This window comes from Lampris incognitus, chromosome 16 (genome assembly GCF_029633865.1).
Source record: "Lampris incognitus isolate fLamInc1 chromosome 16, fLamInc1.hap2, whole genome shotgun sequence".
In the NCBI taxonomy this organism is placed as follows: Eukaryota; Metazoa; Chordata; class Actinopteri; order Lampriformes; family Lampridae; genus Lampris; species Lampris incognitus.
The window spans coordinates 42961027-43033115 of NC_079226.1; positions in this window are offsets into that span (position 1 = coordinate 42961027).

Sequence of the window (72089 nt, forward strand, 5' to 3'; positions counted from 1 at the left end):
TATAGACTCTTGATTATTGCAATCTGTTTTCTTCTGTTTTCTTTCTTCTCTCTCTCTCTCTCTCTCTCTCTCTCTCTCTCTCTCTCTCTCTCTCTCTCTCTCTCTCTCTCTCTCTCTCTCTCTCTCTCTCTCTCTCTCTGAATAGTGGCTTCCTGTCTTCTCCTGTGTATGTGAATGGTGTGATGTGAGTCTCCCCTGTGTGCACGTATAATCTGTCCTCCTGCCAGGTGTACATGGTGATGGTGGTCATGTGGCTCAGGTCCTAGGCTGTGCTGGTGGCATCTGGACACTGCTTGGCATCCTCCTCATCATATTCTTCGTGTATCTTATAATTCTGTTATCCTCTTTCAATGCTGTATTCTGTAAATTGTGTTTTATTCCATACACACAGCAGCCATTGCACGACTGTCCATCTTGGGAGAGAGATATCTCCTCTGCTGCTCTTCCTGGGGTTTCTTCCTATTTTTTTCCATTTTAAATGGTTTTTAGGGAGTCGTTCCCTAGCCGATGCGAGGGTCGAAGGACAGGATATAGTATTGCTGTAAAGCCCCCTGAGGCAAACGTGTAATTTGTGATACCAGGCTACACAAATAACATTGACTTGATTTGGGCGGCATGGCTCAGGAGGTACAGCAGGTCGTCTAGTAATCAATGAACGTGTATGTGAATGGGGGGCATACACTGTAAAGTATTTTGAGTGGTCGGTAGACCAAAAAAACACCACATGAAGGCAATCCATTTACTTGACTCAACTACCTAATAAAAACATTTTGCCTATCGGTCTGTGGATGCACAGCCTCCTAGGTGGACCCTCGCACGAATGCGACAAAGTCTAATATGAAATGACAGAGTTCCAGCCATCATAATTGCAAAGCCCTTGTTAAAATACTTCAAAGGACATAAAATGAATTAAAGCCAATGGCGACTCTGCTGATTGGCTTCAATTCATAAAACAATGGTTAAAAAAAAACCCCAGCTCAGCCATGGGGGATGTTTTATTGGAGCTAGTCAGAGGATTTTCAGCCGTGGCTGTAATTAATTCAACTCTTGAAATTGTATTTTCATAGCAACGTTTTAACACTGGAGACTATGGCACTTCGGCGCGGCAGTGAGGTGAATGAGAAGAATTATTTTTTCGTTCATCCAGTGTCACTTCGGTCCTCCTGTGCTCGGATAAGTAGTGAATAATTTGCTGGCTTGCAAAATACAGTCGACCTCTTACAATGCATCTTACAATGTTGTAATTGCATTTATTCCCCAATCCCCTATGAATATTACACATGGCCATTGTAACTAAGGTTAATGGTCACAGCAAGGGGTCATTATGCAACTGTGCTGTTTATAGAGGTGAGGACACCTGCAGTCAGTTGAGACTGAAGAAGTCACTTAGATGAGTGATGAAACATGTCTTCCTATAAACAGTGTCCAGATCAGCTGATTCAAATTTCTGGTATTTCCTTACCTGCGTTATTGAGCATGCTCTTGACGCATTTTAGCCAAGATTGCCTTAAACCTGTACGTGGTGCATAAAATGGCAGACTAGGGGAACCACCCGAGATTCAGTCTCAGGTGCACAGAGCGGGATTACACCCAAGAGCCTGCAAATGAAATCTTCGGTCGAAGGCCAGCCGAGCTAACAAGATCCTCTCGAAGACACCGAGCCAGCTGCTGAACGAACGGGGGAGGCAAACTTATGCAACCATCGATGCTTTCAAAGCCAAAGAGGAGCAGATCCATCAGAGACTTGCGTCGCGTCTAGATGAGACCGCTTTCCAACACGTGATTGGGTTCATGGACAAGCCTCGTCTAGCACAACACAAAGTTGAAAACCAGGCAGCAAAAGAAGTTTGACCTTCTTGCCAGAGATTCTCACAAGTCATTTTTTCTCTCCAAGTCGTCAAGTCTTTGGTCACAAGTCCAGGTGTCAAGTCTCTTATGGTTGTAATGAGCGTTCTGTCACTTGCTGCACGCCATCCGGTCTGCTTAGAACACGGCATTGCTATAGCTAATGATTTCAAAGCATGTGCTACATTATCATCACTCTTTTATCTATTAGCATTGATTAGCTGTTTGGTATGTGATATTGCTGTTATGGATCTCGAATGAAGACCAGAGACCAGTGTAGCGAAACCCAAAGGCAGACGGACACAGAGTCCCGAGGAACCCGAAGGCGATTTTAATGCAGGACAAAATAAACAAACTGCCCCCAAAATAATAACAGGGGAGTGGATCTGAGGTGGGGGGGCTACATGGTGCGGATAGCGGGTCTGTTTGTGAGATGTGTGCTATACTACGTGTGTGTAATGAAAGCTGGTGTCCAACTTGCAACATCTGTCCTACGTGTAATAATGGAGAGATGTTTGGCGGGGTGTTGAGACGATGTGCGCGCGCCTGGCTACCAAAGCCCAAATCCGTTGAGCGAGGGGTTGTCCGAGGAAGTCCGAGTCCGTGATCCAGGAAGTGAAACCCGAAGGGAGGGGTCCAGGGAGAGAGACGCGGAGGGAGGGGTCCAGGGAGAGAGACGCGGAGGGAGGGGTCCAGAGAGAGAGACGCGGAGAGAGGGCTCCAGGGAGAGAGACGCGGAGGGAGGGGTCCAGGGAGAGAGACGCGGAGGGATGGGTCCAGGGAGAGAGACGCGGAGAGGGGTCCAGGGAGAGAGACGCGGAGAGAGGGCTCCAGGGAGAGAGACGCGGAGGGAGGGGTCCAGGGAGAGAGACGCGGAGGGATGGGTCCAGGGAGAGAGACGCGGAGAGGGGTCCAGGGAGAGAGACGCGGAGAGAGGGGTCCAGGGAGAGAGACGCGGAGGCAGGGGTCCAGGGAGAGAGGCGCGGAGGCAGGGGTCCAGGGAGAGAGGCGCGGAGGCAGGGGTCCAGGGAGAGAGGCGCGGAGGCAGGGGTCCAGGGAGAGAGACGCGGAGGGAGGGGTCCAGGGAGAGAGACGCGGAGGGAGATCGCTGGAGGGGGTCCAGGGAGAGAGACGCGGAGGGAGATCGCTGGAGGGGGTCCGGGGAGACGTGATGGTCGCTGGGGACGATGGGCGAGGGAGACGCGGGGAGCATGGAAGTTGCGGAGGGAAACAAAGACAGCGAGAGGAAAAACAGGAACACGGGAGTTAAACACTGAGAAACAAAACAGCAGCGTGGGAACAGACACAGAAGAGGGTGCCCAGGAGTCACTGGAACAGGCTTGTCAGAGCTTCACCGCAGGGCTCAGGACGTCCAAGTCCAGAGAGGCGGTCCGGGAGGCTTCTGGTAGAGGCTGCCTGACTGCCGCAGGTGCGCCTGATGGATGGTGGCCAACACCTGGTGCAGCGCAGTGCTCGTCCCCTCAGAGCGCGAACCGAGCGCCCGGATGTTCCCGGCGCGTCCGAGCTGGAGGAGTGGCGGGAACGTGCCGGGGAGGCAGCTCGGGGCGGTGAAACCACAACAATTGCAATGCAATATGAAAAAACACACAATGAACGCTTCCCTTTCAAGTTAATAACTGTATTTTGCAACAGTTTTGTTATGTTTTGTTGTGCACACACAGGGTACACGGTGTTGTTCGTCTGTGTTGAGTGAGCATCACTAATTTACTTACTGGCTGGATAGCTCAACTTTCTCATGCTTAACATTTTTCAGGGATTAAATTATGAAGAACATTTCTGCATTGAAAGTGAACTGACCCCAAGGTGCAACAAAAACTGATGACAGATAATTTGCCAAGAACAAAAATTTAACAATATTAAATAATAATAAAATTACAAGGACAAAACTTGCAATAAGATCATACTGGTTGACCATCTTCTTCTCGTAATACACTGGGTATGCGCCACAAAACATGGTTACGTCTCAAAAAGATCAAGCGTGGCGGCACGGTGGCGCAGTGGTTAGCGCTGTCTCCTCACAGCAAGAAGGTCCTGGGTCGGAACCCCGGGTTTGTCCAACCTTGGGGGTCATCCCAGGTTGTCCTCTGTGTTGAGATTGGGTGTCTGCCCCGTGTCTGCGGTGGGTTTCTCCAGGTGCTCCGGTTTCCCCCACCATCAAAAAGACATGCATGTTAGGGTTAATACTCCTGTCTGTGCCCCTGACCGAGGTATGGCAAGACGAACTGGAATTGGTCCCCGGGCCTTGCACGGCGGCTGCCCGCTGCTGCTAGCTACACAGCTAGGATGGGTTAAACGCAGAGTGTAATTTCCCCACTGGGATCAATAAAGAGCATCTCAAATCTCAAATCTGACAGCGTCGTTGCAGTTAAGCCTGGCTCGGTGAGGGCACATTTTAAGACATCTGTGACTAAATACCCTCTCCACTGGTGGCAGGAACAGTGAGCACTCTCATAGCCACAAGATAGAGCCTTGGGAAGACCTTTGCGCACCTTTTCCAGAAATCCAGGCAGGCCACTTCATCATCAGAGGGCACCTGGATGTAGTGAATGAGCTCAGCCTTGACAGATGAGCCATGGTCTACATTCTTCTTGTTGCTTTTCTTCTGGTAGCCAGAGAAAAGGCGTGGCGTTTTAGGAGGTGGTGGCTCCTCCTGATCGTCTTCTCCACTACTGCTGTCGGGTATGGTGACTTTCCAAGCCTCAGCCAAGACAAGGCCTAAAAAAGTTCCACAAAAATCACGATTAGTTATAATATTATGTTGCTGATATAGACTACTCCTTCACCTCACGCTTGACTTCATCTGGTGCGAGGACATCTTGCGCTAGCCAAAAGAGTCAGAATGATGGGTCTAGTAGTGCACACATCATGTAGACCATATCTCCAAATGGAAGATCTACTGTGAGTTGAGCCGAGTCATCCATTCTGACATTCACAAAGATCCCCTGAAAATGGCGTTGGAGTGCTTTCAGGAAGCCGACCAGGTGATGAGTCGTATTCAGCGTGCTGATGAGGTGGCTGTTGAATGAGAGTATGCAAAGGGGGAGCCGCACTGAGTCACCACTTTCTCCCTGTGTTGTGAGCTCTGTCGCTTGAAGAAATGGGGCCAAGATTTCCACAATCTCTTGCAGCTGACACGATTCTCTGGCTGATAAGCACAGGCCCTTATGTCCTTGGGCCTCCAGGAGAGTATTTAGGCGTTGGGCATCTAGGTCAGTGATTGCCTCCACAAGACGGAGAGTTGTGCTCCATCATGTTGATACAGCAGAGGGGATGCTGCGATTGGCTCCATACTCTGCCTCAAATGCTCCCTTCAGCCCACAAGTGGAACGAAGTAAACGGCAGAATTTTGTCACCTTTTGCATCGCCCGGTTCAGAATTTTTGTCTCCTTCAGTCCATCTCACACAACACGCTGCAATGAATGTGCAAAGCACTGTAGCCGCGTTGCCGGCAGCTGCTCCGGATGGATTCCACATCGTCCTGGTAATCCTCACTTATTTCCTCCCATAAATTGCTGTCTCCCAGGTCATCGTCACCATCTTCCCTCTCAGTTGTAGCCGGGGGGAAACAAACTGTGAAGGCTTTCTTCATGTTTGAGGAATTATCACAGATAACGTTGTCACATATCTCCTCAACTTTCTCACTCACCCTTTCCCCAGGGCGTGACCCTGGGAAATATTCTTGTCCACCAATGACCAAATGTGGCGGCTTAAGGCCATTCGAGAAATGCAACGGCCTTAAACCGCCTCATTGGTGGGCAAGAACATTAGCTACTCTGTCTCATGGAAGATCCTTACTAACAGCAATGCATAGTCAACTAACAGCAAAGGATGTGACCTGCGCTTGGCAGAGAACTATTTCATCATTTGCAGACCGGATATGTCCACCTTGAACAGTAGAAATGAATCGGCCACCAGCTGTAGACACCGAAAAACATCTGCTTTGCAAGTACAAGTAAACCAGCGTCTTTTTTGCCCTCCCCCCCAATTCTGTGATATACACGTGACGGCCTTTATTATTAATATTACATTTTTATATTTTAACCGTCTGCTCTTCCAACTGTGCTCCAGCCCCACTCCACTATATGATACAAAGTACCCCACTGGAGGTTATTATGTTATAGTCTAAACCAGTGTTTCTCAACCGGGGGTCCGCGGACCCCTAGTGGTCCGTGGTGTGATTGCAAGGGGTCGGTGAAAATAAAATATCTTTAAAAAGAAGATCCTATGACGTTTATAGAAATAGGATTATTTTACTCAAATGTGACTGAGACCTTTATCTACCTAAACAATAAAGGCTAACAGGACTTTTTTCTCTAATTACATCTGTTTCACAAGTGTAATTTATTGTATTTTAATAAGAGATCTCGCTCCCGTTTGCACTGTTAAAAGTTACTGCATAAAAATTCTGTTGTTACATATATCTGAAAGTTACTGAATACATATTCTGTTTTGTTACATATATCTGAAAGTTACTGCATAAAAATTCTGTTTTGTTACATATATCTGAAAGTTACTGAATACATATTCTGTTTTGTTACATATATCTGAAAGTTACTGAATACATATTCTGTTTTGTTACATATATCTGAAAGTTGCTGCATAAGAATTCTGTGTTGTTACATATATCTGAAAGTTACTGCATAAGAATTCTGTTTTGTTAACTATATCTAAGTTACAACTGAAAGCTCTTATTTTTGCCCCAAAGAGTGAATAAATGCTATAATGCAATTTAAAATGCAGTTTCTACTGTTTCTATCAAATTGCAACCCCCCCTCCCCCAAGATCAGGTGGAGGGGTCCTCAGGGTAGATCAAAAATACGCAGGGGGTCCAGGACCCCAAAAAGGTGGAGAACCACTGGTCTAAACGTATGCTTTTTCAACAGTGCCGCGGCCCTTAAAGTCCTCGCTTCTTCAAAACCAGCTCGTTTTCTATCCTCTCATTGGTTGCTGTGCATCAGAACTACCTGCCCCATTGGTTGTAATTTTTCAAATGTTTTCTATCCTCCCATTGGTTGCTGTGCGTCGTAACTAGGGGTGTGACGCGGGGCAACGTAGTATTTATTGGCCCTCTGTTTTTCCTTTGTCGTTTGACCACGTTGGCAGCTGACGAGTGCCTGACCCACGAAACAGGCTTGTGCTGCAATGTATTAAAGATGTTTTCCCTACATCGATCTTCATATTCCGCTCGTTATATATAATATAACGTTATATATATCCAAAGATTACCACAATTGGCACAGCAGCTGCAGGTGTGCTCGCCATGGTGACGGTGTTGTTGCTGCAGCCGCCCTGGTCAGGGGCTCAGTCAGGAGGATTAACCCTCACACGCATGTCTTTTTGATAGCATCTCTAAGTTTCTGGCATCTGGTCTTAACCCGTTGGTGGGCAGTAATGAACATCACATTCAGAACACTGTGGATGTTGTGGATGAAGTGAGGGAATTAAATATGGAGAGGGATGAAACAATAGTGGGCTGGGTGGCACCGTGGTTAGCGCGGTCGCCTCACAGCAAGAAGGTCCTGGGTTCGAGCCCCGGGGTAGTCCAACCTTGGGGGTCGTCCCGGGTCGTCCACTGTGTGGGGTTTGCATGTTCTCCCCGTGTCTGCGTGGGTTTCCTCCCACAGTCCAAACACATGTAGGTCAGGAGAATTGGCCGTACTGAATTGGTGGAGGTAATAAAAGTGGTGACAGGAAGAACAGTGTATATAATTAGGATAAACCCCAATCATCATCAGGATCAGAATACTTTATTCATCCTCAAGGGGAAATGGGGTTCTATTACAGACATTCACGCTCTAAAAACTAACAAGATAAGAAAATAGAAACAGAAACACAACAAAGATAAAATAAGAACTAGAAATATGAACAAAATATATCAACAAGCATGGTGCACATAACACCCTGTCTATACTGCCAGCCAATGACCATTAACTCCGAGTATCTGACAGTCTGAGTCTGAGGGAGAAGTTGTAAAGTTTGATGGCCACAGGCAGGAAGGACCTCCTGTGGTGCTCTGTGGTGCTTTTTGGCAGAATGAGTCTATTACTGAAAGTACTCCTGTGCCCAACCAGTATGACTCTACCTCCTCAGTGGAGGAGGTAGTAGAGTCTGAAGACTCAGGGGAAGCCCCACCCGTATCCCTCGCAGACGTCCCTGAGGTAGTTAAGAAACTCCTCGCGCTGGCAAGGCGCCGGGTGTGGATGAGATTCGCCCTGAGATGCTGAAGGCTCTGAACATTGTTGGGCTGTCTTGGCTGACACACCTCTTCAGTGTTGTGTGGAGATCGGGGTCAGTACCTGTAGAGTGGCAGGCTGGGGTGGTGGTTCCCATATTTTAAAAAAAAAAGGACCGGAGGGTGTGCTCCAATTATCGGGCATCACATTGCTCAGCCTCCCTGGAAAAGTCTACTCTAGGGTGCTGGAAAGGAGGCTCCGACCGATTGTCGAACCTCGGACCCAGGAGGAACAATCTGGACTACGTCCTGGCCGTGGAACAACGGACCAACTCTTTATCCTTGCGGAAGTGTTGAGGGGGCATGGAAAAGGCTTATGACCGTGTACCCCGGGGCACTCTGTGGGGGGTACTGCGGGAGTATGGGGTACCGGGGGGGGGGCAGTTGCTACAAGCCATCCAGTCCTTGTATAACCAAAGTGAAGAGCTGTGTCCGCATTCTTAGCACAACGTCAAACACGTTTTCGGTGGGTGTCGGACTCCTCCAAGCTTGTCCCTTGTCTCCGATTCTGTTTGTGATATTCATGGACAGGCTCTCAAGGCGCAGCCAAGGTGAGGAGTGTGTCCGTTTTGGGAACCTCAGAATTGCATCTCTGCTCTTCGCAGATGATGTGGTTTTGTTGGCTTCATCAGAACGCGACCTCCAGCGCCCACTGAGGCGGTTTGCAGCTGAGAGTGAAATGGCCGGGATGAGAGTCAGCACCTCCAAGTCTGAGGCCATGGTTCTCTACCGGAAAATGGTGGATTGCTCCCTCCGGGTTGGGGATGAGTTGTTGCCTCAAGTGAAGGAGTTCAAGTATCTCGGGGTCTTGTTCACGAGTGAGGGCAGGATGGAGCGGGAGATTGACAGGCGGATTGGTGCAGCATCAGCAGTAATGCGGTTGTTGTGTGACCGTTGTGGTGAAGAAGGAGCTGAACCGGAAGTCAAAGCTCTCAGTTTACCAGTCAATCTTCGTTCCAACCCTCAGCTATGGTCATGGGCTTTGGGTAGTGACCGAAAGGGAGAAATCGTGGATACAAGCGGCTGAAATGAGTTTCCTCCGTCGGGTGTCTGGGCTCAGCCTTAGAGATAGGGTGAGGAGCTCGGACATCTGGAGGGAGCTCGCAGTAGAGCCGCTGCTCCTTCGCGTTAAAAGGAGCCAGTTGAGGTGGTTCGGGCATCTGATCAGGATGCCTCCCGGGCGCCTTCCTTTGGAGGTTTTCTGGGCACGTCCAACTGGGAGGAGACCCCGGGGTAGACCCAGAACTCACTGGAGGGACTACATGTCCAATCTGGCCTGGGAACACCTTGGGCTCCCCCAGGAGGAACTGGAGGGCGTTGCTGGGGAGAGGGACGTCTGGAGTGCCCTACTTAGCTTGCTGCCACCGCGACCTGACCCCGGAGAAGCGGCTGATGATGAGATGAGACGAGATGTTTTGTTTTTCTTTTAGCAGTTTTAAGATTAAGTTTTAACACAGACAGACTCGGGTTCCATGCTGTCGTCGTTTGTGTTGTAAGTTGAATTTTCATGTCTTTGGATCCTCTGGGCAAACATTGTCGACTGGTCGCCCTCCATAAAATCATAAAGACGTAGGCTTTCTTAACTTTCCTGAATGGCACCCAATTGCTTTGCTTTATTTTAGGACAAAGCAGTTTCATTTCTCATTTCAAGAAATGTACAATACACTACAATTTACCTCCTGCATAGGATTTAATTAGACAAGGAAGCCAGTTTTACCAACAGAAAAGGGCGGCATTTGACAAAGTTTTCATTAACCAAATAAAACACGTTTGTTTTTAAGTCGAGAGGCAAATGGAGGGGGGGGCTGATAAGTAAATAAATAAATAAATAACGCCTTGTCTAGCGTACGTTTTATCAGAAGAAGTAATTTTCATCGTTCTCGTTTCCTTTACAATCCTTGAAAGCCTCTGTGGAGTCTTGTAATGCCATCTGGCTCTAGTCAATACTTTGGATCAATGCTCTGGATCAATGCTCTGGATCAATACTGGCACCACATAATTGCAGCAGCCTCCTACAAGGAAGGTACAAATGCCTCCCTGGAGATCTCTGGCAGACAATAAAATGTTGTTCGCAAGGAGGCATTCCCACTTCAACCAGCTCTTCTCCAGCTTGTTTTAGGAGGTGGACCGTGAACACTTGCCAAGCTTCGAAAGTGGCCTTTCATTGCCATTGTGGTTTGAGAAAAACCAAATCATATGTGACGTTGTCTGGCAAGTTTCTGTGCTTCAACAGCACTTTGTATTTCCGTGATGTTGGTTTGTTTTGCATGGTAAGGGTTTCACTCGTGCTTTGTGCAAAACGATCCAAACCACAATACTTGTCTTGGATCGTCCATGGAAAGAATTGCCAGAACTTGTCATTACGTTTTCTAGTACCATACACGTGACACGTGACGCAATTCCCCAAAGGGGAATCTATTCCGGCCGTGCCATTCTGCCGAGTGAGAACGAGACCAAAGTCGGTATGGATCATGAAAAATGGATGAGTCCTGCCTTCCGAGACGAAAGGTAGCCAGGAAGCTGATACGGAGAGCGTCCTTCAAGTAGCACTCGGGTTTAAGGGCGACGCGAGAGCAGAAGACGGTAAAACCACCCGCTGTTCTGCACAACACTTGGGTGGAGCAGCTGGAAAACGGGGCGCCGGCTGGCGCTGCGACGAGCGTCCCATCGTTCCTGCACCGGAAAACCTCCAGTGACACGAGACATTACCATCTTTTACACCAGTGGTTCTCCACCTTTTTGGGGTCCTGGACCCCCTGCGTGTTTTGGATCTACCCTGAGGACCCCTCCACCTGATCTTGGGGGAGGGGGGGTTGCAATTGGTAGAAACAGTAGAAACTGCATTTTAAATTGCATTATAGCATTTATTCACTCTTTGGGGCAAAGTTGTAACTTAGATATAGTTAACAAAACAGAATTCTTATGCAGTAACTTTCAGATATATGTAACAAAACAGAATATGTATTCAGTAACTTTCAGATATATGTAACAAAACAGAATATGTATTCAGTAACTTTCAGATATATGTAACAACACAGAATATGTATTCAGTAACTTTCAGATATATGTAACAAAACAGAATATGTATTCAGTAACTTTCAGATATATGTAACAAAACAGAATATGTATTCAGTAACTTTCAGATATATGTAACAAAACAGAATATGTATTCAGTAACTTTCAGATATATGTAACAACACAGAATATGTATTCAGTAACTTTCAGATATATGTAACAAAACAGAATTCTTATGCAGTAACTTTCAGATATATGTAACAAAACAGAATATGTATTCAGTAACTTTCAGATATATGTAACAAAACAGAATATGTATTCAGTAACTTTCAGATATATGTAACAAAACAGAATATGTATTCAGTAACTTTCAGATATATGTAACAAAACAGAATATGTATTCAGTAACTTTCAGATATATGTAACAACACAGAATTCTTATGCAGTAACTTTTAACAATGCAAACGGGAGCGAGATCTCTTATTAAAATACAATACATTACACTTGTGAAACAGATGTAATTAGAGAAAAAAGTCCTGTTACCCTTTATAGCTTAGGTGGATAAAGGTCTCAGTCACATTTGAGTAAAATAATCCTATTTCTATAAACGTCATAGGATCTTTTTTTTAAAGATATTTTATTTTCACGGACCCCTTGCAATTACACCACGGACCACTAGGGGTCCGTGGACCCCCGGTTGAGAAACACTGATTTACAGCATCACTGTCTGGCCGTCCTTCAACACCACAAACAGGTGGGGGCGTCTCGGTAGCATAGCGGTCTATGCCGTTGCCTACCCACACGGCGATCCCGGTTCGAGTCCCCGTGTTACCTCCGGCTTGGCCGGGCGTCCCTACAGACACAACTGGCCGTGTCTGCGGGTGGCAAGCCGGATGTGGGTATGTGTTCTGGTCGCTGCACTAGCGCCTCCTCTGGTCGGTCGGGGGCAGGGCAGGGCGCCTGTTCGGGGTGGGAGGGGGAACTGGGGGGAATAGCGTGATCATCCCACGCGCTACGTCCCCCCCCCTGGTGAAACTCCTCACTGTCAGGTGAGAAGAAGCGGCTGGTGACTCCACATGTATGGGAGGAGGCATGTGGTAGTCTGCAGCCCTCCCCGGATCAGCAGAGGGGGTGGAGCAGCGGTTCGGAAGAGTGGGGTAATTTGCCAAGTACAATTGGGAGAACAGGGGGGAGGGGGGGCTACAAACAGGTGCATCCTGTACAATATCGTGCAAATGGTGATACACCGAATGCAGCAAAACTACAGATAAAACCAACGTTTTCCAGGTTAGTGTGCGCGTGATGAGATATGGGTTTAACTGTTTTAAAGCGGTTTTGGGTTTTTGGTGCTGAGGACGTTGCACAAAAACAAACTAACTACTAACCAGACACGTCTACGCCCGGAGACCGCCGGCCAAAGCCAGAAGCCCTTGTTAGCTCAGAGCACGGCGGATACACAGCAAGCCTCCGTGTGCCAGACAAGATAGGCTGCGCCCTTCTGAGAAAACATGGCCAGTGGTGCAGAAAGGAGCTATTTAATTGGCAAAGTTTGAATGCACAAGTATTAATTAGCTCAGGAGAACACAGCCTAACTTGCCGGGCCCCGGCCCCCCCCCCCCAGCCCTGTGGTAACGCCGCTGACACGTTGCAGTCTGCAGGGTGGTTAAATGGTGTTCCGGGAGAAGAGGATGCATCTAGCTTCTCAAGTGTGGGGGGGGGGGTTTAATTCTTATTTTGCTGTGAATATTCTGTGTATTACAAATACACAAGATTCTCTGCCATCAAAAACGCTCCTTTATGTGAACTGGTGTCTTATTTAAGTGGCTACAAGTGTTTTAGTGTTAATTAAGTACACACAATGAGGGAATTCCCGTGCAGATTTGTTAACGCGTTAATATGCGGACTCATGGGGATGTCACGTACAACTCTGTCTTGGTTGAGATCCCTTGTCTGGTCAGTCGAGTGAGCATATTCCGCAGAACATATTGTGGCGAATTCGGGGGGCAGTCCGGGAGACCGTCGCCACGGCCGGGACGCCAACCCGTGTCTCCCGCTCAGCAAGCGACAACGTTAACCAGTCGACTAAAGGGTCCGACCCGTTAGTCAAGGACCGACGTGTCTACTTATCCGTGCACGTTACAGTATGGAGTGATGCTCTCACTGTGCCACATGTGAACATCTTCAGAGGGAAGGTGGGAAGATGGCGGCGCGGATTCACATTTGCAGCGGCCTCACCAGCACCGTCCATGCAGGGTCTTTGTCCACGTCTGCGTCTGAGTTTTTGCCTTCGTTTGATGGCTGGGAGAGCTGGTGCTGGATCAGCTGTGAGAGCTTGGTCTGCTGCCCTGTGGGCCCAGGGACTGCGGCCTTGCCCGGAGCTGCACCCGACTGCGGCCTTGCCCGGAGCTGCACCCGACTGCGGCCTTGCCCGGAGCTGCACCCGACTGCGGCCTTGCCCGGAGCTGCACCCGACTGCGGCCTTGCCCGGAGCTGCACCCGAGGAGGAAACACCGAGGGCTGTCTGACAGGACGTGGAAGCAGGGCAGGCTAGGCTAACTGCTAGCCCATGCAGACTGGCAGTTCTGATAACACTGAGGGCGGTTTGTGATGTCGTCGTGAGGAGTGCGGGGAGGTGTGTCGAGGGTGTCCGGCTGGGTGAGCTGGCGCTGGATCGGCTGGGAGAGGTTGGTCCGCTTCGTCCGGTTGCCACAGGGACCACGGCTCCTGCCTGGAGCTGCACCCGAGGAGGAAACACCGAGGGCGGTCTGACAGGACACGTAATCGGGGCAGGCTAGGCTAACTGCTAGCCCATGTGGACCGGCGGTTCCGACAGTCATCCTGGCTGGTGTTTCATCCCTCGGACAGTGGGTTTTTTTTGAGGGGGGGGATATATGTGTTAGTTTGGAGATGTGCGTCAGTTTGGAGATGTGCATTCTTGTAGTTCTTGAATGTGTTTTTGCCTGTGTGTGGTGCTGCCGTGGGCTGGGGGGGGGCGGCATTTCCTTTCACTTCATGGGTGCAAGTACATGAGGTGAAATGACAAAGTGCTCCTGATTCCTGATTTGAAGTATTTCTGTTGTTCAGGCTACTATTAGTGATCAAAACAAGGAAACTAGGCCACAGTTTTGTGTAGAGGAAAAACCTTTCGGACAAGCGTACACAACCCTCCGAGTTCACTGATGGACTGACACATTAACAGCCATGGCACTGAAAGTAGGTACCAATCTTCTCTGAATGAAGGCTCTATTCCCAAGATATTGTGCTGGATAATTGCAGAAGCGTTTCACAGCTAGTAAGGTCGAGGTTCCTGGAGATATCATGCAGCCTAGCTTGGTGAAGTGGCTTGGTAATTGTTTGTTAAGGTGGTATTTATCAGTTCATATATGTTTTTACCTTGGCCTCTAGGTGGTTGCTAGCAGTTAACAGCTGGTTAGTGTAAATGATTACTACACAGTAAAATCCTGACTGTTAATTTAACTTCCTGAGTGTTAATGTAACCCCGAGGGTGTACAAATGGATCCTTTCGGGTCCATTTGTACACCCTCGGAGTTACATTAACACTCAGGTTTTTACTGTGTAGGGCAGTACTCTGGTCCTATGTGTGTGGGGGCCACAGGGCATCACATAACAACCAAAATGTAGTCCACAGAAACCTGTCACCGGCCTATCATGACCAGCTGACTATGCAACAATCTCCTTGCAAGATTTACCATTCTGCCACTGATTTGTATGGTAAAAAAATTAATAAAAATGGGTAAAACACTGCAAAACATCTACCGAATGTCGAAAAATGTAATACATCTGCTCAGTTCCCAAACAAAGTAGCTTAACATTTTAAAAGTCAAACTACACCTGACCAATTCATCCGAAATAATCCCATATCGTGAGTTCATGATTCCACAAATAATAATTATGTCATTCACCAATATTTCAGTATTTTCTTTATAAGTAACCATGTGATTTGGCAGTATTGACGTATTTATACTGTGGGGCGGCACGGTGGCGCAGTGGTTAGCGCGTTCGCCTCACAGCAAGAAGGTCCTGGGTTCGAGCCCCGGGGTTCTTCAACCTCGGGGTTCGTCCCGGGTCGTCCTCTGTGTGGAGTTTGCATGTTCTCCCCGTGTCTGCATGGGTTTCCTCCGGGGGCTCCGGCTTCCTCCCATGGTCCAAAGACATGTAGGTCAGGTGAACCACTATACTACATTGTCCCTAGGTGTGTGTGGGGGGGGCCTGTGATGGCCTGGCGGCCTGTCCAGGGTGTCTCCCCGCCTGCCGCCCAGTGGCTGCTGGGATAGGCTGCAGCATCCCCGCCACCCTGAGAGCAGGATAAGCGGTTTGGGTGATGGATGGATGGACATTGACATGTGAAAGTCTGTGTGCTCAGTCAAACAGGTGGGGAATAACGAGAGAAGTCCAACACAGACCATTTTTGGAAAAACATCCTGATGAGTTAAGTGACAAGATTGGATAGCTCCAAAGTTCTAGCAATGCTGTCGAGAATTCTTCTTTCGACTTGTTCCCTGTTTCTCAGGGGTCACCGCAGAGGATTTTAGTTTCCATCGGTACCCTGTGAAGGCACAGCACCAATGGCAGTCGTCGTTAACCTGCGCCTTGACTGATGGTCTTGTCAATCCGCATACTGATTTGGCAAAATTTTAGGTGGGATACCCTTCCTCACACAACCACTAACCGTATGGACAGGGGCACAGGTAAAGCGCCGGATGCCATCCCAGTATTCACGGACTTACAGCCATGCCTGTCGCCATGTGTTTGACACTGAGACTATGATAATAAATAATCCTAATCCCAATATTAGTCAACTAATCAGATTATAATTGTCATCATAGACGGTAGTACAGTTCTAGTTTGAACAGATTTGATATGTTGAACCATGTAAGACTAGCTGCATGCAGGATGCAGACTGCATTGTGAAACACCTCCGCTGCTGAAGATATCCCAAAGTTCAGGCGCTTGCAGCGTCTCAAGCCTAGGTGTGTTGTGAAGGCCGTGACGTACCTGCTGTCCGGGTGGAGTTCAAGCTGACGGTACCAGCTGTCAGGTCAAGCTTGGAGAAGACTGTCGCCCCGTTCAGCTCGTGGATCACGTCGTCCATGGTGGGGGTTATGCGACGTTCACGCTGGATGGCGGCATTGGCTTGTCTCATGTCGACACATACTCTCACCTTGTCTGGATCTCTTGGCTTGGGTGGTGTGACAACTGGTGAGACCCATGACGTAGGGCCTGTGACTCTTTCAATGACGTCATCGTCTTCTAGCTTTTTCAAATCCTCTTCGGCTTTCTGTCGGATGTGAAACGGCACTCGCCTGTGTGGCTGACAGGTCGGCTGAATGTCGGTGTTGATGTGCAGCTTAACTTGAGAGTCTTTTAACTCGCCAGTGCCTTGAAACAGCTCTGGGTAGCCGTCTACGGATCATCTGCTACAGTTCGGCTGCTTGGGGAGGTCACACTGTTCACGACTTTGACGAGGCCTAGCTCCTCAGCTGTTTTGTAGCCTAGCAGAGAGCGGCTGTCACCAGTCTTCACATAGCATTTGGCTTTAGTCTTTTGACCCCCTGCTTCTGTGTTGCATGTGAATGCACCGGCTAGGGGCAGTGGTTCAGTGCAGCCGTAAGGGAATATCCTGCTGTCAGCTGGGGTGAGTTGTGGGAGAGGTCTCAGTGTACCGAGCACCTTTTTCACCAATAATGTTCACTGCAGCCCCTGAGTCTGTCAGTGCTGAAATCCTAACATCATTCAGTCTAATGTATGTCCGTGGCTGCAAACACTTATGCCTCGTCACTGCTAGATGAATCTTGTGTGTTAACGCTACGTGTCGTTGTGCTGTTGATGTTATACACTTTCTTGTGCGTTTTGCATTGCTTTCTGTCTCTGGGTTTCATGTCGACGTCTTTTCCAGGCTGCTTTTGCTTTGACCTGCACTGCTTCGCGAAGGGGTTCAGCTTACGGCCTGCTTTACAGTCTTTCCCTTTTGCTGGGCATTGTCCATCGTGGGGGTACTTACCACCGCAACTCCGGCACTGGTTGTTGGGCTTGGCTCTCCCGGCGCGTCGCCTGGTAGCTGGTCGCCCCTTCTGATGCACTGCGTTCACTGACGCAGCTCCACTCTGCTCCATGCCTGCTGCTTGCTGCTGGGACGGTTGCAGCGATCTGCCGCGCTCCGGAACCTCATCCGGGCTGCTACCGGGCTCCCCGAGCGCTCGTCTGCGTGGCCTCGTTGAAGAAAAGCTCTGAATCAGTTGCGCTTTAATCTCCTTGTCGACGTCGTTAAGCTCACGATTCCTCGCTAGCATACGTAGTCTTGTACAGTATGTGTCTAAATGTTCACCTGGCTGTTGCATCGCCTTTCTGAACATGTGCACTTGGTATCGCGCCTTCTTTTTAGGCGGGAAGTTCTTCCCTAGCTTCCGCTTTACCTCAGCAGACTCCTCCTCCTCTGCTGCTGGCGCGTCATACATGTCATGCACGCGCTCTCCTGCTGGGGGCAGCAGCGGCGCTTCCTGCCCTGCGTCGCCTGTAATGTTCATGGTGGCAGTATAATCCCCACCCATCTGGTCCAGCGTGGTCCTGCTGAGCTCGGACCCGTTTCTGTGTCGAAAGCTGGCAGAGTGACGGTGTTTGTGAGGGACATTTTGAATTCAGTCTTTTGGAGCCACTCGTCCAGTCTCTCTTTCTTTACCTGCGTGCAGAGTGGCTCATCTGCCGTCCTTTTGTCCTCGTCGCCAGTGTGATGTCCTAAACAACTTTACTGGAGAAGCTCAAGTTCAGTGCACGCAGCTGTACCCTGAACTACTGTCTGACCAACTGACATCCGGGTTCTGCCTCACGTAATGTATGACTGCGCATGACGGCAATACGTCACTGTCGTAAGTATTAATCACTGTAATGTTGCGCATATCCGTAAACATCACAGAGACTAAATCCCGGCCATACTGCCGCAGCAGTGACGATGGTGAGCGGTGGAGAATCCACCGAGCGGGATCCGACTCTGTGGAGCAACAGGTGACTTCAGTTCCCTTCAGTCTAAGGGAACTGAAGCGGACAACGGCTACATTGAGGCGTGCCACCCTCTCCCTCGGGAAAACGAGAGTGATAAACAGGGCCATAATGATAAGGTTTTCAAATAGAAAGCATAAAAGCGCACTGGCAAGGCAAGGAAGAACACCGAAGGGATCAGATGTCTACTTGAATGAACATCTGACTAAAAGGAATGCGGCCAGAACCAGAAAGACACGCTCCCTGAGAAAGCAGATGACGATCCAATCTATGTGGTCTGCAAAACTGCAAGGTCTTCATAAAATGGAACAGAACAGCCGAAGAGGCTAAAGTGCTGGTCATCAGAGACATGGAGTAATTGGACAAATACCAGTGAGTCCAAATGAACAGCACAACAAGGCTTAAAGAGTGACTAAATAAATACACTACATGCAACCACAGAAGTCATTCATCTCCTTCTGGAGATAAAGAGGAACAGCAAACAACAAAGATTACAGAATATGACAAACTGGGGTTGAACACTTTTGACTATACTGAGCATAAATCACAAGATATGGAAAATGATATTGATCCACAAAATAATTTCTTCAATAATATCAATAACAACTGCTGTTATTGCACGGATGATCAGTTGTTTTTTGTTTTTTTGTTTTTTGGGGGGGGCGATCCCTGTGTTGGTAGTCTCAACAGCGCCCACTAGCGTGACAAGACACATGAGTACAATCACTACATGCTCCATACAACGAGTCTCAACAGCGCCGACTAGCGTGACAAGTCACATGAGTACAATCACTACATCCTCCATACGAGTCTCAACAGCGCTCACTAGCGTGACAAGACATGAATACAATCACTACACGCTCCATACAACGAGTCTCAACAGCGCCCACTAGCGTGACAAGACACATGAGTACAATCACTACACGCTCCATACAACGAGTCTCAACAGCGCCCACTAGCGTGACAAGACATGAGTACAATCACTACATGCTCCATACAATGAGTGTCAACAGCGCCCACTAGCATGACAAGTCACAAGAGTACAATCACTACATGCTCCATACGAGGCTCAACAGCGCCCACTAGCGTGACAAGACATGAGTACAATCACTACACGCTCCATACAACGAGTCTCAACAGCGCCCACTAGCGTGACGAGACATGAGTACAATCACTACACGCTCCATACAACGAGTCTCAACAGCGCCCACTAGCGTGACAAGACACATGAGTACAATCACTACATGCTCCATACAACGAGTCTCAACAGCACCCACTAGCGTGACAAGACATGAGTACAATCACTACATGCTCCATACAACGAGTCTCAACAGCGCCCACTAGCGTGACAAGACATGAGTACAATCACTACACGCTCCATACAACGAGTCTCAACAGCGCCCACTAGCGTGACAAGACACATGAGTACAATCACTACATGCTCCATACGAGTCTCAACAGCGCCCACTAGCATGACAAGTCACATGAGTACAATCACTACATGCTCCATACGAGTCTCAACAGCGCCCACTAGCATGACAAGTCACATGAGTACAATCACTACATGCTCCATACAACGAGTCTCAACAGCGCCCACTAGCGTGACAAGACATGAGTACAATCACTACATGCTCCATACAACGAGTCTCAACAGCGCCCACTAGCGTGACGAGACATGAGTACAATCACTACACGCTCCATACAACGAGTCTCAACAGCGCCCACTAGCGTGACAAGTCACATGAGTACAATCACTACACGCTCCATACAACGAGTCTCAACAGCGCCCACTAGCGTGACAAGTCACATGAGTACAATCACTACATGCTCCATACAACGAGTCTCAACAGCGCCCACTAGCGTGACAAGTCACATGAGTACAATCACTACATGCTCCATACAACGAGTCTCAACAGCGCCCACTAGCGTGACAAGACATGAGTAAAATCACTACATGCTCCATACAACGAGTCTCAACAGCGCCCACTAGCGTGACGAGACATGAGTACAATCACTACACGCTCCATACAACGAGTCTCAACAGCGCCCACTAGCATGACAAGTCACATGAGTACAATCACTACATGTTCCATACAACGAGTCTCAACAGCGCCCACTAGCATGACAAGTCACATGAGTACAATCACTACACGCTCCATACAACGAGTCTCAACAGCACCCACTAGCGTGACAAGACACATGAGTACAATCACTACATGCTCCATACGAGTCTCAACAGCGCCCACTAGCGTGACAAGACACATGAGTACAATCACTACATGCTCCATACAACGAGTCTCAACAGCGCCCACTAGCGTGACAAGACACATGAGTACAATCACTACACGCTCCATACAACGACTCTCAACAGCGCCCACTAGCGTGACAAGACACATGAGTACAATCACTACATGCTCCATACGAGTCTCAACAGCGCCCACTAGCATGACAAGTCACATGAGTACAATCACTACACGCTCCATACAACGAGTCTCAACAGCGCCCACTAGCGTGACAAGACATGAATACAATCACTACATGCTCCATACAACGAGTATCAACAGCGCCCACTAGCGTGACGAGACATGAGTACAATCACTACACGCTCCATACAACGAGTCTCAACAGCGCCCACTAGCATGACAAGTCACATGAGTACAATCACTACATGCTCCATACAACGAGTCTCAACAGCGCCCACTAGCGTGACAAGTCACATGAGTACAATCACTACACGCTCCATACAACGAGTCTCAACAGCGCCCACTAGCGTGACAAGTCACATGAGTACAATCACTACATGCTCCATACGAGTCTCAACAGCGCCCACTAGCATGACAAGTCACATGAGTACAATCACTACACGCTCCATACAACGAGTCTCAACAGCACCTACTAGCGTGACAAGACACATGAGTACAATCACTACATGCTCCATACGAGTCTCAACAGCGCCCACTAGCATGACAAGTCACATGAGTACAATCACTACATGCTCCATACAACGAGTCTCAACAGCGCCCACTAGCGTGACAAGACATGAGTAAAATCACTACATGCTCCATACAACGAGTCTCAACAGCGCCCACTAGCGTGACGAGACATGAGTACAATCACTACACGCTCCATACAACGAGTCTCAACAGCGCCCACTAGCATGACAAGTCACATGAGTACAATCACTACATGCTCCATACAACGAGTCTCAACAGCGCCCACTAGCGTGACAAGTCACATGAGTACAATCACTACACGCTCCATACAACGAGTCTCAACAGCGCCCACTAGCGTGACAAGTCACATGAGTACAATCACTACATGCTCCATACGAGTCTCAACAGCGCCCACTAGCATGACAAGTCACATGAGTACAATCACTACACGCTCCATACAACGAGTCTCAACAGCACCTACTAGCGTGACAAGACACATGAGTACAATCACTACATGCTCCATACAACGAGTCTCAACAGCGCCCACTAGCGTGACAAGTCACATGAGTACAATCACTACATGCTCCATACAACGAGTCTCAACAGCGCCCACTAGCGTGACAAGACATGAGTAAAATCACTACATGCTCCATACAACGAGTCTCAACAGCGCCCACTAGCGTGACGAGACATGAGTACAATCACTACACGCTCCATACAACGAGTCTCAACAGCGCCCACTAGCGTGACGAGACATGAGTACAATCACTACACGCTCCATACAACGAGTCTCAACAGCGCCCACTAGCATGACAAGTCACATGAGTACAATCACTACATGTTCCATACAACGAGTCTCAACAGCGCCCACTAGCGTGACAAGTCACATGAGTACAATCACTACATGCTCCATACAACGAGTCTCAACAGCGCCCACTAGCGTGACGAGACATGAGTACAATCACTACACGCTCCATACAACGAGTCTCAACAGCGCCCACTAGCGTGACGAGACATGAGTACAATCACTACACGCTCCATACAACGAGTCTCAACAGCGCCCACTAGCATGACAAGTCACATGAGTACAATCACTACATGTTCCATACAACGAGTCTCAACAGCGCCCACTAGCGTGACGAGACATGAGTACAATCACTACACGCTCCATACAACGAGTCTCAACAGCGCCCACTAGCGTGACGAGACATGAGTACAATCACTACATGCTCCATACAACGAGTCTCAACAGCGCCCACTAGTGTGACGAGACATGAGTACAATCACTACACGCTCCATACAACGAGTCTCAACAGCGCCCACTAGCGTGACGAGACATGAGTACAATCACTACACGCTCCATACAACGAGTCTCAACAGCGCCCACTAGCATGACAAGTCACATGAGTACAATCACTACATGTTCCATACAACGAGTCTCAACAGCGCCCACTAGCGTGACGAGACATGAGTACAATCACTACACGCTCCATACAACGAGTCTCAACAGCGCCCACTAGCATGACAAGTCACATGAGTACAATCACTACATCCTGCATACGAGTCTCAACTGCACCCACTAGCGTGACAAGACACATGGCCACCCTGCGACACACAAAAGCCTCGACACACTTCTACAGCAGATTTACGCATAAAAACTGAAATGGCAATTCTAAAACACAACACTGTTATTAGACCGACGTTACGCGTGTTCTGAAGTACCTTTAACGTCATCTCTGCAACTACAAACGGCGAAATTAAAGCGAGCGGAAACTACGTACCGCTACCAAGAAATCCCAAAACAAAGAGGAAGTCAAGCCGGCGGAAGCCAGACTAGTGCATTTCACAATAAAATGCTCGCTGCCTCCGCTTGGATACATCCCCCGCGATGTCCCAGAGACAGGTGCCCACTCATAACGTGAAACCCCAAATGAGACATTACTTACTTACTACATTTTACAAGGACATACTAACACATATTAACAACACTGAGTGAACACAGGAACCCCGAAAACAAAACACACTAACCTGTGTCTTTCAGAGTAAAAGCCTGTGTTTCAACCCATACAACACCCTCCAAAATATACTATGCCCTGTTCATAATACAGCGCAACAACATCACACTACTATATATATATATACACACATATATATGTGTGTGTGTGTTTGTGTGTGTGTGTGTGTGTGTGTGTGTGTGTGTGGGTGTGGGTGTGGGTGTGTACCCAGCCACTAAGGATGCACAAGCCAGTGCATCCTTAGTGCCGGTCCCAAGCCCGGACAAATGGGGGTGGGGAGGGTTGCGTCAGGAAAGGCATCCGGCATAAAATCTTTGCCCAATCAAATATGCGGATCATGCGTCAGATTTCCATACTGGATCGGTCGAGGCCCGGGTTACCAACGACCGCCACCGGTACTGTTAACCAGCAGGGTGTCGGTGGAAACTATGCTACTGTTGGGCGAAGGAGAAGGAGAGGGGGAAAGCATGTCCAGAGGCAGCTAGAGAGGAGGAAGGGTAGAAGTGTGGAGGTGAGAGTTGGAACTTTGAATGTTGGCACTATGACTGGTAAAGGGAGAGAGCTGGCTGACATGATGGAAAGAAGAAAGGTAGGCATACTGTGTGTGCAAGAGACCAGGTGGAAGGGGAGTAAGGCCAGGAGTATCGGAGGTGGCTTCAAACTCTTCTACCATGGTGTGAATGGGAGGAGTAATGGGGTAGGGGTACTTCTGAAGGAAGAGTATGTCAAGAGCGTGCTGGAGGTGAAGAGAGTGTCAGACAGAGTGATGAGTATGAAGCTGGAAATCGAAGGTTTATTGCTGAATGTTATCAGCTCATATCCCCCGCAAGTTGGGTGTGAGATGGATGAAAAAGAAGAATTCTGGAGTGAGTTGGACGACATGGTGGAGAGGGTACCCAAGGAGGAGAGAGTGGTGATTGGAGCGGACTTTAATGGACATGTTGGTGAAGGGAACAGAGGTGATGAGGAGGTGATGGGAAGGTATGGAGTCAAGAAGAGAAATATGAAAGGACAGATGATGGTAGATTTTGTGAAAAGGATGGAAGTGGCTGTGGTGAATACATATTTCAAGAAGAGGGAGGAACACAGGGTGACATACAAGAGTGGAGGAAAGTGCACACAGGTGGACTATATCTTATGTAGAAGGCACCATCTAAAAGGGATTGGAGACTGCAAGGTGTTGACAGGGGAGAACGTAGCTAGGCAGCATCGGATGGTGGTCTGTAGGATGACTTTGGAGACCAAGAAGAGGAAGCGAGTGAAGACACAGCCGAAGATCAAATGGTGGAAGTTGAAGAAGGAAGACTGTTGTGTGGAGTTCAGGCAGGAGTTAAGACAGGCACTGGGTGGTAGTGAAGAGTTGCCAGATGGCTGGACAACCACTGCAGAAATAGTGAGGGAGACAGCTAGGAAGGTACTTGGTGTGTCATCAGGACAGAGGAAGGAAGACAAGGAGACTTGGTGGTGGAATGAGGAAGTACAGCAAATTATACAGAGGAAAAAGTTGGCAAAGAAGAAGTGGGATAGTCAGAGAGATGAAGAAAGTAGACAGGAGTACAAGGAGACGCAGTGTAAAGCTAAGAGAGAGGTGGCAAAGGCAAAGGAAAAGGCGTATGGTGAGTTGTATGACAGATTAGACACTAAGGAAGGAGAAAATGACTTGTACCGATTGGCTAGACAGAGGGACCAAGCTGCAAAGGATGTGCAGCAAGTTAGGGCGATCAAGGATAGAGATGGAAATGTGCTGACAAGCGAGGAGAGTGTGCTAAGAAGGTGGAAGGAATACTTTGAGGGGCTGATGAATGAAGAAAATGAGAGAGAGAGAAGGTTGGATGATGTAGGGATAGTGAATCAGGAAGTTCAGCGGATTAGCAAGGAGGAAGTGAGGGCAGCTATGAAGAGGATGAAGAGTGGAAAGGCAGTTGGTCCTGATGACATACCTGTGGAGGCATGAAGATGTTTAGGAGAGATGGCAGTGGGGTTTTTAACTAGATTGTTTAACACAATCCTGGAAAGTGAGAGGATGCCTGAGGAGTGGAGAAGAAGCATACTGGTACCGATTTTCAAGAACAAGGGCGATGTGCAGAACTGTAACAACTACAGAGGTATAAAGTTGATCAGCCACAGCATGAAGATATGGGAAAGAGTAATAGAAGCTAGGTTAAGAGGAGGAGAGGTGATGATCAGCAGCAGCAGTATGGTTTCATGCCATGAAAGAGCACCACAGATGTGATGTTTGCTTTGAGAATGTTGATGGAGAAGTATAGAGAAGGCCAGAAGGAGGTACATTGTGTCTTTGTGGATCTAGAGAAAGCATACGACAGGGTGCCGAGAGAAGAGGTGTGGTATTGTATGAGGAAGTCAGGAGTTGCAGGGAAGTATGTAGGAGTGGTGCAGGATATGTATGAGGGAAGTGTGACAGTGGTGAGGTGTGTGGTTGGAATGACAGATGGGTTCAAGGTGGAGGTGGGAATACATCAAGGATCGGCTCTGAGCCCTTTCTTGTTTGCAATGGTGATGGACAGGTTGATGGACGAGATCAGGCAGGAGTCTCCATGGACGATGATGTTTGTGGATGACATCATGATCTGTAGTGAGAGTAGGGTGCAGGTTGAGGAGAGCCTGGAGAGGTGGAGGTATGCACTGGAGAGAAGAGGAATGAAAGTCAGTAGGAGCAAGACGGAATACCTATGCGTGAATGAGAGAGAGGACAGTGGAATGGTCAGGATGCAAGGAGTGGAGGTGACGAAGGTGAATGAGTTTAAATACTTGGGGTCCAGTATCCAAAGTATTGGGGAGTGCAGAAGAGAGGTGAAGAAGAGAGTGCAGGCAGGGTGGAGTGGGTGGAGAAGAGTTTCAGGAGTGATGTGTGACAGAAGGGTACCAGCAAGAGTTAAAGGGAAGGTTTACAAGATGGTAGTGAGACCAGCTATGTTATATGATTTGGAGACAGTGGCACTGATGAAAAGACAGGAGGAGGAGCTGGAGGTGGCAGAGATGAAGATGATAAGATTTTCACCGGGAGTGATGAAGAAGGACAGGATTAGGAAAGAGTATATTAGAGGGACAGCTCAGGTTGGACGGTTTGGAGACAAAGCAAGAGAGACAAGATTGAGATGGTTTGGACATGTGTGGAGGAGAGATGCTGGGTATACTGGGAGAAGGATGCTGAATATGGAGCTGCCAGGAAAGAGGAGAAGAGGAAGGCCAAAGAGGAGGTTTATGGATGTGGTGAGGGAGGACATGCAGGTGGCTGGTGTGACAGAGGAAGATGCAGAGGACAGGAAGAGATGGAAACGGATGATCCGCTGTGGCGCCCCCTAACGGGAGCAGCCAATAGTAGTAGTAGATGTGTGTGTATGTATGTATGTATGTGTATATATGTATGTGTGTGTGTGTGTGTGTGTATGTATATATATATATATATAATATATATATATATATATATATCTCAGCATGGATACAGGAAAAGATCTTAATGTATAGCAGTACAGGCCTGTTTCGTGCGTCTCGCGCTCATCACCTGCTGTATCCGTGTTGATATTCCGCTCCTCATTAGTCGAGCACTCAACACCATTGACGGTTTCAGAAAAAAAAACCTTATATATATATATATATATATATATATATATATATACTACCGTTCAAAAGTTTGGGATCACCCAAACAATTTTGTGTTTTCCATGAAAAGTCACACTTATTCACCACCATATGTTGTGAAATGAATAGAAAATAGAGTCAAGACATTGACAAGGTTAGAAATAATGATTTGTATTTGAAATAAGATTTTTTTTACATCAAACTTTGCTTTCGTCAAAGAATCCTCCATTTGCAGCAATTACAGCATTGCAGACCTTTGGCATTCTAGCTGTTAATTTGTTGAGGTAATCTGGAGAAATTGCACCCCACGCTTCCAGAAGCAGCTCCCACAAGTTGGATTGGTTGGATGGGCACTTCTTGCGTACCATACGGTCAAGCTGCTCCCACAACAGCTCAATGGGGTTCAGATCTGGTGACTGCGCTGGCCACTCCATTACCGATAGAATACCAGCTGCCTGCTTCTGCTCTAAATAGTTCTTGCACAATTTGGAGGTGTGTTTAGGGTCATTGTCCTGTTGTAGGATGAAATTGGCTCCAATCAAGCGCTGTCCACTGGGTATGGCATGGCGTTGCAAAATGGAGTGATAGCCTTCCTTATTCAGAATCCCTTTTACCCTGTACAAATCTCCCACCTTACCAGCACCAAAGCAACCCCAGACCATCACATTACCTCCACCATGCTTAACAGATGGCGTCAGGCATTCTTCCAGCATCTTTTCATTTGTTCTGCGTCTCACAAACGTTCTTCTTTGTGATCCAAACACCTCAAACTTGGATTCATCCGTCCACAACACTTTTTCCCAGTCTTCCTCTGTCCAATGTCTGTGTTCTTTTGCCCATCTTAATCTTTTTCTTTTATTGGTCAGTCTCAGATATGGCTTTTTCTTTGCCACTCTGCCCTGAAGCCCAGAATCCCACAGCCGCCTCTTCACTGTAGATGTTGACGCTGGTGTTTTGCGGGTACTATTTAATGAAGATGCCAGTTGGGGACCTGTGAGGCGTCTGTTTCTCAAACTAGAGACTCTAATGTACTTATCTTCTTGCTCAGTTGTGCAACGCGGCCTCCCACTTCTTTTTCTACTCTGGTTAGAGCCTGTTTGTGCTGTCCTCTGAAGGGAGTAGTACACACCGGTGTAGGAAATCTTCAATTTCTTAGCAATTTCTCGCATGGAATAGCCTTCATTTCTAAGAACAAGAATAGACTGTCGAGTTTCAGATGAAAGTTCTCTTTTTCTGGCCATTTTGAGCGTTTAATTGACCCCACAAATGTGATGCTCCAGAAACTCAATCTGCTCAAAGGAAGGTCAGTTTTGTAGCTTCTGTAACGAGCTAAACTGTTTTCAGATGTGTGAACATGATTGCACAAGGGTTTTCTAATCATCAATTAGCCTTCTGAGCCAATGAGCAAACACATTGTACCATTAGAACACTGGAGTGATAGTTGCTTGAAATGGGCCTCTATACACCTATGTAGATATTGCACCAAAAACCAGACATTTGCAGCTAGAATAGTCATTTACCACATTAGCAATGTATAGAGTGTATTTCTTTAAAGTTAAGACTAGTTTAAAGTTATCTTCATTGAACAGTACAGTGCTTTTCCTTCAAAAATATGGATATTTCAATGTGATCCCAAACTTTTGAACGGTAGTGTATATATATATATATATAGAGAGAGAGAGAGAGAGAGATAGAGAGAGAGAGAGAGAGAGAGAGAGAGAGAGAGAGAGAGAGAGAGAGAGAGAGAGAGAGAGAGAGAGAGAGAGAGAGAGAGAGAGAGAGAGAGAGAGAGAGAGAGAGAGAGAGAGACAGCACAGGGATCTAATAGTGAACTATTCGAGGACTGGATGTCTTAGTTTGGCTCTGAACCATGGCCTTGTCGTCATTGTATGTGCAGGAGGTCTCGGTAGGCCCACATGTCTTCACAACGGCTGATGTAAGATGTCACAGCGTCAGTCAGTCTGTCCGGGTTGCCAGTTGCAGCTTCAAATACACTCCAGTTAGCGCAGTCACAACAGTCTTGCAGTCTGTGCTTTGCTTCGCTGGTCCATTTCATCACTGTTTTAGCCACAGGCTTTGCAGATTTGAGTTTCTGCCTGTAGGTTGGAATAAGATGAACCAAGTGGTCATCAGGGTGCCTGCCCCTAAGCTGCCCGGGGGACAGAGGGATATGTATCTTTTTATATATATATATATATATATATATATATATATATATATATATATATATATATACGTTTACTCGTTTTTTGTTTTGTTTTACTGGAAGAAAACAACAATCACATACATACAAAGCATGTAAGACAGTTAAGACAAAGACAAGCTAGGGATAAAAAAAAATCACAAGTAGATTGAAGAGGTACATAATACACAAGGCAAGTTAAAGTAGGAGGTAATTAAAACATAATAATAATAATAATAATAATAATAATAATAATAATAATAATAATAATAAAAGTGTCTTGCTGCATGCCCAGTAGTCCAGCTAATAAAATCAAGAAAGGTTGAATCAGTTGATCTGGACACAACGTTCATTGACAGATATGTTTCATCACTCAACTAAGTGACCTCTCCAACTGACTGCAGGAATCAGAATCAGAATCAGGACACTTTATTCATCCCCGAGGGGAAATTGGGTTCTATTACAGACACTCACGCTCTAATAACTGAAAACTAACAAGATACAAGATAAGAAAATAGAAACAGAAACAAATCCCCACTCCTTTAAACAATACAGTACAATACAGGTGCATAATGACCGAAGTTTCATATGCAAACATGGGTGTGACCATCAACTAGAGTTTCAAAGGCCATGAGTACTATTCACAGAGGCTTGGGGAATAGTTGCAATCACAAGATTGTAAGATGGTGTACTCTTAGCCCCCCCCCCCCGGTTCAGGGATGGTCGTTCCCTCTTAACATAGGTGGCCTCTTTGAATCCCCGTTCAAACCAGTGTTCCTCCCTATCAAGGATGTGCACATCCTCATCCATGAAAGAGTGGCCACTGGCCTGTCGATGGTGTAGACTGTGGAGTCCTGGTCTGACATGTTAGCTCTCCTATGTTGTGCCATTCTTTTGGCCAGTGTCTGTTTAGTTTCCCCAATGTATAAGTCACAAAAATTCTCCTGGCACTTAACAGTGTACACTATTTTGCTCTGTTTGTGTCAGGGGACCTGATCCTTGGGGTGGACCAGTTTCTGGCACGGCGTGTTTTGGGGTTTGAAAGAAACTGAGATGTGGTGTTTCGAAAATACATCTCTCAGCTTTTCCGACACTCCCGCCACATACAGAACCACCCCTGGTTTACGCTTAGGCAGCTGTTGTCCTTTTCCTGTCTTCGATTGGCTGGTGCACTTTTTGGGCGTCTTCCCGGCTTTGACAAACGCCCAGTTAGGATAACCACACTTAACCAGGGCCTGTTTAATGTGGGATCTCTCCCCTTCCCCGGCCGCTGTGTCAAATGAATGAGGGAGAATGGGGGATGAAGGATCCTGAATTCAGGTCTATACTCAGTTCCGCTCACTACGCTCTGCCAGTGAAAGGTGCCTGGCACGTCCACCACAACGGGGCCCTAAGTCACTAGCTAGAGTCTTCTCTTCTGTAGTCCAGTGGTGGAACGAGTTACCAAACTCCGTTCAATCCGCTGAGTCCCTCTCCATCTTAAAGAAGAAGCTAAAGGCCCAGTTCTTTCTCGAACACCTCCACGCCTGATGGTATTAACATTAAAAAAAACTTTCGCTTCTATGCACCCTCTATGTATTGCCCTTGTGCGCTGCCTGTTGACACATATGTTCTATCGGACTTGAAGCTGTTTTTTGGGCACTTACTTGCGTTGTTACCTCCTGACTAGATCCTTGCTTGTGTTATATTAACTCTCAGATGAACGTCGCTTTGGATAACAGTGTCTGCTAAATGAAACTGTAAACTGTAACTGACACCGAAGGATTTAACAAAATTAATAAAACATCGCCTGCGTATAATTTTATGGGACTTTTGGCCCACATCCAGTCCAGATATCAAAGGCGCTCGCCAAGCTTCTGCTAGTGGTTCACTCGCCACTGCAAACACAAGTGGAGACAAAGGACAACCCTGTCAGTACTGAACCACAGGCTTGGACTCAAAACGCAGACTCAGTCTCAGTTCACAAAAATCAGTCCTTTTAATAAAAATGAGGTCGGTACACAGGTGATCAGATAGCAGGGCAACAGTGTCCAAATCGGCAGGCGAAAGGCGAGGTCAAAAAAGGCAAAAACAGGTCAGGAAACTACAGGGCTCAAGAAACTCGCACAAGGGACAAAATGCTGGAACGCTGTCACAAGGAACAAGACGAACTGGCCCAGAAGGAAGGGAACACTAAGACTATATAGTCTGGAGGAGGGGAGACAATGAGACACAGGTGCAACACATTAGGGCAGGGCAGGTAATCACACAGGAGGGAGACACACGAGGGCAGGAAGTAAGGACCTGAAACGAGACAAGTGGCGAGTATCAAAATAAAACAGGAAGTACAAGACAAAGAACACAGGGAGAAACAAAAAGATAATTTAACTATCCAGACGGGGCGTGACACACCCTGTCTGTTTCACCCACCTCTGGACCACAATATTTCTGGACTTAAGTCCGTTGGTTAAGACTGCGGTCATTGGTTGATCACTTTTCAAACGTTTTGCTTCCTGAAAAAAATGTTAGAAGTTATGATAGAAAATGTCAAGCTGATGATAAAAATAATTTCAGATTTGCTGTATCACATAGGAATTTGGAAAAAAATTCAAATAACTTTTATTGAATTTAACATGTTTAATCACATAACCGTGCTGACACATTGTGTTAGTTCAACTGAGTTTAAAATGTTTTGCTGCTGATTTTGGTTTGTACTCAGCACCTGGTACCTCTCGTGTCAGAGTCTAACGATGGTCAGCCAGCATTGACGGATTCCAGTTACCTCTGCTACCTCTTTTCCATGGTCAAAATATCCTGGTGAAACCTTTCACAATGGTCATCACTGACTGCACCAAGATCAGCAGGGAAGAAGTCCAAGTGTGATGCAGAAATGAATTTTAATTGACACGCCTGTCCAGGTTGTCTCCCCGCCTGCCGCCCAGTGACTGCTGGGATAGGCTCCAGCATCCCCGCGACCCTGAGAGCAGGATAAGCGGTTCGGATAATGGATGGATAGATGGATGTTGCACTTCATGGTTTTGTATGCTTTAAGCATGTTGTCAAGCAGCTCAGTGTATTCTTGTGCTCTGTAGTTGCCAAGAAAATTCTCAACAACATCCTTAAATGCCTTCCATGCTGTTTTCTCTGGCCCTACTAGCACATTTTCTAACTCCCGGTCATTGAAGACCCGTCTGATTTGTAGACCAACGCAAATGCTTTCCTTAATCTTAGCATCAGTTGTTCTTGGAAACATCTGTCTCAGATATGAAATCCATCACCTTCTGTGTTCATTGCATTCACAAAAATTTTCATCAATCCAAGTTTTATATGAAGAGGAGGCAGAAATATCTTTATTGGGTCGACATGTGGTTCATGTGACACACTTTTCTGTATACTCACTGTGCTGCTGCCTGAAGAACATGTGCGTCAACATGCATCCAAACAGCATGTGTACATGTGAGCAGCTTTTATAGCCTGCCTGCCAGCATCTAACCTGACTCAGCACGCCCAGGCTGCCTAAGACAACATTTGCGTAGCACCTACACTGAGTGCATGCCCAGGCATGCTTGGACTGACCAAAACAGCTTGCTTTGTGGGTAATAAAGCTTTTTTGATGTGATCTCAAGTTGACGATGATACTGAGACAAGCCAAGAAAGAATATTATAATTAAATGTTAAAAGAAAATCAAAACAACATTAAAGGTCCTTGGAAAATATTAAACAATGTAATGGGAAATAACTCTGTGTCTATAGATCTGCCCAATTATTTCATCAAGGACAATAATAAGGTTATAAAAACATGGATGAAGTGGCAAAGGAATTTAATTCCTTTTTTGTTAATGTTGGGCCTAATCTTGCAAATTCCAATTAAAACCATTGTGATGGGCAAGGAGAAGGTGGCCGGAATGGGGGAAGTACAGTGGTACAGTCTGTGTTTCTAGGAGAGCTGAGTGAAAATGAAATTACATCCATTGTAACAAAATCCAAAAACAAGACATCAGCTGACAGTGACGGCATTGACATGATTATAGTGAAAAAGACCACTGACCATATAATCAAACCTCGAAGTTGTATCTTTAATCTTTCTTTTGGCACAGGTATTTTTCCAGACAGAATGAAAACAGCAAAGGTTATTCCACTTGTTTAAAAAGGGAGATAAACACAGCTTTACTAACTATAGACCAGTGTCATTGCTTTCACAATTCTCCAAGGTGCTTGAAAAACTGTTTGCTTTTCTGGAAAAGAACAAGTTGTTGAGTGAGGGTCAGTATGGCTTTCAGACAAATCGATCAACGTCTTTAGCATTAATGAAAATAATGGGAGAGATTACAACAGCAATAGAATGTAAGAAATACACAATAGGTGTATTTATTGATTTAAAAAAAGCATTCGACACAATAGATCATAACATATTACTTGGTAAATTACATACATATGGTGTGAGAGGAGTAGTTGTAAATTGGTTAAGCAGTTATCTAGATAACAGAAAACAATTTGTACAGTTTGCTGGCAATACATCGGAGTGCATGAAGATTGAATGTGGAGTCCCACAAGGCTCGGTGTTGGGGCCGAAACTTTCCATTTTACATATTAATGACATATGTGAAGAGTCAAAGATACTGCAGTTTGTTTTGTCTGCAGATGACAATGTTTTTTTTTTAGTTCAGGAGATGACTTAAAAAGTTTAGCAGAAATCGTTGTAAATGAAATGGTCAAACTGAGAAGACGGTTTGATGAAAATAAGTTACCATTAAATTTGAGCAAAACTAAGTTTATGGTTTTTGCTAAACAGAAAAAGGGTGAAAAGGTTTTACTGTCTATAGATGGAGTTGATATCGAAAGAGTATCTGAGTTTAGATTCTTGTGTTTTTGCGTCTTTTACTGGCAGTGTAAGACGTGATTAACCCCCTGGCATAGGCTTCGGTGTCCCGGAGCAGGAATGGACTGCTCGCTGATGGAAAACTGGCGGAAAGAAAGAGTGAACTCTGAGGTGAAGAAGGTTTGTGATCCTTTAAAAAGGAAGCATCCAGTCTCCAGCGTTTGGGTTTTTGGAGGGATTTTAAAACATAACATCTAGATATACAACGGTATGACCAGATATTATAATGGTTCCAACTTGAACGGGAGATAACAGATTCTCCCTGTGATGGCCTGGCGGCCTGTCCAGGGTGTCTCCCTGCCTGCTGCCCAATGACTGCTGGGATAGGCTCCAACATCCCCACGACCCTGAGAGCAGGATAAGCGGTTTAGATGATGGATGGATGGATGGATGGATGGATGGATGGATGGATGGATGGACGGATGGACGGGTGAATGGTTGGATGGATGGGTGGATGGGTGGATGGATGGATGGACGGATGGACGGATGAACGGTTGGATGGATGGATGGATGGATGGATGGATGGATGGGTGGATGGACGGATGGACAGATGAATGGTTGGATGGATGGATGGCTGGGTGGATGGATGGACAGATGAATGGTTGGATGGATGGATGGACGGGTGGATGGATGGATGGATGGATGGATGGATGGATGGATGGATGGATGGATGGATGGATGGATGGACAGATGAACGGATGGATGGACGGATGGACGGATGAACGGGTGGATGGGTGGATGGACGGATGAACGGATGGATGGACGGATGGACGCATGGACGGACGGATGGATGGATGGATGGACGGACAGATGAATGGACGCATGGATGGACGGATGAATGGACGGATGGATGGATGGATGGACGCATGGATGGATGGATGGATGGATGGATGGATGGATGGATGGATGGATGGACAGACGGATGGACGGATGGATAACGGATTCTAGAAACTTTTGGGGTAAGAAAATAATCTATTCTTGTGTAGTATTTGTGGGAGTTGGAAAACAATGTGTACTCTTATTCCACAGGATGCAGCGTCCTCCATGCATCCACATATTCCGAGTCCTCACACAGACCAGTGATTTATTTTGGCTTTGTGAGCGGGAGAAAACACAGAAAGGAAACCTGTCCATCAGTGGATTCATAAGATGGTTAAACCCCCCCCCACCACGGTGCTTTCCACTGTAAGATCAGACAGTTTTAGAAACGCCTCTGTTAGACATGTAAGGAGACAGTAACCTGGTTAACTTTCCATAACCAGACAGTAACCTGGTTAAATTTCCATAACCAGAAAGTAACCTGGTTAACTTTCCATAACCGGACAGTAACCTGGTTAACTTTCCATAACCAGACAGTAACCTGGTTAAATTTCCATAACCAGACAGTAACCTGGTTAAATTTCCATAACCAGAAAGTAACCTGGTTAACTTTCCATAACCGGACAGTAACCTGGTTAACTTTCCATAACCAGACAGTAACCTGGTTAACTTTCCATAACCAGACAGCAACGTGGTTAACTTTCCATAACCGGACAGTAACTTGGTTAACTTTCCATAACCGGACATTAACTTGGTTAACTTTCCATAACCGGACAGTAACGTGGTTAACTTTCCATAACCAGAAAGTAACCTGGTTAACTTTCCATAACCGGACAGTAACCTGGTTAACTTTCCATAACCAGACAGTAACTTGGTTAACTTTCCATAACCAGACAGTAACTTGTTTAACTTTCCATAACCAGACAGTAACCTGGTTAACTTTCCATAACCAGACAGTAACCTGGTTAACTTTCCATAACCAGACAGTAACTTGGTTAACTTTCCATAACCAGACAGTAACTTGGTTAACTTTCCATAACCAGACAGTAACCTGGTTAAATTTCCATAACCAGACAGTAACGTGGTTAACTTTCCATAACCAGACAGTAACTTGGTTAACTTTCCATAACCAGACAGTAACCTGGTTAACTTTCCATAACCAGACAGTAACTTGGTTAACTTTCCATAACCAGACAGTAACCTGGTTAACTTTCCATAACCGGACAGTAACCTGGTTAAATTTCCATAACCAGACAGTAACGTGGTTAACTTTCCATAACCAGACAGTAACTTGGTTAACTTTCCATAACCAGACAGTAACCTGGTTAAATTTCCATAACCAGACAGTAACGTGGTTAACTTTCCATAACCAGACAGTAACTTGGTTAACTTTCCATAACCAGACAGTAACCTGGTTAACTTTCCATAACCAGACAGTAACCTGGTTAAATTTCCATAACCGGACAGTAACCTGGTTAACTTTCCATAACCGGACAGTAACCTGGTTAACTTTCCATAACCAGACAGTAACTTGGTTAACTTTCCATAACCAGACAGTAACTTGTTTAACTTTCCATAACCAGACAGTAACCTGGTTAACTTTCCATAACCAGACAGTAACCTGGTTAACTTTCCATAACCAGACAGTAACTTGGTTAACTTTCCATAACCGGACATTAACTTGGTTAACTTTCCATAACCAGACAGTAACTTGGTTAACTTTCCATAACCAGACAGTAACCTGGTTAACTTTCCATAACCAGACAGTAACTTGGTTAACTTTCCATAACCAGACAGTAACCTGGTTAACTTTCCATAACCGGACAGTAACCTGGTTAAATTTCCATAACCAGACAGTAACGTGGTTAACTTTCCATAACCAGACAGTAACTTGGTTAACTTTCCATAACCAGACAGTAACCTGGTTAAATTTCCATAACCAGACAGTAACGTGGTTAACTTTCCATAACCAGACAGTAACTTGGTTAACTTTCCATAACCAGACAGTAACCTGGTTAACTTTCCATAACCAGACAGTAACCTGGTTAAATTTCCATAACCGGACAGTAACCTGGTTAACTTTCCATAACCGGACAGTAACCTGGTTAACTTTCCATAACCAGACAGTAACTTGGTTAACTTTCCATAACCAGACAGTAACTTGTTTAACTTTCCATAACCAGACAGTAACCTGGTTAACTTTCCATAACCAGACAGTAACCTGGTTAACTTTCCATAACCAGACAGTAACTTGGTTAACTTTCCATAACCGGACATTAACTTGGTTAACTTTCCATAACCAGACAGTAACTTGGTTAACTTTCCATAACCGGACAGTAACTTGGTTAACTTTCCATAACCGGACAGTAACGTGGTTAACTTTCCATAACCGGACAGTAACCTGGTTAACTTTCCATAACCGGACAGTAACCTGGTTAACTTTCCATAACCAGACAGTAACTTGGTTAACTTTCCATAACCAGACAGTAACTTGTTTAACTTTCCATATCCAGACAGTAACCTGGTTAACTTTCCATAACCAGACAGTAACCTGGTTAACTTTCCATAACCAGACAGTAACTTGGTTAACTTTCCATAACCGGACAGTAACTTGGTTAACTTTCCATAACCAGACAGCAACGTGGTTAACTTTCCATAACCGGACAGTAACTTGGTTAACTTTCCATAACCGGACATTAACTTGGTTAACTTTCCATAACCGGACAGTAACGTGGTTAACTTTCCATAACCAGACAGTAACCTGGTTAACTTTCCATAACCAGACAGTAACTTGGTTAACTTTCCATAACCGGACATTAACTTGGTTAACTTTCCATAACCAGACAGTAACTTGGTTAACTTTCCATAACCGGACAGTAACTTGGTTAACTTTCCATAACCGGACAGTAACGTGGTTAACTTTCCATAACCGGACAGTAACCTGGTTAACTTTCCATAACCGGACAGTAACCTGGTTAACTTTCCATAACCAGACAGTAACTTGGTTAACTTTCCATAACCGGACAGTAATTTGGTTAACTTTCCATAACCGGACAGTAACTTGGTTAACTTTCCATAACCAGACAGTAACGTGGTTAACTTTCCATAACCGGACAGTAACCTGGTTAACTTTCCATAACCGGACATTAACTTGGTTAACTTTCCATAACCGGACAGTAACCTGGTTAACTTTCCATAACCGGACAGTAACCTGGTTAACTTTCCATAACCGGACAGTAACCTGGTTAACTTTCCATAACCGGACAGTAACGTGGTTAACTTTCCATAACCAGACAGTAACGTGGTTAACTTTCCATAACCAGACAGTAACCTGGTTAACTTTCCATAACCAGACAGTAACTTGTTTAACTTTCCATACTGCTCCAAGCTCAGACAGCACCACAAAAATAACATGTTAACCCACAATCTAAATTAAATTAAATTAAGTTATCTTTATTAATCCTCTTGGGTACATTTAGTTGCTTCAAATTAACCCATCCCAACTGTGATCTGTGTAGCTAGGAGCAGTGGGCTGCTGCCTTCATGCTCTGCCCGGGGACCAACTCCAGTTCTCCTCACACTGCCTTGCTCAGGGGCACAGACAGGGGCATTACATGCATGTTTCTTTTGATATTGGGGGAAACTGGAGCACCCGGAGAAAACCCACCACAGGCATGGGGAGAACATGCAAACTCCACACAGCGGACGACCCAGGATGACCCCCAAGGTTGGACAACCCTGGGGTTCAAACCCAGGACCTTCTTGCTGTGAGGTGACTGCATTAACCACTGGACCACCGTGCCACCCAACAAGTGTGGACAGAGGGAACAAACCAAAATAATAGTCGCTAAATCACTGAATTACGTAGATGTCCTGTCATCGACCGGCCATACACACCACAAAGGGATTGTAGGGCACAAGTGAATAAGTTAAACTATTCAGCTTCAAATGTGTGTACCCTGAGTCGTCGGTGGCAACCAATGGCCAAATAAACAGTCCTTTGTCTTCATAAGGTCCGCTTATAAGGGCTCATAATCAGTTCAAAATCATCTACTCCTTAAGCAGCGCGTCCGTTGAATGACTCAGTTCAAAAGAACCTAGTCTGTAAAATAAATGAAGCCAGCCACAGCCCGGCTGGCGACCCACATCCCAGCGTGTCAACAAACAGCACGGCTTGAGCGGGGGAGTGGACCGTCTCGTGGGCTCATCATGTATTATTGTCAGTGTGGCTGGGTAGAGCATCAGACTTTTGGCTCCGATGTCTCTCAGGCACGTCGTCACCTCATCAAATCCTGTTCGTTCCCGTAGGACTGCATCTGAGAAGTCTTGGAAAAACATGAGTCTCGATTCCTGGTAAGTCACCGTCCCGCTGCATCTCGTGGCTTCCAGCACCTTCTGTTTGGCGGTGAAGTTGTTGCATCTGATGAGGACGGGTCAGGGTCGTTGTTTTGGCCCTGGCTTGGGAGCTAGTGTGCGGTGGGCTCTTTCAGTTTTGACACAGCCTGCTTTTCTTTTCAAACCCAGCAAGTTGGGTAGCCAGTCCTCGAAAAACTTTGTTGGTCGACCCCCCCCTCGGCATCTTCAGGTAAACCAGTAATCCAAAAACTACCTCTGTTTTCAAGGTCGTCCACGTGGTCAGCCATGCTTTGTTTTCAAGCTCCTGTAGCGGTGATTCTGCTTGCTCTGAGGCGTGTTCCCCTGCTTGAATCCTGCTCCGTCTTGGTGGCTCTCCATGTTGCGGTGGATCGGGCCTGCAACGTTGGGATATCGGACCCAGTCTTTCATCCATAACCTTGGTTATGTTTGCAGTTATTTCTTGAATACTTTGATGCAAATCCGGGTTGAGTGTCTCATCAGTGTTAGCTGCAGGTAGCTGCGCCTGCTCCTCAGCAGGAAGGCTAGGCAAGCTAGTGGCGGCCTCTGGTTTGTTCTTCTTCTTTGATTTCTTCCTCTCTTTTTGTGGCATCTTGTCACACCGTCTCAAAAAGTGTTCATCAGTACTGGCATCAGTGTGTCCAACACGCTCAGTCATGAATGTGAGATTTGGTGGGGTTATATCTGGAAATGTCAGTGTTGTGGCGCGGGGCTCAGAAAAGTTCACCGTTTTCACCAAAGGTGTGAGGACACCTGCAGTTAGTTGAGACTCGAGAGGTCACTTAGAAGATGATGAAAGGTGTCTGTCAACAACGGTGTGTCCAGGTGACCTGATTCACCTTTCTGTGATGTCCTTACCTGCATCGTTGAGACTTGTCTACCCCCGAGATGTCAGGGACAGACTTGTGTCTACATCCGCCTGCTTTACTCTCATCCAGACAGCTCATGAGGCACACCTTGACTGTACTGATGCGAGTTAGGTTCTGGCTCTGAGATCCAAACAACATCAACCATCAGCTGGTACTGCCCGATATGTGTCGTAGTCGCCAGGTAAAACAAGTTTTGTGTCTCATAATGAACCCCACATTCACAAAACAAATATTTGACTATGTTGAGCTCACCCCCTAATTTCTCCCCAGTCGAACTTTTGTCGATTACCCCACTCTTCCGAGCTGTCCCAGTCGCTGCTCCACCCTCGCTGACACCTCCCTGCTGACCCAGGGAGGGCTGCAGACTGCGTCATGCCTCCTCCCATACATGTGGAGTCACCAGCCGCTTCTTTTCTCCTGACAGTGAGGAGTTTCACCAGGGGGACGTAGCACGTGGGAGGATCACGCTATCCCCGCCCCCGGACCGGCGCCCCGACCGACCGACCGACCGACCAGAGGAGGCGCTAGTGTAGCGACCAGGACACATACCCACATCCGGCTTCCCACCCGCAGACACGGCCAATTGTGTCTTTAGGGACACCCGACCAAGCCGGAGGTAACACGGGGATTCGAACCGCCGATCCCCGTGTTGGTAGGCAACGGAATAGACCGCTACGCTACCCGGACGCCCCTGGTGAGCTTTCTGTTTGAGGTGCGTTGTTGTAGCTATTTGCACTTGGATTATAGGCCAGTTGTGTAATTATTCAAGCTCAAATCTTCATCCACATGTAGTGTGACGGAACCACATTTTTCAAATTGTGTTTGCCGCCCCCTGGTGGTTGATCTGAGTAGTTCTTTTGTTAACCCGGAAACAGGAAGTTCTCCACTCGCCCTCGAGAGTTTGCCAGAGACGGCCGCGTGTTACTGCGAGCTGCCATCCGCAGTCCTTTCCTCCATAGCTTCACATGACGTCACCTGTAAGATTGTTTTTACCGGCGTGAGAGCGTCACGTGCCGTGCGTCATTATTTGTTCTTTGTTGTTTGGTTCAGTAGCGTAACATTGCCCTTGTACAGCCTCATTCTTTGTCCAGAGTTTAACACTTATCCCGACTAGACTGCCAAACTCGAACACCTCGTCTGTTCCTCAGCGGCGCCCCCAAGGGGTGGCAAGGGGTGGCCATGGCCACCCTGATACTATCCCTGGCCCCCCCAGCCACGAGTCGCATATGCAGAATATGCTTCTGATTATGCATGATATTGTAACGTGCATGGATAAGAAGACACGCTGGCCGCTGGCTCGCGGGTCTGACCCTTTAGTCTAGCGGTTAGCGATGCCTCCCGCGGTGCGGGCGACACGGGTTCGCGTCCCGGCCGCGGCAGTTCCTGTGGTTGCGTTGTCCCCCGAATTCGCTACATTGGTGTCAGAAGTGGGATGGGGCGACCGTAAGGCCATCGGAAGCGTAGGCGCCCTGAGGCGTGAAGGAGTTGATATACTTTAGCGCGGGGACGCGCTTCCCGAAGGAGGGGGGTAGTGTAACGTGCACGGATAAGTAGACCCGCTGGCTCGCGCGTTTGACCCTTTAGTCGAGCGGTTAGCGATGTCTCCTGCGGTGCGGGCGATACAGGTTCGCTTCCCGGCCGCGGCAGTTCCTGTGGTTGCGTCGTCCCCCGAATTCGCTACAATATGCTTCTATCTGATAGTTTACATTAGGTGCTGTTCATTTAAATCAATAATGTATATTTTCTTAACTCTCATATTGACAGTTTTCCACCAGCCTATACAGTATACTACAGCAGCAGCATAGAATTCCCGACATTCAGCCATGGCTTTTGGTTTTGGTGTGCCACCCCAAGATTTTTAGTGGCCCCATTTGGCCCCCCCTACGAAACATTTCTGGGGGCGCCACTGCTGTTCCTTGGAGCCGGATTAGGAGAGTCCGTATAGCGGGGTAGAACGTGCAGTGTTCCGGTCTTCGTCCCCTGCTCAACGTCTTCTCTAGTCCCGGCATTTGATAGCAGCAGCTTATCATCGCAAAGTTTGCACACTTGTGCATTTTGTTTGTTTGTTTGTTTGTTTGTTTGTTTGTTTGTTTGTTTGTTTGTTTGTTTGTTTGTCTGTGGCCATCTTGCACCTTCGTTAGATTTGGCAGTGAACACAGACAGGAAGACGTGGTACACAGAGAGCAGTGTTCAAGTCCCCTTTGTTTTTTTGTTCTTCATAACGTTATTATAATTCATCTAATAAAAACGTTGTACTTGATATCGTTATTGCACCATGGCATACTTTGTATCCTGCCTTATTTCTAGTTCCCTAATCGTGTAGTTATTTATCCTCTTTTGAAGCGGTAGTTCCATGCTCTTCCTCTCTCATCTTCTCGGAGTCACCCTTTTGCTGCTGCACTGATTCAGATTCCCCACAGGGATCACGAATAGTCCACTGTCATCTACATGTATCTCACCTACAATTAGAATGATTGATTAGATTACATCAACGTATGTAACTAGATTACATTAAATAAAATAAATTAGACTGACTAAATAGAATACATCAAGTTAGTTCATTATTAGATCTAATCAAATCTAGTATATAAACCAATATAGTGTAGGTTTATTTGTTTCTATTGTAGTCTTGTCTAATATCACAGAGGCTTCGTGCTCCAGCAGGGAGGCCGGGCAGAAAACGGGCCCTGCGGACGCCTCGGTCCTCAGGTTCTGTCCACCAACCAGCAGCAGATGTGTTGCTCCCCGGTACTGACCCCAACAGCGGTACCCAACATGCCCATATCCAAATAGCTCACCTATTACTGATGTCAACTAACCGGAGCCCGGGGCATTTGGGCCCAGACAGAACACCAGGGGTACTGTGGTCGCTGAGCAGGGCAGCAGGGCAGCAGGGCAACTGTGGGCAGCAGGGCAGCAGGGCAACTGTGGGCAGCTGTGGGCAACAAGCGGGGCGGCTGGGGATTTGCCCCATGGCAGAACTCAGCTGTGACTAGATAAAAACACACCCAGACGCTGCACAGAACTGAGGTCCGGTGTCCTGTCCGTCCTCAGAAGGTCCGCTAAGGACCAACGTATTCACACGTGGACGGAAGGGGCTCGGCCCCAACACGTGGGAAGACGACTCTTCCTCTACCCTAATTTTCTCGCCTTTCCCACGAATGTGATTGGCGTTGGACACCGAGTCGACGGGAGAGAGGCTTTGCAGTTGCTATGGCAACAGCCCGTGCTGTGTGAAAGGCTACATTCCAGGCATCTGATGCGCCCGTGCTGCTGCTGCGGTCGATGCAGACGCCGCCAGCAGGGAGCGATGAGCCGAATGGAGGCTCCTCCCGTCTGGGGAGCCGTGGGGGGGAAAGGACACGTCCTGCAGGTGGGCAGGGAGGAGAAGGGAAAGATGGGAGAGATGAGACAGAAACGAGGTGACAGATAAGAGGGGGAGGAGGTGACGTGCTGAGAGAGAGCAGCTACTCGGAGGTCTGCAGATGGCTGCATGCTGTGCACATGGCTCCTGCCTCCATTATCCTGCCTACTGACGGTCTCTCTCCCCCTCCATATCCTGTCTACTGAGAGTCTCTCTCCCCCTCCATATCCTGTCTACTGACAGTCTCTCTCCCCCTCCATATCCTGTCTACTGACAGTCTCTCTCCCCCTCCATATCCTGTCTAGTGACAGTCTCTCTCCCCCCTCCATATCCTGTCTAGTGACGGTCTCTCTCCCCCTCCATATCCTGTCTAGTGACGGTCTCTCTCCCCTCCATATCCTGTCTACTGAGAGTCTCTCTCCCCCTCCATATCCTGTCTACTGACGGTCTCTCTCCCCCTCCATATCCTGTCTAGTGACGGTCTCTCTCCCCCTCCATATCCTGTCTACTGACAGTCTCTCTCCCCCTCCATATCCTGCCTACTGACAGTCTCTCTCCCCCCTCCATATCCTGTCTACTGACAGTCTCTCTCCCCCTCCATATCCTGTCTAGTGACAGTCTCTCTCCCCCCTCCATATCCTGTCTACTGACAGTCTCTCTCCCCCTCCATATCCTGTCTAGTGACAGTCTCTCTCCCCCCTCCATATCCTGTCTACTGACAGTCTCTCTCCCCCCTCCATATCCTGTCTACTGACGGTCTCTCTCCCCTCCATATCCTGTCTACTGAGAGTCTCTCCCCCCCTCCATATCCTGTCTAGTGACAGTCTCTCTCCCCCCTCCATATCCTGTCTACTGACAGTCTCTCTCCCCCTCCATATCCTGTCTAGTGACAGTCTCTCTCCCCCCTCCATATCCTGTCTACTGACAGTCTCTCTCCCCCTCCATATCCTGTCTACTGACGGTCTCTCCCCCCCTCCATATCCTGTCTAGTGACAGTCTCTCCCCCCCTCCATATCCTGTCTAGTGACGGTCTCTCTCCCCTCCATATCCTGTCTAGTGACGGTCTCTCTCCCCCTCCATATCCTGTCTACTGACGGTCTCTCTCCCCCTCCATATCCTGTCTACTGACAGTCTCTCTCCCCCCTCCATATCCTGTCTACTGACAGTCTCTCTCCCCCTCCATATCCTGTCTAGTGACGGTCTCTCTCCCCCTCCATATCCTGTCTAGTGACGGTCTCTCTCCCCCTCCATATCCTGTCTACTGACGGTCTCTCTCCCCTCCATATCCTGTCTACTGACGGTCTCTCTCCCCCTCCATATCCTGTCTACTGACAGTCTCTCTCCCCCCTCCATATCCTGTCTACTGACAGTCTCTCTCCCCCTCCATATCCTGTCTACTGACGGTCTCTCTCCCCCTCCATATCCTGTCTACTGAGAGTCTCTCTCCCCCTCCATATCCTGTCTACTGACGGTCTCTCTCCCCCTCCATATCCTGTCTAGTGACGGTCTCTCTCCCCCCTCCATATCCTGTCTAGTGACAGTCTCTCTCCCCCTCCATATCCTGTCTACTGAGAGTCTCTCTCCCCCCTCCATATCCTGTCTAGTGACAGTCTCTCTCCCCCTCCATATCCTGTCTAGTGACAGTCTCTCTCCCCCTCCATATCCTGTCTAGTGACAGTCTCTCTCCCCCTCCATATCCTGTCTAGTGACGGTCTCTCTCCCCCTCCATATCCTGCCTACTGACGGTCTCTCTCCCCCTCCATATCCTGTCTAGTGACAGTCTCTCTCCCCCTCCATATCCTGTCTACTGACAGTCTCTCTCCCCCTCCATATCCTGTCTACTGACAGTCTCTCTCCCCCTCCATATCCTGTCTAGTGACAGTCTCTCTCCCCCTCCATATCCTGCCTACTGACAGTCTCTCTCCCCCTCCATGCCCTGCCTACTGACAGTCTCTCTCCCCCTCCATATCCTGTCTACTGACAGTCTCTCTCCCCCTCCATATCCTGTCTAGTGACAGTCTCTCTCCCCCTCCATATCCTGTCTACTGACAGTCTCTCTCCCCCTCCATATCCGGCCTACTGACAGTCTCTCTCCCCCTCCATATCCTGTCTACTGACAGTCTCTCTCCCCCTCCATATCCTGTCTAGTGACAGTCTCTCTCCCCCTCCATATCCTGTCTAGTGACAGTCTCTCTCCCCCTCCATATCCTGTCTAGTGACAGTCTCTCTCCCCCTCCATATCCTGTCTAGTGACAGTCTCTCTCCCCCTCCATATCCTGTCTAGTGACAGCCTCTCTCCCCCTCCATATCCTGTCTAGTGACAGTCTCTCTCCCCCTCCATATCCTGTCTAGTGACAGCCTCTCTCCCCCTCCATATCCTGTCTAGTGACAGCCTCTCTCCCCCTCCATATCCTGTCTAGTGACAGTCTCTCTCCCCCTCCATATCCTGTCTAGTGACAGTCTCTCTCCCCCTCCATATCCTGTCTAGTGACAGCCTCTCTCCCCCTCCATATCCTGTCTACTGACAGTCTCTCTCCCCCTCCATATCCTGCCTACTGACAGTCTCTCTCCCCCTCCATATCCTGCCTACTGACAGTCTCTCTCCCCCCTCTATATCCTGCCTACTGACGGTCTCTCTCCCCCCTCTATATCCTGCCTACTGACGGTCTCTCTCCCCCTCCATATCCTGCCTACTGACAGTCTCTCCCCCCTCTATATCCTGCCTACTGACGGTCTCTCTCCCCCTCCATGTCCTGCCTACTGACAGTCTCTCTCCCCCTCCATATCCTGCCTACTGACAGCCTCTCTCCCCCTCCATATCCTGTCTAGTGACAGTCTCTCTCCCCCTCCATATCCTGCCTACTGACAGCCTCTCTCCCCCTCCATATCCTGTCTACTGACGGTCTCTCTCCCCCTCCATATCCTGCCTACTGACAGCCTCTCTCCCCCTCCATATCCTGTCTACTGACAGTCTCTCTCCCCCTCCATATCCTGTCTACTGACGGTCTCTCTCCCCCTCCATATCCTGCCTACTGACAGTCTCTCTCCCCCTCCATGTCCTGCCTACTGACAGTCTCTCTCCCCCTCCATATCCTGTCTAGTGACAGTCTCTCTCCCCCTCCATATCCTGTCTACTGACGGTCTCTCTCCCCCTCCATATCCTGCCTACTGACAGTCTCTCCCCCCTCTATATCCTGCCTACTGACGGTCTCTCTCCCCCTCCATGTCCTGCCTACTGACAGTCTCTCCCCCCTCTATATCCTGCCTACTGACGGTCTCTCTCCCCCTCCATGTCCTGCCTACTGACAGTCTCTCCCCCCTCTATATCCTGCCTACTGACGGTCTCTCTCCCCCTCCATATCCTGCCTACTGACGGTCTCTCTCCCCCTCCATATCCTGCCTACTGACAGTCTCTCCCCCTCCATATCCTGCCTACTGACGGTCTCTCTCCCCCTCCATGTCCTGCCTACTGACGGTCTCTCTCCCCCTCCATATCCTGTCTAGTGACAGTCTCTCTCCCCCTCCATATCCTGTCTAGTGACAGCCTCTCTCCCCCTCCATATCCTGTCTAGTGACAGTCTCTCTCCCCCTCCATATCCTGTCTACTGACAGTCTCTCTCCCCCTCCATATCCTGTCTAGTGACGGTCTCTCTCTCCCTCCATATCCTGTCTAGTGACAGTCTCTCTCCCCCTCCATATCCTGTCTAGTGACAGCCTCTCTCCCCCTCCATATCCTGTCTAGTGACAGCCTCTCTCCCCCTCCATATCCTGTCTAGTGACAGTCTCTCTCCCCCTCCATATCCTGTCTAGTGACAGTCTCTCTCCCCCTCCATATCCTGCCTACTGACAGTCTCTCTCCCCCTCCATATCCTGTCTAGTGACAGTCTCTCTCCCCCTCCATATCCTGTCTAGTGACAGTCTCTCTCTCCCTCCATATCCTGTCTACTGACAGTCTCTCTCCCCCCTCCATATCCTGTCTAGTGACAGTCTCTCTCCCCCTCCATATCCTGTCTACTGACAGTCTCTCTCCCCCTCCATATCCTGCCTACTGACAGTCTCTCTCCCCCTCCATTATCCTGTCTACTGACAGTCTCTCCCCCTCCATATCCTGTCTACTGACAGTCTCTCTCCCCCTCCATATCCTGCCTACTGACAGTCTCACTCCCCCTCCATATCCTGTCTAGTGACAGTCTCTCTCCCCCTCCATATCCTGTCTACTGACAGTCTCTCTCCCCCTCCATATCCTGTCTACTGACGGTCTCTCTCCCCCTCCATACCCTGTCTAGTGACAGTCTCTCTCCCCCTCCATATCCTGTCTACTGACAGTCTCTCTCCCCCTCCATATCCTGTCTACTGACAGTCTCTCTCCCCCTCCATATCCTGTCTAGTGACAGTCTCTCTCCCCCCTCCATATCCTGTCTACTGACAGTCTCTCTCCCCCTCCATATCCTGTCTACTGACGGTCTCTCTCCCCCTCCATATCCTGCCTAGTGACAGTCTCTCTCCCCCTCCATATCCTGCCTAGTGACAGTCTCTCTCCCCCTCCATATCCTGCCTACTGACGGTCTCTCTCCCCCTCCATATCCTGTCTACTGAGAGTCTCTCTCCCTCCATATCCTGTCTAGTGACAGTCTCTCTCCCCTCCATATCCTGTCTAGTGACGGTCTCTCTCCCCCTCCATATCCTGTCTAGTGACAGTCTCTCTCCCCTCCATATCCTGTCTACTGACAGTCTCTCTCCCCTCCATATCCTGTCTACTGACAGTCTCTCTCCCCCTCCATTATCCGGCCTACTGACGGTCTCTCTCCCTCCATATCCTGTCTAGTGACAGTCTCTCTCCCCTCCATATCCTGTCTACTGACAGTCTCTCTCCCCTCCATATCCTGTCTACTGACAGTCTCTCTCCCCTCCATATCCTGTCTACTGACAGTCTCTCTCCCTCCATATCCTGCCTACTGACGGTCTCTCTCCCCCTCCATGTCCTGCCTACTGACAGTCTCTCTCCCCTCCATATCCTGTCTACTGACAGCCTCTCTCCCCCTCCATATCCTGCCTACTGACAGTCTCTCTCCCCTCCATATCCTGTCTACTGACAGCCTCTCTCCCCCTCCATATCCTGCCTACTGACAGTCTCTCTCCCCCTCCATATCCTGCCTACTGACAGTCTCTCTCCCCCTCCATATCCTGCCTACTGACAGTCTCTCTCCCCTCCATATCCTGCCTACTGACAGTCTCTCTCCCCCTCCATTATCCTGCCTACTGACAGTCTCTCTCCCCCTCCATATCCTGTCTACTGACAGTCTCTCTCCCCCTCCATATCCTGTCTACTGACAGCCTCTCTCCCCCTCCATATCCTGTCTACTGACAGCCTCTCTCCCCCTCCATATCCTGTCTACTGACGGTCTCTCTCCCCCCTCCATATCCTGTCTACTGACAGTCTCTCTCCCCCTCCATATCCTGTCTACTGACGGTCTCTCTCCCCCCTCCATATCCTGTCTACTGACGGTCTCTCTCCCCCTCCATATCCTGTCTACTGACAGTCTCTCTCCCCCTCCATATCCTGTCTACTGACGGTCTCTCTCCCCCTCCATATCCTGTCTACTGACAGTCTCTCCCCCTCCATATCCTGTCTAGTGACAGTCTCTCTCCCCCTCCATATCCTGTCTACTGACAGCCTCTCTCCCCCTCCATTATCCTGCCTACTGACAGTCTCTCTCCCCCTCCATATCCTGTCTACTGACAGTCTCTCCCCCTCCATATCCTGTCTACTGACAGCCTCTCTCCCCCTCCATATCCTGCCTACTGACAGTCTCTCTCCCCCTCCATATCCTGCCTACTGACAGTCTCTCTCCCCCTCCATATCCTGCCTACTGACAGTCTCTCTCCCCCTCCATATCCTGCCTACTGACAGTCTCTCCCCCTCCATATCCTGCCTACTGACAGTCTCTCTCCCCCTCCATATCCTGTCTAGTGACAGTCTCTCTCCCCCTCCATATCCTGTCTACTGACAGTCTCTCTCCCCCTCCATATCCTGTCTAGTGACAGTCTCTCTCCCCCTCCATATCCTGCCTACTGACAGTCTCTCCCCCTCCATATCCTGCCTACTGACAGTCTCTCTCCCCCTCCATATCCTGTCTAGTGACAGTCTCTCTCCCCCTCCATATCCTGCCTACTGACAGTCTCTCTCCCCCTCCATATCCTGCCTACTGACAGTCTCTCTCCCCCTCCATATCCTGCCTACTGACAGTCTCTCTCCCCCTCCATATCCTGCCTAGTGACAGTCTCTCTCCCCCTCCATATCCTGCCTACTGACAGTCTCTCTCCCCCTCCATATCCTGTCTAGTGACAGTCTCTCTCCCCCTCCATATCCTGCCTACTGACAGTCTCTCTCCCCCTCCATATCCTGTCTACTGACAGTCTCTCTCCCCCTCCATATCCTGTCTACTGACAGCCTCTCTCCCCCTCCATATCCTGTCTAGTGACAGTCTCTCTCCCCCTCCATATCCTGCCTACTGACAGTCTCTCTCCCCCTCCATATCCTGTCTACTGACAGTCTCTCTCCCCCTCCATATCCTGTCTAGTGACAGCCTCTCTCCCCCTCCATATCCTGCCTACTGACAGTCTCTCTCCCCCTCCATATCCTGTCTACTGACGGTCTCTCTCCCCCTCCATATCCTGTCTACTGACAGTCTCTCTCCCCCTCCATATCCTGTCTACTGACGGTCTCTCTCCCCCTCCATATCCTGTCTACTGACAGTCTCTCTCCCCCTCCATATCCTGCCTACTGACGGTCTCTCTCCCCCTCCATATCCTGTCTACTGACGGTCTCTCTCCCCCTCCATATCCTGTCTAGTGACAGTCTCTCTCCCCCTCCATATCCTGTCTACTGACGGTCTCTCTCCCCCTCCATATCCTGTCTACTGACGGTCTCTCTCCCCCTCCATATCCTGTCTAGTGACAGCCTCTCTCCCCCTCCATATCCGGCCTACTGACAGTCTCTCTCCCCCTCCATATCCTGCCTACTGACAGTCTCTCTCCCCCTCCATATCCTGTCTAGTGACAGTCTCTCTCCCCCTCCATATCCTGTCTAGTGACAGTCTCTCTCCCCCTCCATATCCTGTCTAGTGACAGTCTCTCTCCCCCTCCATATCCTGTCTAGTGACAGTCTCTCTCCCCCTCCATATCCTGTCTACTGACAGTCTCTCTCCCCCTCCATATCCTGCCTACTGACAGTCTCTCTCCCCCTCCATATCCTGCCTACTGACAGCCTCTCTCCCCCTCCATTATCCTGCCTACTGACAGCCTCTCTCCCCCTCCATTATCCTGCCTACTGACAGCCTCTCTCCCCCTCCATTATCCTGCCTACTGACAGTCTCTCTCCCCCTCCATATCCTGTCTACTGACAGTCTCTCCCCCTCCATATCCTGTCTACTGACAGCCTCTCTCCCCCTCCATATCCTGCCTACTGACGGTCTCTCTCCCCCTCCATATCCTGCCTACTGACAGTCTCTCTCCCCCTCCATATCCTGTCTAGTGACAGTCTCTCTCCCCCTCCATATCCTGTCTACTGACAGTCTCTCTCCCCCTCCATATCCTGTCTACTGACAGTCTCTCTCCCCCTCCATATCCTGTCTAGTGACAGTCTCTCTCCCCCTCCATATCCTGTCTACTGACAGTCTCTCTCCCCCTCCATTATCCTGCCTACTGACAGTCTCTCTCCCCCTCCATATCCTGTCTAGTGACAGTCTCTCTCCCCCTCCATATCCTGTCTAGTGACGGTCTCTCTCCCCCTCCATATCCTGTCTAGTGACAGTCTCTCTCCCCCTCCATATCCTGTCTAGTGACAGTCTCTCTCCCCCTCCATATCCTGTCTACTGACAGTCTCTCTCCCCCTCCATTATCCTGCCTACTGACAGTCTCTCTCCCCCTCCATATCCTGTCTAGTGACAGTCTCTCTCCCCCTCCATATCCTGTCTAGTGACGGTCTCTCTCCCCCTCCATATCCTGTCTAGTGACGGTCTCTCTCCCCCTCCATATCCTGTCTACTGACGGTCTCTCTCCCCCTCCATATCCTGTCTACTGACAGTCTCTCTCCCCCTCCATATCCTGTCTACTGACAGTCTCTCTCCCCCTCCATATCCTGTCTACTGACAGTCTCTCTCCCCCTCCATATCCTGTCTACTGACAGTCTCTCTCCCCCTCCATATCCTGTCTAGTGACGGTCTCTCTCCCCCTCCATATCCTGTCTAGTGACGGTCTCTCTCCCCCTCCATATCCTGTCTAGTGACAGCCTCTCTCCCCCTCCATGCCCTGCCTACTGACAGCCTCTCTCCCCCTCCATATCCTGTCTAGTGACAGCCTCTCTCCCCCTCCATGCCCTGCCTACTGACAGCCTCTCTCCCCCTCCATTATCCTGCCTACTGACAGCCTCTCTCCCCCTCCATATCCTGTCTACTGACGGTCTCTCTCCCCCTCCATATCCGGCCTACTGACAGTCTCTCTCCCCCTCCATATCCTGTCTAGTGACAGTCTCTCTCCCCCTCCATGCCCTGCCTACTGACAGTCTCTCTCCCCCTCCATATCCTGTCTACTGACAGTCTCTCTCCCCCTCCATATCCTGTCTAGTGACAGTCTCTCTCCCCCTCCATATCCTGTCTAGTGACAGTCTCTCTCCCCCTCCATGCCCTGCCTACTGACAGTCTCTCTCCCCCTCCATATCCTGTCTAGTGACAGTCTCTCCCCCCTCCATATCCTGTCTACTGACAGTCTCTCCCCCTCCATATCCTGTCTAGTGACAGTCTCTCTCCCCCTCCATATCCTGTCTACTGACAGCCTCTCTCCCCCTCCATTATCCTGCCTACTGACAGTCTCTCTCCCCCTCCATATCCTGTCTACTGACAGTCTCTCCCCCCCTCCATATCCTGTCTAGTGACAGTCTCTCTCCCCCTCCATATCCTGTCTACTGACGGTCTCTCTCCCCCTCCATATCCTGTCTACTGACAGCCTCTCTCCCCCTCCATATCCTGCCTACTGACAGTCTCTCTCCCCCTCCATATCCTGCCTACTGACAGTCTCTCTCCCCCTCCATATCCTGCCTACTGACAGTCTCTCTCCCCCTCCATATCCTGTCTAGTGACGGTCTCTCTCCCCCTCCATATCCTGCCTACTGACAGTCTCTCCCCCTCCATATCCTGCCTACTGACAGTCTCTCTCCCCCTCCATATCCTGTCTAGTGACAGTCTCTCTCCCCCTCCATATCCTGTCTACTGACAGTCTCTCCCCCTCCATATCCTGTCTAGTGACAGTCTCTCTCCCCCTCCATATCCTGTCTACTGACAGCCTCTCTCCCCCTCCATTATCCTGCCTACTGACAGTCTCTCTCCCCCTCCATATCCTGCCTACTGACAGTCTCTCTCCCCCTCCATATCCTGCCTACTGACAGTCTCTCTCCCCCTCCATATCCTGCCTAGTGACAGTCTCTCTCCCCCTCCATATCCTGCCTACTGACAGTCTCTCTCCCCCTCCATATCCTGTCTAGTGACAGTCTCTCTCCCCCTCCATATCCTGCCTACTGACAGTCTCTCTCCCCCTCCATATCCTGTCTACTGACAGTCTCTCTCCCCCTCCATATCCTGTCTACTGACAGCCTCTCTCCCCCTCCATATCCTGTCTAGTGACAGTCTCTCTCCCCCTCCATATCCTGCCTACTGACAGTCTCTCTCCCCCTCCATATCCTGTCTACTGACAGTCTCTCTCCCCCTCCATATCCTGTCTAGTGACAGCCTCTCTCCCCCTCCATATCCTGCCTACTGACAGTCTCTCTCCCCCTCCATATCCTGTCTACTGACGGTCTCTCTCCCCCTCCATATCCTGTCTACTGACAGTCTCTCTCCCCCTCCATATCCTGTCTACTGACGGTCTCTCTCCCCCTCCATATCCTGTCTACTGACAGTCTCTCTCCCCCTCCATATCCTGCCTACTGACGGTCTCTCTCCCCCTCCATATCCTGTCTACTGACGGTCTCTCTCCCCCTCCATATCCTGTCTAGTGACAGTCTCTCTCCCCCTCCATATCCTGTCTACTGACGGTCTCTCTCCCCCTCCATATCCTGTCTACTGACGGTCTCTCTCCCCCTCCATATCCTGTCTAGTGACAGCCTCTCTCCCCCTCCATATCCGGCCTACTGACAGTCTCTCTCCCCCTCCATATCCTGCCTACTGACAGTCTCTCTCCCCCTCCATATCCTGTCTAGTGACAGTCTCTCTCCCCCTCCATATCCTGTCTAGTGACAGTCTCTCTCCCCCTCCATATCCTGTCTAGTGACAGTCTCTCTCCCCCTCCATATCCTGTCTAGTGACAGTCTCTCTCCCCCTCCATATCCTGTCTACTGACAGTCTCTCTCCCCCTCCATATCCTGCCTACTGACAGTCTCTCTCCCCCTCCATATCCTGCCTACTGACAGCCTCTCTCCCCCTCCATTATCCTGCCTACTGACAGCCTCTCTCCCCCTCCATTATCCTGCCTACTGACAGTCTCTCTCCCCCTCCATTATCCTGCCTACTGACAGCCTCTCTCCCCCTCCATTATCCTGCCTACTGACAGTCTCTCTCCCCCTCCATTATCCTGCCTACTGACAGTCTCTCTCCCCCTCCATTATCCTGCCTACTGACAGTCTCTCTCCCCCTCCATTATCCTGCCTACTGACAGCCTCTCTCCCCCTCCATTATCCTGCCTACTGACAGTCTCTCTCCCCCTCCATTATCCTGCCTACTGACAGTCTCTCTCCCCCTCCATATCCTGTCTACTGACAGTCTCTCCCCCTCCATATCCTGTCTACTGACAGCCTCTCTCCCCCTCCATATCCTGCCTACTGACGGTCTCTCTCCCCCTCCATATCCTGCCTACTGACAGTCTCTCTCCCCCTCCATATCCTGTCTAGTGACAGTCTCTCTCCCCCTCCATATCCTGTCTACTGACAGTCTCTCTCCCCCTCCATATCCTGTCTACTGACAGTCTCTCTCCCCCTCCATATCCTGTCTAGTGACAGTCTCTCTCCCCCTCCATATCCTGTCTACTGACAGTCTCTCTCCCCCTCCATTATCCTGCCTACTGACAGTCTCTCTCCCCCTCCATATCCTGTCTAGTGACAGTCTCTCTCCCCCTCCATATCCTGTCTAGTGACGGTCTCTCTCCCCCTCCATATCCTGTCTAGTGACAGTCTCTCTCCCCCTCCATATCCTGTCTAGTGACAGTCTCTCTCCCCCTCCATATCCTGTCTACTGACAGTCTCTCTCCCCCTCCATTATCCTGCCTACTGACAGTCTCTCTCCCCCTCCATATCCTGTCTAGTGACAGTCTCTCTCCCCCTCCATATCCTGTCTAGTGACGGTCTCTCTCCCCCTCCATATCCTGTCTAGTGACGGTCTCTCTCCCCCTCCATATCCTGTCTACTGACGGTCTCTCTCCCCCTCCATATCCTGTCTACTGACAGTCTCTCTCCCCCTCCATATCCTGTCTACTGACAGTCTCTCTCCCCCTCCATATCCTGTCTAGTGACAGCCTCTCTCCCCCTCCATATCCTGTCTAGTGACGGTCTCTCTCCCCCTCCATATCCTGTCTAGTGACGGTCTCTCTCCCCCTCCATATCCTGTCTAGTGACAGCCTCTCTCCCCCTCCATGCCCTGCCTACTGACAGCCTCTCTCCCCCTCCATATCCTGTCTAGTGACAGCCTCTCTCCCCCTCCATGCCCTGCCTACTGACAGCCTCTCTCCCCCTCCATTATCCTGCCTACTGACAGCCTCTCTCCCCCTCCATATCCTGTCTACTGACGGTCTCTCTCCCCCTCCATATCCTGTCTAGTGACAGTCTCTCTCCCCCCTCCATATCCTGTCTAGTGACAGTCTCTCTCCCCCTCCATATCCTGTCTAGTGACAGTCTCTCTCCCCCTCCATATCCTGTCTAGTGACAGTCTCTCTCCCCCTCCATATCCTGTCTAGTGACAGTCTCTCTCCCCCTCCATATCCTGTCTAGTGACAGTCTCTCTCCCCCTCCATATCCTGCCTACTGACAGTCTCTCTCCCCCTCCATATCCTGTCTAGTGACAGTCTCTCTCCCCCTCCATGCCCTGCCTACTGACAGTCTCTCTCCCCCTCCATATCCTGTCTACTGACAGTCTCTCTCCCCCTCCATATCCTGTCTAGTGACAGTCTCTCTCCCCCTCCATATCCTGTCTAGTGACAGTCTCTCTCCCCCTCCATGCCCTGCCTACTGACAGTCTCTCTCCCCCTCCATATCCTGTCTAGTGACAGTCTCTCTCCCCCTCCATGCCCTGCCTACTGACAGTCTCTCTCCCCCTCCATATCCTGTCTAGTGACAGTCTCTCCCCCCTCCATATCCTGCCTACTGACAGTCTCTCCCCCTCTATATCCTGTCTAGTGACAGTCTCTCTCCCCCTCCATATCCTGTCTAGTGACAGCCTCTCTCCCCCTCCATATCCTGCCTACTGACAGTCTCTCTCCCCCTCCATTATCCTGTCTACTGACAGCCTCTCTCCCCCTCCATATCCTGTCTAGTGACAGTCTCTCTCCCCCTCCATATCCTGTCTAGTGACAGTCTCTCTCCCCCTCCATTATCCTGTCTACTGACAGCCTCTCTCCCCCTCCATATCCTGTCTACTGACAGTCTCTCTCCCCCTCCATATCCTGTCTAGTGACAGTCTCTCTCCCCCTCCATATCCTGTCTAGTGACAGCCTCTCTCCCCCTCCATATCCTGCCTACTGACAGTCTCTCTCCCCCTCCATGTCCAGCCTACTGACAGCCTCTCTCCCCCTCCATATCCTGTCTAGTGACAGCCTCTCTCCCCCTCCATATCCTGTCTAGTGACGGTCTCTCTCCCCCTCCATATCCTGCCTACTGACGGTCTCTCTCCCCCTCCATATCCTGTCTAGTGACAGTCTCTCTCCCCCTCCATATCCTGTCTAGTGACAGTCTCTCTCCCCCTCCATATCCTGTCTACTGACAGTCTCTCTCCCCCTCCATATCCTGTCTAGTGACAGTCTCTCTCCCCCTCCATATCCTGTCTAGTGACAGTCTCTCTCCCCCTCCATATCCTGTCTACTGACAGCCTCTCTCCCCCTCCATATCCTGTCTAGTGACAGTCTCTCTCCCCCTCCATATCCTGTCTACTGACAGTCTCTCTCCCCCTCCATATCCTGTCTAGTGACAGTCTCTCTCCCCCTCCATATCCTGTCTACTGACAGTCTCTCTCCCCCTCCATATCCTGTCTAGTGACAGTCTCTCTCCCCCTCCATATCCTGCCTACTGACAGTCTCTCCCCCTCCATATCCTGTCTACTGACAGTCTCTCTCCCCCTCCATATCCTGTCTACTGACAGTCTCTCCCCCTCCATATCCTGCCTACTGACAGTCTCTCTCCCCCTCCATATCCTGTCTACTGACAGTCTCTCTCCCCCTCCATATCCTGTCTAGTGACAGTCTCTCTCCCCCTCCATATCCTGTCTAGTGACAGTCTCTTCCCCTCCATATCCTGTCTAGTGACAGTCTCTCTCCCCCTCCATATCCTGTCTAGTGACAGTCTCTCCCCCTCCATATCCTGCCTACTGACGGTCTCTCTCCCCCTCCATATCCTGTCTAGTGACAGTCTCTCTCCCCCTCCATATCCTGTCTAGTGACAGTCTCTCTCCCCCTCCATATCCTGCCTACTGACGGTCTCTCTCCCCCTCCATATCCTGTCTAGTGACAGTCTCTCTCCCTCTCCATATCCTGTCTAGTGACAGTCTCTCCCCCTCCATATCCTGCCTACTGACGGTCTCTCTCCCCCTCCATATCCTGTCTAGTGACAGTCTCTCTCCCCCTCCATATCCTGTCTAGTGACAGTCTCTCTCCCCCTCCATATCCTGCCTACTGACGGTCTCTCTCCCCCTCCATATCCTGTCTAGTGACAGTCTCTCTCCCTCTCCATATCCTGTCTAGTGACAGTCTCTCCCCCTCCATATCCTGCCTACTGACGGTCTCTCTCCCCCTCCATATCCTGCCTACTGACGGTCTCTCTCCCCCTCCATATCCTGCCTACTGACGGTCTCTCTCCCCCTCCATATCCTGCCTACTGACGGTCTCTCTCCCCCTCCATATCCTGTCTAGTGACAGTCTCTCTCCCCCTCCATATCCTGTCTAGTGACAGTCTCTCTCCCCCTCCATATCCTGTCTAGTGACAGTCTCTCCCCCTCCATATCCTGCCTACTGACAGTCTCTCTCCCCCCTCCATATCAACGTTCAACACGTGTCTCTCTACCTGTAGGGCATTTGCTTTTTAGTAACAGACAGTATACTGCTACCAGCCAAAACATCCGTCCGTCCATCCGTCCATCCGTCCATTACCCAACCCGCTTGTCCTGCTGTCAGGGAGTCCCCACATGTGACAGAGAGTATATCATTGGTCCGTTGCTGGTGAAATGTCTCCCGTTCACAGCTGGGTTTTCGCCATTAAACTCCTAACAAGGACACATACGAGGAGTAAGACATGCTACCAGTAGCTATGCAGCCGAGCCCAGCTTCTCTGGCTAGTCAGGCCAGAGGTCGTCATGGTAACGGCCTCTGGCCTGTCATGTCAGAGCTCGCTCCCTCGCCAGATAGGGAGGAGTTGTTCTCAGACAAGCTGATGATTCCTGTCCAAACTGTCCTCCCACTGTTTATGTGACCCATCATTACAACCAAGCCCTCACACGATACACACACCACCCACCAGGCCGTCCAGCCTCCCGCTGTCCCCGCTGCTGACCACCAGAGACCATTACAGTACAGGTCGTCAGTACCGTCTCATGTTGCTGTGAATTACTCCCACATGTCCAATATACCCAGCACCTCTCCTCCACACATGTCCAATATACCCAGCACCTCTCCCCCACACATGTACAATATACCCAGCATCTCTCCTCCACACATGTCCAATATACCCAGCACCTCTCCTCCACATGTCCAATATACCCAGCACCTCTCCTCCACATGTCCAATATACCCAGCACCTCTCCTCCACATGTCCAATATACCCAGCACCTCTCCTCCACACATGTCCAATATACCCAGCACCTCTCCCCCACACATGTACAATATACCCAGCATCTCTCCTCCACACATGTCCAATATACCCAGCACCTCTCCCACACATGTCCAATATACCCAGCACCTCTCCCCCACATGTCCAATATACCCAGCACCTCTCCTCCACATGTCCAATATACCCAGCACCTCTCCTCCACATGTCCAATATACCCAGCACCTCTCCTCCACATGTCCAATATACCCAGCACCTCTCCCCCACATGTCCAATATACCCAGCACCTCTCCTCCACACATGTCCAATATACCCAGCACCTCTCCTCCACACATGTCCAATATACCCAGCACCTCTCCCCCACACATGTCCAATATACCCAGCAGCTCTCCTCCACATGTCCAATATACCCAGCACCTCCCCTCCACACATGTCCAATATACCCAGCACCTCTCCTCCACATGTCCAATATACCCAGCACCTCTCCTCCACACATGTCCAATATACCCAGCACCTCTCCTCCACACATGTCCAATATACCCAGCATCTCTCCCCCACATGTCCAATATACCCAGCACCTCTCCTCCACATGTCCAATATACCCAGCACCTCTCCCCCACATGTCCAATATACCCAGCACCTCTCCTCCACACATGTCCAATATACCCAGCACCTCTCCCCCACATGTCCAATATACCCAGCATCTCTCCCCCACATGTCCAATATACCCAGCACCTCTCCTCCACACATTTCCAATATACCCAGCACCTCTCCTCCACATGTCCAATATACCCAGCACCTCTCCTCCACACATGTCCAATATACCCAGCACCTCTCCTCCACATGTCCAATATACCCAGCACCTCTCCTCCACATGTCCAATATACCCAGCACCTCTCCTCCACATGTCCAATATACCCAGCATCTCTCCTCCACATGTCCAATATACCCAGCACCTCTCCCCCACATGTCCAATATACCCAGCACCTCTCCTCCACATGTCCAATATACCCAGCACCTCTCCCACACATGTCCAATATACCCAGCACCTCTCCTCCACATGTCCAATATACCCAGCACCTCTCCCACACATGTCCAATATACCCAGCACCTCTCCCCCACATGTCCAATATACCCAGCACCTCTCCCCCACATGTCCAATATACCCAGCACCTCTCCTCCACACATGTCCAATATACCCAGCACCTCTCCTCCACACATGTCCAATATACCCAGCACCTCTCCTCCACATGTCCAATATACCCAGCACCTCTCCTCCACACATGTCCAATATACCCAGCACCTCTCCCCCACATGTCCAATATACCCAGCACCTCTCCTCCACACATGTCCAATATACCCAGCACCTCTCCTCCACATGTCCAATATACCCAGCACCTCTCCTCCACACATGTCCAATATACCCAGCACCTCTCCCCCACATGTCCAATATACCCAGCACCTCTCCTCCACACATGTCCAATATACCCAGCACCTCTCCTCCACACATGTCCAATATACCCAGCACCTCTCCTCCACATGTCCAATATACCCAGCACCTCTCCTCCACACATGTCCAATATACCCAGCACCTCTCCCCCACATGTCCAATATACCCAGCACCTCTCCCCCACATGTCCAATATACCCAGCACCTCTCCTCCACACATGTCCAATATACCCAGCACCTCTCCTCCACATGTCCAATATACCCAGCACCTCTCCCCCACATGTCCAATATACCCAGCACCTCTCCCCCACATGTCCAATATACCCAGCACCTCTCCTCCACACATGTCCAATATACCCAGCACCTCTCCTCCACACATGTCCAATATACCCAGCACCTCTCCTCCACACATGTTCAATATACCCAGCACCTCTCCCCCACATGTCCAATATACCCAGCACCTCTCCCCCACATGTCCAATATACCCAGCACCTCTCCTCCACACATGTCCAATATACCCAGCACCTCTCCTCCACACATGTCCAATATACCCAGCACCTCTCCTCCACACATGTCCAATATACCCAGCACCTCTCCTCCACACATGTCCAATATACCCAGCACCTCTCCCCCACATGTCCAATATACCCAGCACCTCTCCTCCACATGTCCAATATACCCAGCACCTCTCCTCCACACATGTCCAATATACCCAGCACCTCTCCCCCACATGTCCAATATACCCAGCACCTCTCCTCCACACATGTCCAATATACCCAGCACCTCTCCTCCACATGTCCAATATACCCAGCACCTCTCCTCCACACATGTCCAATATACCCAGCACCTCTCCCCCACATGTCCAATATACCCAGCACCTCTCCTCCACACATGTCCAATATACCCAGCACCTCTCCTCCACACATGTCCAATATACCCAGCACCTCTCCTCCACATGTCCAATATACCCAGCACCTCTCCTCCACACATGTCCAATATACCCAGCACCTCTCCCCCACATGTCCAATATACCCAGCACCTCTCCCCCACATGTCCAATATACCCAGCACCTCTCCTCCACACATGTCCAATATACCCAGCACCTCTCCTCCACATGTCCAATATACCCAGCACCTCTCCCCCACATGTCCAATATACCCAGCACCTCTCCCCCACATGTCCAATATACCCAGCACCTCTCCTCCACACATGTCCAATATACCCAGCACCTCTCCTCCACACATGTCCAATATACCCAGCACCTCTCCTCCACACATGTTCAATATACCCAGCACCTCTCCCCCACATGTCCAATATACCCAGCACCTCTCCCCCACATGTCCAATATACCCAGCACCTCTCCTCCACACATGTCCAATATACCCAGCACCTCTCCTCCACACATGTCCAATATACCCAGCACCTCTCCTCCACACATGTCCAATATACCCAGCACCTCTCCTCCACACATGTCCAATATACCCAGCACCTCTCCCCCACATGTCCAATATACCCAGCACCTCTCCTCCACATGTCCAATATACCCAGCACCTCTCCTCCACACATGTCCAATATACCCAGCACCTCTCCCCCACATGTCCAATATACCCAGCACCTCTCCTCCACACATGTCCAATATACCCAGCACCTCTCCTCCACATGTCCAATATACCCAGCACCTCTCCTCCACACATGTCCAATATACCCAGCACCTCTCCCCCACATGTCCAATATACCCAGCACCTCTCCTCCACACATGTCCAATATACCCAGCACCTCTCCTCCACATGTCCAATATACCCAGCACCTCTCCTCCACATGTCCAATATACCCAGCACCTCTCCTCCACACATGTCCAATATACCCAGCACCTCTCCCCCACATGTCCAATATACCCAGCACCTCTCCTCCACACATGTCCAATATACCCAGCACCTCTCCTCCACATGTCCAATATACCCAGCACCTCTCCTCCACACATGTCCAATATACCCAGCACCTCTCCCCCACATGTCCAATATACCCAGCACCTCTCCTCCACACATGTCCAATATACCCAGCACCTCTCCTCCACATGTCCAATATACCCAGCACCTCTCCCCCACACATGTACAATATACCCAGCATCTCTCCTCCACACATGTCCAATATACCCAGCACCTCTCCCACACATGTCCAATATACCCAGCACCTCTCCCCCACATGTCCAATATACCCAGCACCTCTCCTCCACATGTCCAATATACCCAGCACCTCTCCTCCACATGTCCAATATACCCAGCACCTCTCCTCCACATGTCCAATATACCCAGCACCTCTCCCCCACATGTCCAATATACCCAGCACCTCTCCTCCACACATGTCCAATATACCCAGCACCTCTCCTCCACACATGTCCAATATACCCAGCACCTCTCCCCCACACATGTCCAATATACCCAGCAGCTCTCCTCCACATGTCCAATATACCCAGCACCTCCCCTCCACACATGTCCAATATACCCAGCACCTCTCCTCCACATGTCCAATATACCCAGCACCTCTCCTCCACACATGTCCAATATACCCAGCACCTCTCCTCCACACATGTCCAATATACCCAGCATCTCTCCCCCACATGTCCAATATACCCAGCACCTCTCCTCCACATGTCCAATATACCCAGCACCTCTCCCCCACATGTCCAATATACCCAGCACCTCTCCTCCACACATGTCCAATATACCCAGCACCTCTCCCCCACATGTCCAATATACCCAGCATCTCTCCCCCACATGTCCAATATACCCAGCACCTCTCCTCCACACATTTCCAATATACCCAGCACCTCTCCTCCACATGTCCAATATACCCAGCACCTCTCCTCCACACATGTCCAATATACCCAGCACCTCTCCTCCACATGTCCAATATACCCAGCACCTCTCCTCCACATGTCCAATATACCCAGCACCTCTCCTCCACATGTCCAATATACCCAGCATCTCTCCTCCACATGTCCAATATACCCAGCACCTCTCCCCCACATGTCCAATATACCCAGCACCTCTCCTCCACATGTCCAATATACCCAGCACCTCTCCCACACATGTCCAATATACCCAGCACCTCTCCTCCACATGTCCAATATACCCAGCACCTCTCCCACACATGTCCAATATACCCAGCACCTCTCCCCCACATGTCCAATATACCCAGCACCTCTCCCCCACATGTCCAATATACCCAGCACCTCTCCTCCACACATGTCCAATATACCCAGCACCTCTCCTCCACACATGTCCAATATACCCAGCACCTCTCCTCCACATGTCCAATATACCCAGCACCTCTCCTCCACACATGTCCAATATACCCAGCACCTCTCCCCCACATGTCCAATATACCCAGCACCTCTCCTCCACACATGTCCAATATACCCAGCACCTCTCCTCCACATGTCCAATATACCCAGCACCTCTCCTCCACACATGTCCAATATACCCAGCACCTCTCCCCCACATGTCCAATATACCCAGCACCTCTCCTCCACACATGTCCAATATACCCAGCACCTCTCCTCCACACATGTCCAATATACCCAGCACCTCTCCTCCACATGTCCAATATACCCAGCACCTCTCCTCCACACATGTCCAATATACCCAGCACCTCTCCCCCACATGTCCAATATACCCAGCACCTCTCCCCCACATGTCCAATATACCCAGCACCTCTCCTCCACACATGTCCAATATACCCAGCACCTCTCCTCCACATGTCCAATATACCCAGCACCTCTCCCCCACATGTCCAATATACCCAGCACCTCTCCCCCACATGTCCAATATACCCAGCACCTCTCCTCCACACATGTCCAATATACCCAGCACCTCTCCTCCACACATGTCCAATATACCCAGCACCTCTCCTCCACACATGTTCAATATACCCAGCACCTCTCCCCCACATGTCCAATATACCCAGCACCTCTCCCCCACATGTCCAATATACCCAGCACCTCTCCTCCACACATGTCCAATATACCCAGCACCTCTCCTCCACACATGTCCAATATACCCAGCACCTCTCCTCCACACATGTCCAATATACCCAGCACCTCTCCTCCACACATGTCCAATATACCCAGCACCTCTCCCCCACATGTCCAATATACCCAGCACCTCTCCTCCACATGTCCAATATACCCAGCACCTCTCCTCCACACATGTCCAATATACCCAGCACCTCTCCCCCACATGTCCAATATACCCAGCACCTCTCCTCCACACATGTCCAATATACCCAGCACCTCTCCTCCACATGTCCAATATACCCAGCACCTCTCCTCCACACATGTCCAATATACCCAGCACCTCTCCCCCACATGTCCAATATACCCAGCACCTCTCCTCCACACATGTCCAATATACCCAGCACCTCTCCTCCACACATGTCCAATATACCCAGCACCTCTCCTCCACATGTCCAATATACCCAGCACCTCTCCTCCACACATGTCCAATATACCCAGCACCTCTCCCCCACATGTCCAATATACCCAGCACCTCTCCCCCACATGTCCAATATACCCAGCACCTCTCCTCCACACATGTCCAATATACCCAGCACCTCTCCTCCACATGTCCAATATACCCAGCACCTCTCCCCCACATGTCCAATATACCCAGCACCTCTCCCCCACATGTCCAATATACCCAGCACCTCTCCTCCACACATGTCCAATATACCCAGCACCTCTCCTCCACACATGTCCAATATACCCAGCACCTCTCCTCCACACATGTTCAATATACCCAGCACCTCTCCCCCACATGTCCAATATACCCAGCACCTCTCCCCCACATGTCCAATATACCCAGCACCTCTCCTCCACACATGTCCAATATACCCAGCACCTCTCCTCCACACATGTCCAATATACCCAGCACCTCTCCTCCACACATGTCCAATATACCCAGCACCTCTCCTCCACACATGTCCAATATACCCAGCACCTCTCCCCCACATGTCCAATATACCCAGCACCTCTCCTCCACATGTCCAATATACCCAGCACCTCTCCTCCACACATGTCCAATATACCCAGCACCTCTCCCCCACATGTCCAATATACCCAGCACCTCTCCCCCACATGTCCAATATACCCAGCACCTCTCCCCCACATGTCCAATATACCCAGCACCTCTCCTCCACATGTCCAATATACCCAGCACCTCTCCTCCACACATGTCCAATATACCCAGCACCTCTCCTCCACATGTCCAATATACCCAGCACCTCTCCTCCACACATGTCCAATATACCCAGCACCTCTCCTCCACATGTCCAATATACCCAGCACCTCTCCTCCACATGTCCAATATACCCAGCACCTCTCCTCCACATGTCCAATATACCCAGCATCTCTCCTCCACACATGTCCAATATACCCAGCACCTCTCCCCCACATGTCCAATATACCCAGCACCTCTCCTCCACATATGTCCAATATACCCAGCACCTCTCCTCCAAATGTCCAATATACCCAGCACCTCTCCTCCACACATGTCCAATATACCCAGCACCTCTCCTCCACACATGTCCAATATACCCAGCACCTCTCCTCCACATGTCCAATATACCCAGCACCTCTCCTCCACACATGTCCAATATACCCAGCACCTCTCCCCCACATGTCCAATATACCCAGCACCTCTCCTCCACACATGTCCAATATACCCAGCACCTCTCCTCCAAATGTCCAATATACCCAGCACCTCTCCTCCACATGTCCAATATACCCAGCACCTCTCCTCCACACATGTCCAATATACCCAGCACCTCTCCCCCACATGTCCAATATACCCAGCACCTCTCCTCCACATGTCCAATATACCCAGCACCTCTCCTCCACATGTCCAATATACCCAGCACCTCTCCCACACATGTCCAATATACCCAGCACCTCTCCTCCACACATGTCCAATATACCCAGCACCTCTCCTCCACATGTCCAATATACCCAGCACCTCTCCTCCACACATGTCCAATATACCCAGCACCTCTCCCCCACATGTCCAATATACCCAACACCTCTCCTCCCCACATGTCCAATATACCCAGCACCTCTCCTCCACACATGTCCAATATACCCAGCAGCTCTCCTCCACATGTCCAATATACCCAGCACCTCTCCTCCACACATGTCCAATATACCCAGCACCTCTCACCCACATGTCCAATATACCCAGCACCTCTCCTCCACACATGTCCTATATACCCAGCACCTCTCCTCCACACATGTCCAATATACCCAGCACCTCTCCCCCACACATGTCCAATATACCCAGCAGCTCTCCACCACATGTCCAATATACCCAGCACCTCTCCTCCACATGTCCAATATACCCAGCACCTCTCCTCCACATGTCCAATATACCCAGCACCTCTCCTCCACACATGTCCAATATACCCAGCACCTCTCCTCCACATGTCCAATATACCCAGCAGCTCTCCTCCACATGTCCAATATACCCAGCACCTCTCCTCCACATGTCCAATATACCCAGCACCTCTCCTCCACATGTCCAATATACCCAGCACCTCTCCTCCACACATGTCCAATATACCCAGCACCTCTCCCCCACATGTCCAATATACCCAGCACCTCTCCTCCACACATGTCCAATATACCCAGCACCTCTCCTCCACACATGTCCAATATACCCAGCACCTCTCCCCCACACATGTCCAATATACCCAGCAGCTCTCCTCCACATGTCCAATATACCCAGCACCTCCCCTCCACACATGTCCAATATACCCAGCACCTCTCCTCCACATGTCCAATATACCCAGCACCTCTCCTCCACACATGTCCAATATACCCAGCACCTCTCCTCCACACATGTCCAATATACCCAGCATCTCTCCCCCACATGTCCAATATACCCAGCACCTCTCCTCCACATGTCCAATATACCCAGCACCTCTCCCCCACATGTCCAATATACCCAGCACCTCTCCTCCACACATGTCCAATATACCCAGCACCTCTCCCCCACATGTCCAATATACCCAGCATCTCTCCCCCACATGTCCAATATACCCAGCACCTCTCCTCCACACATTTCCAATATACCCAGCACCTCTCCTCCACATGTCCAATATACCCAGCAACTCTCCTCCACACATGTCCAATATACCCAGCACCTCTCCTCCACATGTCCAATATACCCAGCACCTCTCCTCCACATGTCCAATATACCCAGCACCTCTCCTCCACATGTCCAATATACCCAGCATCTCTCCTCCACATGTCCAATATACCCAGCACCTCTCCCCCACATGTCCAATATACCCAGCACCTCTCCTCCACATGTCCAATATACCCAGCACCTCTCCCACACATGTCCAATATACCCAGCACCTCTCCTCCACATGTCCAATATACCCAGCACCTCTCCCACACATGTCCAATATACCCAGCACCTCTCCCCCACATGTCCAATATACCCAGCACCTCTCCCCCACATGTCCAATATACCCAGCACCTCTCCTCCACACATGTCCAATATACCCAGCACCTCTCCTCCACACATGTCCAATATACCCAGCACCTCTCCTCCACATGTCCAATATACCCAGCACCTCTCCTCCACACATGTCCAATATACCCAGCACCTCTCCCCCACATGTCCAATATACCCAGCACCTCTCCTCCACACATGTCCAATATACCCAGCACCTCTCCTCCACATGTCCAATATACCCAGCACCTCTCCTCCACACATGTCCAATATACCCAGCACCTCTCCCCCACATGTCCAATATACCCAGCACCTCTCCTCCACACATGTCCAATATACCCAGCACCTCTCCTCCACACATGTCCAATATACCCAGCACCTCTCCTCCACATGTCCAATATACCCAGCACCTCTCCCCCACATGTCCAATATACCCAGCACCTCTCCCCCACATGTCCAATATACCCAGCACCTCTCCTCCACACATGTCCAATATACCCAGCACCTCTCCTCCACACATGTCCAATATACCCAGCACCTCTCCCACACATGTCCAATATACCCAGCACCTCTCCCCCACATGTCCAATATACCCAGCACCTCTCCTCCACATGTCCAATATACCCAGCAACTCTCCTCCACACATGTCCAATATACCCAGCACCTCTCCCCCACATGTCCAATATACCCAGCACCTCTCCTCCACACATGTCCAATATACCCAGCACCTCTCCTCCACACATGTCCAATATACCCAGCACCTCTCCCCCACATGTCCAATATACCCAGCACCTCTCCTCCACACATGTCCAATATACCCAGCACCTCTCCCCCACATGTCCAATATACCCAGCACCTCTCCCCCACATGTCCAATATACCCAGCACCTCTCCCCCACATGTCCAATATACCCAGCACCTCTCCTCCACATGTCCAATATACCCAGCACCTCTCCTCCACACATGTCCAATATACCCAGCACCTCTCCTCCACATGTCCAATATACCCAGCACCTCTCCTCCACACATGTCCAATATACCCAGCACCTCTCCTCCACATGTCCAATATACCCAGCACCTCTCCTCCACATGTCCAATATACCCAGCACCTCTCCTCCACATGTCCAATATACCCAGCACCTCTCCTCCACACATGTCCAATATACCCAGCACCTCTCCCCCACATGTCCAATATACCCAGCACCTCTCCTCCACACATGTCCAATATACCCAGCACCTCTCCTCCAAATGTCCAATATACCCAGCACCTCTCCTCCACACATGTCCAATATACCCAGCACCTCTCCCACACATGTCCAATATACCCAGCACCTCTCCTCCACACATGTCCAATATACCCAGCACCTCTCCCCCACATGTCCAATATACCCAGCACCTCTCCTCCACATGTCCAATATACCCAGCACCTCTCCTCCACATGTCCAATATACCCAGCACCTCTCCCACACATGTCCAATATACCCAGCACCTCTCCTCCACACATGTCCAATATACCCAGCACCTCTCCTCCACATGTCCAATATACCCAGCACCTCTCCTCCACACATGTCCAATATACCCAGCACCTCTCCCCCACATGTCCAATATACCCAACACCTCTCCTCCCCACATGTCCAATATACCCAGCACCTCTCCTCCACACATGTCCAATATACCCAGCAGCTCTCCTCCACATGTCCAATATACCCAGCACCTCTCCTCCACACATGTCCAATATACCCAGCACCTCTCACCCACATGTCCAATATACCCAGCACCTCTCCTCCACACATGTCCTATATACCCAGCACCTCTCCTCCACACATGTCCAATATACCCAGCACCTCTCCCCCACACATGTCCAATATACCCAGCAGCTCTCCACCACATGTCCAATATACCCAGCACCTCTCCTCCACATGTCCAATATACCCAGCACCTCTCCCCCACATGTCCAATATACCCAGCACCTCTCCCCCACACATGTCCAATATACCCAGCAGCTCTCCTCCACATGTCCAATATACCCAGCACCTCTCCTCCACATGTCCAATATACCCAGCACCTCTCCTCCACATGTCCAATATACCCAGCACCTCTCCTCCACACATGTCCAATATACCCAGCACCTCTCCTCCACATGTCCAATATACCCAGCACCTCTCCTCCACACATGTCCAATATACCCAGCACCTCTCCTCCACATGTCCAATATACCCAGCACCTCTCCTCCACATGTCCAATATACCCAGCACCTCTCCTCCACATGTCCAATATACCCAGCACCTCTCCTCCACACATGTCCAATATACCCAGCACCTCTCCCCCACATGTCCAATATACCCAGCACCTCTCCTCCACACATGTCCAATATACCCAGCACCTCTCCTCCAAATGTCCAATATACCCAGCACCTCTCCTCCACACATGTCCAATATACCCAGCACCTCTCCCACACATGTCCAATATACCCAGCACCTCTCCTCCACACATGTCCAATATACCCAGCACCTCTCCCCCACATGTCCAATATACCCAGCACCTCTCCTCCACATGTCCAATATACCCAGCACCTCTCCTCCACATGTCCAATATACCCAGCACCTCTCCCACACATGTCCAATATACCCAGCACCTCTCCTCCACACATGTCCAATATACCCAGCACCTCTCCTCCACATGTCCAATATACCCAGCACCTCTCCTCCACACATGTCCAATATACCCAGCACCTCTCCCCCACATGTCCAATATACCCAACACCTCTCCTCCCCACATGTCCAATATACCCAGCACCTCTCCTCCACACATGTCCAATATACCCAGCAGCTCTCCTCCACATGTCCAATATACCCAGCACCTCTCCTCCACACATGTCCAATATACCCAGCACCTCTCACCCACATGTCCAATATACCCAGCACCTCTCCTCCACACATGTCCTATATACCCAGCACCTCTCCTCCACACATGTCCAATATACCCAGCACCTCTCCCCCACACATGTCCAATATACCCAGCAGCTCTCCACCACATGTCCAATATACCCAGCACCTCTCCTCCACATGTCCAATATACCCAGCACCTCTCCCCCACATGTCCAATATACCCAGCACCTCTCCCCCACACATGTCCAATATACCCAGCAACTCTCCTCCACATGTCCAATATACCCAGCACCTCTCCTCCACATGTCCAATATACCCAGCACCTCTCCTCCACATGTCCAATATACCCAGCACCTCTCCTCCACACATGTCCAATATACCCAGCACCTCTCCTCCACATGTCCAATATACCCAGCATCTCTCCTCCACACATGTCCAATATACCCAGCACCTCTCCTCCACACATGTCCAATATACCCAGCACCTCTCCTCCACATGTCCAATATACCCAGCATCTCTCCTCCACACATGTCCAATATACCCAGCACCTCTCCCCCACATGTCCAATATACCCAGCACCTCTCCCCCACATGTCCAATATACCCAGCACCTCTCCTCCACATGTCCAATATACCCAGCACCTCTCCCCCACATGTCCAATATACCCAGCACCTCTCCTCCACATGTCCAATATACCCAGCATCTCTCCCCCACATGTCCAATATACCCAGCACCTCTCCCCCCCATGTCCAATATACCCAGCACCTCTCCTCCACATGTCCAATATACCCAGCACCTCTCCTCCACATGTCCAATATACCCAGCACCTCTCCTCCACACATGTCCAATATACCCAGCACCTCTCCTCCACATGTCCAATATACCCAGCACCTCTCCCCACATGTCCAATATACCCAGCACCTCCCCCCACATGTCCAATATACCCAGCACCTCTCCTCCACACATGTCCAATATACCCAGCACCTCCCCTCCACACATGTCCAATATACCCAGCACCTCTCCTCCACACATGTCCAATATACCCAGCACCTCTCCCCCACATGTCCAATATACCCAGCACCTCTCCCCCACAGGTCCAATATACCCAGCACCTCTCCCCTACATGTCCAATATACCCAGCACCTCTCCTCCACACATGTCCAATATACCCAGCACCTCTCCCCCACATGTCCAATATACCCAGCAGCTCTCCTCCACATGTCCAATATACCCAGCACCTCTCCTCCACACATGTCCAATATACCCAGCACCTCTCCTCCACACATGTCCAATATACCCAGCACCTCTCCCCCACACATGTCCAATATACCCAGCAGCTCTCCTCCACATGTCCAATATACCCAGCACCTCTCCTCCACATGTCCAATATACCCAGCACCTCTCCCCCACATGTCCAATATACCCAGCACCTCTCCTCCACACATGTCCAATATACCCAGCACCTCTCCTCCACATGTCCAATATACCCAGCACCTCTCCCCCACATGTCCAATATACCCAGCACCTCTCCTCCACATGTCCAATATACCCAGCACCTCTCCTCCACATGTCCAATATACCCAGCACCTCTCCCCCACATGTCCAATATACCCAGCACCTCTCCTCCACATGTCCAATATACCCAGCACCTCTCCTCCACATGTCCAATATACCCAGCACCTCTCCTCCACATGTCCAATATACCCAGCACCTCTCCCCCACATGTCCAATATACCCAGCACCTCTCCTCCACATGTCCAATATACCCAGCACCTCTCCCCCACATGTCCAATATACCCAGCACCTCTCCTCCACATGTCCAATATACCCAGCACCTCTCCTCCACATGTCCAATATACCCAGCACCTCTCCTCCACATGGCCAATATACCCAGCACCTCTCCTCCACACATGTCCAATATACCCAGCACCTCTCCTCCACATGGCCAATATACCCAGCACCTCTCCTCCACATGTCCAATATACCCAGCACCTCTCCTCCACATGTCCAATATACCCAGCAGCTCTCCTC